Consider the following 72,089-nt stretch of genomic DNA (forward strand, 5'->3'; position numbering starts at 1 on the left):
AGGCTGTATCTGCGACAGACAATTAGTAAAATAACCACCAAGATTAGAGGACGCATGTAAAGGTGGAGTTGAGGTCACCTTGCCGAGTTATAGGATGCATTTCACTGCTGGCACTGCAGATGCAAACAAGAAGTTATCTGCTCACTTATTAAAGTCTTAAAGTCATAAATAGTTCGTAAGGAGATAACGCTCGTAGACCAGCAGAGTTACAGAGCTGCTGGTAAGGAAACACCGTGACGAAGAGTCACAGTGCGTAGCGCTGACAACGACACTGAGAAAGAAAAAAGGGAGAGAAATGGGAGGAAAAAAATTCTACAAATAAATGTCTAACTGGACTTTAACTGCAAGAATCATCAATTATTAATAAAGACAAAGTGACTATATACACACACACACACACACATTGAGGTCACTGATAAATGTACGAATAAAACCAACAGGTGCACCTTTTGTTCGCTCTCTCCTTTCTAAATATAAAAACAACACTTACTATTTCTAAACAGAGGAGGGCTCCGGAATAGGTCCTCAACACGCCCGGTCCCAAAGGTAAAGTAATAGTTGCCGTTGGAAACGAGGTGGCAGCGGGGTTGACAGCGGGGTTGACAGCGGGGTTGGCGGCTGGTTCCGACATCTCTCCTGTTTCTGTCTGCCCCCTTTCTCTTTCCCCCTCTCTCTCTCGCCCTCTTGTCTCCCACTAAAAAGAGCCCGTTAAACAAAGGACCGTGACAGCGAGAGAAATTCCTCAGGCGTCATATATCCCCAGAACAGGTCGGACAGGTGCTGGGGCCACTCCCTGGAAGACCGCGCTGCGTTCAAGGACATCACGGAAGCTTGTGCGCCCAGAGCCAATCTTTCACTGGAACGCCTGAACTCCAAAACTGACTATTTGATTTATTTTGAAAACAAGATTTGGGTTATACATGCAGTGGTTCAAGCTGAATAAAAACTTTTACTAGTATCACAACTACTACAACTAATAATAAAAATAATAACAGTGAATTAATCTCACAGTCCGGGCAACAAATCACTTATTTTAAAGGGAAGTGTACAGTTCTAACTGATATGTATACGCTACGAATAGCTATATTAAGAACAGAAGATAGAACACAAATAATCCTGTGATCCAGCTTTGAATTATTACTTTGTGAGGCTCGGGATACACAGTAGCTTTTGCCCAGAACAAGTAAATGTATTTATTCATATACAAAAGACTGACAAGTGGGTTTGACTCAATAGTAAAAGAGCTACTGTTATGTCCGATTTCTAGTTGCATTTAAGTTAGTACTGACTTTCAGAAAGGTCATAAAATGCTCAAGGGTGTGTAGCCTGATGATGATACAACCATAGATAGGTCACTCCTTTATTTCTTTAGTTTGTTCATCTGGCTTTTAAGCTCTCCACACCCTCATTGTCAATTTCACATATCTCTGCTGTTATTAACGAAGGTAAAGGTTAACGCTCTTATTGCGATTTAGATAAATCTAACGCAAATTGAAGGCAGCAATTTAACACAACGCTGAATCGCTCTGTTGGAGCGCTTTACTCCCTCTGTGTGAACGGCCACAGGCAGGCAGACACCACAGCTATTAGAGTATTAGGGAGAGGCAAAAATCTGATAGCTGGAGTCATGACTAGACACTCACTAATCCGTGTTACAAAAGAAATATGGGCTAAGAAGCAGTAGTGCAGGTACTGGTTAACCTTCATAGTGCAGGAGGAAAGAAGCTTTAAAAGTAAATATTAGTTTAAGCAATGACGTAAGAACCAAAGAGATAAAAGCACTGATTTCTAAACCGACACACACTTGCTTGTAGTAAGTGTGTCTGAAAAGATGAGTGTTGAGGAGTAATTTGTTGAAATTGGTGGATCACAAGGTTGTTATTATCAACTGTGGATGAAAAGAGAAGGTTCTTTTGAAAAGCCACTGTTAATGATTAGCCAGGGTTTGTGTTATGTGAGCCATCACTGATATGACCTCTAAAAAGGCACTATTCACTTCAGCTTGACTCACAGAAGCAGTATGGCCCGAATAAAATTTAGTAATCGAATATGAAAAGTAGGGAAGGCATTTAAAAACGAATCATCTGTAAAGGTTTACTTAGTTATGTAATGTGTAATTAATGAGACATAAAATAAATCTACCATTTGCCGGTGCTATTGTTTGCTTTAGAAGTAGTGGAAGAAGATATAAAGGGTGTTCTTTAAATCAGAAATGACAAAAAAAAAGCAGGGACAGTTAATTTAAATATTGTTGGGTTTTTTTGTTGTTTTTTTTTACTACATAAATCCCCTTTACACAGTTAAAATAGATGCACCACACAATATTATAAAAATGCCATGACAACATACAGTCACATATTAAGTAATTATTAAAAGTTTTTTATGGCATTGGTTTACAGTTTATAAGCGGTTGCTCAAGTTCAATATTAGGGTGACATCATCAGGAATAATCTCCGAAATGATGACGATGATAGACGTGTACAGATTATCACGGATCTGGGTCATTTTGACCCAGCATTTTCAGGTATTTTTCTGTATTATTGTTTATGTTCTGATTCTTTAGTTATCGTGTTTTGAATATTATAAATCTATGTTTCAGTTTTTTCTGGTTAAGGGCTTATTTCTTAGGTTTGCTTTTGTGCCCTCGTGTTTAGTGTAGGTTCAGTTCAGTGTCAAGTCTGCGTCTTTGTGAATTTTTTCTTGATTCCTGTTTTACTTTGAAGGTCCATGTCTTATGTCAGTGTAGGGGAGACCGGGGGAAATTGTAAACATTTTTGACATTTCTGTCTGTAGCTTGGAGCTCTTTTAAGGTAGTGGATTCAAAATGTAATGCAAAGTATTTACATGTCTCTGCTATTTTCTCTGAAAATAAATATTTATGTAGCTATGTGCGTGTGACACAATGCAGAAATCGAGCTTTTGAACATATTCCAACAAGACAAATTATGGAATTTTCAACAAGTGAATATTTCATTAATTTTGGTTGGCCTTCTTTGAGTTTGGCCTCGTTGACTCAGTGGACATTGTAACCTATAACTCTTGCACCAACTTTTGAACATAACAATGAAGCTGAAAAAATGTAGTTGTGCACCAGCTTCATCAACTGAACTATGCGTGTTTGTGTCAAGTTTCTAATCTATCAGAATCACAGTGGTGACAGACGTATGGCACTCCTGCAGTGCAGTCCTCATGAGCCCACAGTGTACAGGTCAGGCACTTAACCCAAGCTTCTTTGGGGTTTGAGTTATTGAAGTTTTCCATGCACACAATACAGAAATTCTCATCAGCGTCTGAGGAATTTGTGTTGTCCTGTTCAGTGTTTTTCATTTTCAGATTTTTCTTTCGCGATGTTAAAAGCTTGGATTGTTTTAAGTTTGTCAGAGTGGATTTGCCTTGTTTCTGGCACAGCCTCTTCTTTGGGAAACGTATTTTCCTCCTTCTGTGGCCTGCTTCAAGGGCCACCTTGACTGGTGTATCAGTGAGTCTTGCTGTTTGTTTCCTTTTTCTTCCCGCTAAAAGGGTTTTTCTTGGTCCAGCTTTTGCATATCTTCAGTTAGAAGACTGCAGATGTGAGGATCTGGAGGAATGGTCACGTCATCAGCTGTAGGACTGGTGAGATAAGCCGCAAGAGGAGCGGACTGTTGGTCAGCTGGAGAAATGTCTGTATGGAGAGTTGGAGAAGGACGATCTGTGACCTGTGATGGAGCAAAGTCACTTTGCTCAAGTATGTTTGGATTGTATAGCCAAATTCCATAGCACTGGAATTCAGCTTGTATAGTCTTTGGTGTAGCTGCTGCTGGAAGTGCAGTTCTGACAAGACCTGGTATTTCATATATTGTCACGGTCTTTCCTGGATTCATTCTCATCCAGCAATTACTTGCACTGTTCATCATCTTTTTCAGTGGGCCATAAACACTCCTGTCAAGTGGTTGGAGTTTGTGACTGCAGTGAGGGGGGAATGTGAGCATCGCAATTCCATTGCGATGTCCATGAGAAGAATTACTTTTTTTAAACGGCTGACCTGGGTGTGGTTTGCAAAGTGCTTCAGAAAGATGAGGAAATCTGTTTCTTGCATCCATCCTGATTTATTTCCACTACCATTACTGCATAACGTATGCGTGGGAACACAAACATTGGAGGAATTGTGTTGCCAATGGCATTAACCACATATACAAAGATGACCAGTGAACCTTTCTCTGCTGATTTCATTGCCCCAACTTGTTTAGTGCCACATTTTGCAATCACTCTGGCTAGGGTTTGCACAGTTGTTATGCCAGTCTCATCAGTATTCCATATGTCATTTGCAGTTAAGGTGTCTCTTTAGAACTTCATCAAATCTTTTGAAAAACATTGCTACATTGTATTTATTAAAATTAGTGGCCTGTGCCAGACTTGTAGCCTCAGCACTTCTAATGGACAAAGTTGGATTTCTTTTCATGTAGGCTGAGAACCATTCTGGTCCAGCCCTCCAGAATTAGTCCCATGACTTTGGATATTTGCATCCATGTTTCAGTGCAAGCTGATATGTCAGTTCTTTTACCTGTAATTTTAATCACGAAATATGTTTGTATTTCTAATATACTATATTTTAAATTGTCACTATTACAAATTTCTAACCTTCCCCTGCCTTATCCTTTATCAATTCCTATCTGCTTACCTCACGTGGAGATAGTCCATAAAATGCATCTGCAGCCCTCATCACGTATTATGTTAATTCTTTCTCTTATTTATCAGTGAAGACCATCTTTCCACCATGGTATCCTACTGTGGGAGTCCCCTTGATCCCTGCTCTTCCAGCTTCTTCCTCTCCTTACAAAATCAGTGCAAACTGACATTGCAAATGCCATACAATTTTGCCACAGATTTGTTGGGCTTTCCCTGATTTCTAACATCATTTGATGCTCTCTCCAAAATACTGAGAGGCACCCCTCGGTCAGTCTTTCTCTTCCACGACCTCGACATACTGCAATTCAAAGAAAACAGTTAAAGTAATAGTGGTGTAAGTTGTAACATTTGCATTATTGTTACAATTAACCCAGACTGTTGCCGTTACAACTGACCCAGACTCCTATAGCCCTGCTGTTTAGTTTCCCCCAGTATGCATTATCTTTAGTTCCGTTTTGCCATTTTCACCTTGTGTTTGATTTTGCAATAAAACTCCTTCGCATCTCAGCAAGTGCCTGCTCTTGGGTCCTCATTTATTTGCTCCACAAGGCTCACCCCAGTTAGCCATGACAGTTATGTTAAAATAGGTCTTTTTAAAGGATATGGTATTCCATGTTTTGCAGCATTTTTGAGGTGCACTTACAGTAGTTCAAAAGTGAAACACAAGGTGAACATGTGCAAGCCATGTGTTTGTGACTGTGAATCTCCCACATTGTTGAGAAATTTTACTTTTTAATTTATGTCTGAATGACTTGATTCAAGATATTTCTCCTGCTTTTGGAAACACTGGAACTATTTTTTCATTTGTTTTGTAATTACTGGGATATTTTTAAAATATATGCGTGTTTGTATGTGTGGTGTTTTATTCTTCTTCTTTGTTCTTTTATAGTGAAATCAACTAAAATGTCTGAAATAATGATTGTCTGATGGAGGGATGTTGACATTGGGGAATCAGTAGGCTAAATCAAGCGGATAAACTCCTAAGATCCACTGGACCTTGATTCTCACAAAAACATGGTAATTCAGTTCCACTAAAGATCCTTTCATTTGCTGGTTTTACCCGAGATCTCAGCACAGTCCCCGTATCCAGCACTATTCAGCTCCCCGCTACCACAGAATCCATCATCTGCCAGGTCAGTTTGATCCACCCACTTCCACTTGCCCTCTGTTCATGTGGGTTAGTTTCAGGTTTTAGTTTGCTCCATTTCTAGTACCACTTGTGGTTGAACTCTATCCACGCTGACCAGCAAACTGTACCTAAAGAAGGTACAAATGTATTTGTAATTTTGAAACAACTGTCAGGGTTCAAGCAGGGGTAACCCCCCCCCCCCCCCAAAACAAAAGAAAACAAACCCTCTTGGCTACCTCTCAAATACACTGGCATATATCATAACCTCCGTGTATCAGAACAAAGTAATAGATTTATCTAACAGAGTAATATGGAATTGCATTCATGAAGATGCAGTTCAAAGATTTTGAAGACGACTGTTTTATGATAAGGCTGTATCACAAGTTTTTCATTGTTAGCCTTTACCCAGAAAAAGCAGCATAATGGCACATTTTCAAAAATAAATGTTCATAGATCTTCAGTATTTCTGTCAGAGCAACACAAGCTATTAGATTTTTAATTAACCAATTATTATTTTTGGATCGCTTACAAATACTTTACACTGTTTCACATGCCACGAAATATCATCAGAATATATAAGGGACATCCTAAATAAGAACAATATAATCTGAAACCTTTTATATACTTTGTCCCTTTATTTCCTTTGTCTATTTCAATTTCCCTTATGCACCAATAAATACATATTTCAGAACACTCAAGGTTACATTCCTTGCTAATCATGTTTTCTTACTCAGTTTTTCTTTGTAGATTCTTTGTACTTCTGGACACTTGTAATTGAGCATCAGGGTACAGCAGTTGTAAATCTCTTATAGACGTTTAGTAAACTTTAATTTACTTTGGAGTTGTGAGTAACTCTGTGTGAAATAGCACGATAATCCTGTGTGCTTAAGCACAAGACCGTTTTACTCTAATCTAATTGCTTAAACCAACCTCTTGAACCCTGATATAAATTTTTCAGTACAGTCGCAGCCTTCAATGATACCGATGCAGTGCCACAGAATTGGTAAAAACTGCAGTAAAAGTGAGCCCCATATTTTCTCAGATAGTGAAAGCCACTACAACTGTAAAAGAAAAAGAAATTAAAATAAGAAACCCAATTTTAGTTAATTTTAGAACAATTTTACTGATTTGTTGGTGGTAATGGTTCTTAGTGAAATATGCAAATACAGTAGTCTCAATCACTGAAATTGTCTGCATATTTGCAGGAAATGTGAAATATAAATGTTTTTTTCAGGAGTCTGATCCTTGTCTTGACATGTGCAGTGAGTGGTCAAGGTCAAGATGATGACGAGGCAACTGCCTCTCTTCCTCCTCTTCTTCTCCTGCTCTTCGGGAACTCACAGATGAAAAACATGGTGGCTTCACACTCCACGTGAGCCCACGTTCCAGTGCTGAGCAGCTCCACGCAGCTGGAGTTTGTGTTGGGCTGTAGCTCCTCCTCTTGGCTCCAAGATGCAAAACCCTGCAGAGGGGTGGAGTCTGCATAAACGTGACTGCTCCCGTCCTGATTTTAGAAAATAGAGAAGAGATTAAAAACAACAACAACAGTTTGTCATCATTTGTTAACTAATTTTGTTCTGTTTTTGACCAACACTGCCCACAACAGCCTAAAATATGTCCTTCTTACACTTTACACAACCGTCTTTTATTTTTCCACATTAAAAGTATCAAAAAAGCATTAGACTTACTAATTACTACCTAGTTAATATTATCAAAACCACTTACCATGCCCTTGGTTTGAGTCTGCACTCCTATATACACTCTTGTCAGTCCTGCCTGACTAACATAGTCTGCCATGAGACGGTTGATGTTGGTGCTTTTAGGCATGGCCAGGTTGCCTCCTCTGAGCTTGCAGTTCATTGAAGCCTCTCTAAACCTCTTGGGCTCCTTCACCAGCAGGTAGTACCTCTCTTCTGTTTCTCTCAAGCCTAGAACCACTGAACAGGACATGTGCAAAGGTTAAAGGTCATCTGACATAAGTTTAAAGGCATGTTTTCATTGTTCTGATTTTTTCTTCTTAACACAGAAACCAAATTAGAAGTCAAGTGGCAGGATGATGCACAGACATGAAGGGACTAGTGTGTAATGTAAGTCTTGAATGAAGAAAGGATTTGGTGTTTTGAGGCCAGACTTGATACAAGCTCTTTCACACAGAAACCTGTCTCAGTTCCTTCTATTAAATTTTAAAGGTAAGACATCGTCTAGTGTCTAGTAAAAGATTGAAAACATAGCGACTTACCGTTCTTCACAAACTTGACTGCATTCCCCAGCTTGCCTACATTGATATCGAGCTGTCCAACCACCTTCCTGTACCTCCCACAGTCACACATTGTACCTAATAGATCAAATGGGGTTAGGACAGCTCGGATGAATATTTGTCTGAATGTCAGAAGATGTCAGAAAATTAGGCAAATGTGGAACCTGCTTCTTGGTACAAGGACTAGTGATTGTAATAAGGATCATTAAATGCTTTTCTACAGCATTGCTCCCTTAGGGACAATCTCCATTAGCATCTAGTAGAACTGATTGAGAGTCACAAACAAATACTTGTTTTTTTTTCCCAGAAAGGAATTTGAAGGAATTCATTAATAATGTGTTTAAATGTTGTTTATTGAACTCCGTTTCCCAGATCAAATCCACTTATGGGTGTGCTAAAAGTTTTCGTCACGGCCGGGGTATCAGTCGTGTGGTGTTTGTAGAAAAAGGACCCAATATTCAGGAGACGGCTAGATGCAGGTAAGTGTTTATTTACAACGTGAAAAACAGGAAACGAGGCACGAGAAATTACTAAAAACCTAAACTGGGAACACTAATGAGGAGATCTGAAATAATAACCAACACAGACGAACCGACAAATACACATGCACAGTAATCAGGAAATGACAGGAAAACAGCTGAAACTAATGAGCAAGATGAGCCACAGACCTTCAAAGTAAAACAGGAAATTTACAGACTGTTTTACCAACACAGAGACACAAACAGAGCACCGGAGGAGGACACAGGTTATAACACAACACTAAACACAAGACCCCAAATCCTAGGAACTAAGAAAACAAGAACTAACCCAAAACATAAGAAAATACTAATATTAAACACAAAACACTGGGTCTAACGGCCCATACCATGACAGTTTAAGTAAATACTGCAGCATTCTTTTTCAAGGTTGTTTGACTGCATGAGTGAGACTTTATCATTTGACCCACAACAAGTTACTGATTCATTTCCAGTGATTCAGTATTTTGCACAACCACTTTCAGCAGCAATAACTTGGAGTTACTGCATGACTTGATCATCTCTCACATGGCTGTGGAGGAATTCTGGCCCACTCTTTTTCACTGTGTAGGCGGGGTATTCATTTACATACAACTCTCTTCAGGTCCTGCCACAGTATTCCAACCCAGATGAGGTCTGGTCTTTGACCATTGAACCTTGGTTCTGTTCTTTTTTTAGCCATCCTGATAGATATTTTTGGTGCTGTGCCTGAGATCACTGTCCCATTTTTGGCTAAAGTTTAGCTGTCAGACAGATGGCCTCACATTTGACTCCAGAATACTTTGGCATAGGCATGAGTTCAATGACAGCAAGGTGCCGTGGTCGTGTGGCTGTAAAACAAATCCGAATCATCACCGTGCTTGATAGCTGGTATGAGTGTTTGTGCTGATATGCTCTAAACATCTCCACTTTGGGCTGGTCCATCCAAAGGACAGTGCTCGAGTTTTGTGATTTGTTTAGATGCAGCTTAGAGAGAAGAGACATTCTCCTGACAATCCTTCCGAAACAACCATACCTGTTCAGTCTTTTGTGATTATACTATCATGAACTTTAACATTTAACATGCTAACCAAGACCTGTAGAGGCTGAGATGTAGCTCAGTGTCTCTGAGAATTGCATGGTGTGACACTGGGGTGAATTTGCTCTGACTTCCACTGGGTGTCATTGTGTTACCAAACATCTGAGCGCTCCAGACCAGCAAACTGACATCAGTGTTAAAAGTGACGACCAGTTAATCAAGTGCATTTTGATTAGCAGCACCTAGCTCTTTTTACTCTAATAATTCCTCTGGGATCAGTAGGAATGTACTTAGTTTTTCACAGGACTCATGCAAAAAGCTTTTTTAGTTTTGGCTGTATGACTTAAAACGAGAGGCAGTGTCTGCATGCTGTTACCTGGTTTCCCTTTTAAACCAGCTGGTCCATCTACACCTTTATCACCCTTGTCACCTGCAGAAGAATCAAAAATCATTAATAGCACCCTTTGTTGTTAGCTGTATTTCAACCTCGTAGAAGCTTCCTGTTGACCTTGTCATGTAGTTACAACGTTCTACCACCAGATGGCTGTATCACACATTGAAAACTCAACAGGGCCGCATGCCTTTGTAGCTTGCCATCACCAGTGTGTGAATGTGTGTGTGAATGGGTGGATGATTGCGTATAGTGTAAAGCGCTTTGGGGTCCTTAGGACCAAGTAAAGCGCTATACAAATACAGACCATTTACCATTTATTTACCTTTCTAGATGGTCAAAGTTTGACCAACATTAGGTCACAATTAATTATTCCAACAAGATAATTTATACCAAATAACAGTAACATCCACATATATTTTTAATTGAGAGATATCATCAAATGTTACTGTTTGTGTGTAAATCTTGTCCTGAATTTGCACTCACACTGTTGTTTCATTGTGGAAAATAACCCAAATGGCAGTTGCAAATTTTGGGGAAGTGGGTTGCAGTACAAACATCACAATGGCCTAGCTTTGAATGAGGAACAGCCAGAACAGTGAAATACTGTACCTGTAATCTGACCAGTTGTTTTGCCATACTGATGGATTTGATTTATTTGAGCTTGTTTGAGCTCCTTTGCAAAAAATACGGAAAAACACAGTGGGTAAATATGGTAAAATGTGACCTGATACGGCTTTCCATTGTCTCAGTGGAGTATACAGTAGAATTCATCCCAAACAGTCCTCCAGCTGCAGTTAGTTGCCTTTTTTGTTCCATATAAACTCAGTAACTCCACAGTTTTACAGTCTGTAGATTTATATAGTTGTTCTTTTGGCCAAAAACGATGTAAGCTCTGCAGACAATCTGATAAGAATCCATATACATGGAGTTACAATTATAAAAGCGATGTCTGTTCATTTATCATGTTTTTATATTATGAATGAACACCAATTTCCAATGTGGAAACTGAACTGAATTTCTTCAGTGCTCCTGTATCACGGCCAACATTCTTGCAAACACGAACTGAATTTGAGCTTGTGATCTTGTTATGTTGGCATGTTCCTGAAAACAAGTGTTTTTATTCAGGTGTTTTATGAGTTTTGGGCTTTCAGCATCAATGAAATCCAAAGCTGTGACTTCACTCCTTTGCCTGATATAGCTTACACACAGCCACTTTCCTAATAGCGTATTAATCATAATGAATACTGAGAAACTGAATGTCTAGAAAGACAGGGGAACACGACTGCTCATAAAAACAAAAACTACAATGGAAACTGCCACTTTAGCCACTTCAGGCAGAGCAACTGCATGACATCATGTTGCAGGATCTTTTGATGCGATAACTTAAAACGTGAAAGAAACAGACAAAAATACAAGCCTTTAGTGGAAACTGTCTAGTTAGCTCAATAATGAGCAGATTTAATTTTTAAAAACTCTCCTTGTGTGTTTGTCTTGGGACTAATTAAGTCTGCCAGTTAGTGTAGTTATGTGGGTTTTAGTTGAGACCATTGTTAGGGAGCGAGCGGCAGTGAAATCTCAGGAGGGCATCCGGGAGGCCGTATTTTTTCTTAAAGACAATTTGAAAGTCATTAAGCGTCTGCAGAAATCTCACAGCTACCTATCAAAATGTTTAATGGCACTGGAGCGAGAACAAATTTATACACTCGAATGAAAAATGAAAGGTCATTAATCTTTCTCGCTTTTGGAAACTGAGGAACTAAGTATTACCCCCTGATGCACTTTATTAGTTCTTAGTTATTTATTATTTTATTGTAAATATTACACTTGAATGAGTAATGCAATAGTAAGGTTTTACAGTATGGTTTCAGGCAGATGGATGGACAGATAGGAGGCAGGACTAGAGAAGCACTGAGACTGACAGGAAACTGTGTTAAACTGCATATCAAACCTGAACTTTAGATTAAAATGACTTTGTTGTACCTCTGTCTCCAGTAGGCCCAATCTTTCCTGTGTGGCCCAATTCTCCTTTAAGGCCCGACTCCCCCGGCACTCCTGCGGGAGAAAGGAAGGATGAGATTTGGAGGTATTTGCGACAGAATAAAGAAATATTATTTGGAAAAAGTGTTGAAAATGCTGTTTCAGTCCAACATAGTCTGCATATGCCAGAAAAGTAGAGGATGTGTGCATGTTGGAACTTCACATATTGTAAATGTGGTCGAAGTCAGCATAAACTGGAAAAATCAGTTATTATTATGGTGTTAATTTACGCTTTTAATAATAATCAATTTCTTTTTGTGTTAGTATCATTATATTTTAGTTTCTTTTGTATAATCTGTGCAACTCTATTCCACGCCATTCAATCTTTTAAGGACTCTCCCTGCAAAAACTGCTGTCGGATCCACTGTCTGTTAAATGCATGTATTTCTAGTGTCATTTTTACTGTTATTTATTTAATCATGTATTAATACGTTTTATTTTTTTAATCTAAAAAACAAAGTGATTGTAATGGATTGAAGTACACTGTAATCTGATTACCACTGCCTGGCTTACTGTTTTGTTTGTCTTTAGAAGAACTCAGGAGTGTGCATGATTTTGGAGGGTGCCTTAAAAATGTATCCTAAATGGCGAACATTAAACTAAAAGGCTGTGTGTGTGTGTGTGTGTGTGTGTGTGTATGCGCATGGGAAAACTAGCAGACCGAGGCTCTCTGCCAGCCCCTGAATGAGTGTTTCCTCAGGAAACTATTCAACTGAAAATTGATGGCGTTCGAAATACTAAGTGACGCATTGGAGAAGCCTGCCACTATTAGAGGGATTTGCCACACACACACGTACAGCCAGCTATTCACTAATATTTCACATGTCCCGCTTGCGCATGTTGATTTTCGACTCGGTGATTTGTGAGAAGTGTTGGCAGAAGGCATGAGTTCTTATGGATTGTGTGAGGTCGCTGGGAAAAATTTGCTCATACAAGGGTGCGATTTTTATTTATTTTTTTCTTTTAAATTAGGAAAATTCTGCATGAAAGCGCCCGAGAAGCACACTCACAAAGTGAATGCTTCAACAACACTGAAGTGACAAGTGACGACAAGAAGTGATTATACGTGTTTGTTTTGTTGCCACACGAAGAAAGTTAATCTGGTGGTCTTTTGTTATTCCATCTGCAACAGGTGAATAATGTTTTAGCAGTGCTTACGCTTGCCAGTTAAACGGCCTATCTCAACGTTCAGATAACGGTCCTTCCTATCACTTTTAATGGCCAACCACCCCAACTGGTTTAACGTCTGGAATCTCCAGCTGCTGGAGGATAAAGGAGGCGAAGCCTTGGGGCCTAAGGCAATTTAAATAAAGCCTTCAGCTATTTCAAAACACCCTTGAACTAAGAAACTAGCTGTTGCCATAATACAACAAAAATAAAATGCGTTTGGTTTCTAAAATGATCTTAAATCAGTGTATTGACTAAATGTTGCTTGCACAGTTGCAGAAGTGGAGTCTCATTTTTGACATTTCTGTTTAGTAGAGATTAATAGAGAGATGGAACATGAAAATAAGGTTGTTCTGTTGTGCACTTCTAGCTACCTAAAAGTGCACAAGATCTAAGATCCTCATATAACACCATAGTTTTGAGCCAGAGCGATATATCAGCCAATACATAATGGAAAAATAGATGTGTCTCATCTCATGGCTTGTCTGGCACCCTGTGCAGCATACACGAACCAGAGACTCGTAACGCCTCACTAGCTTATAGACATACTGTATTTAAACTGTCTGTTGATACTGGCTCTAAAAACCTTGCACTGGACATGCTCTTCCACTTTTTTTGGTCTATAATGCAAAGATTTCAACCTCAGTTATAGTTTCGATTCAAGCTAAAAAATGTACAAGTCCAGCACAACAGTTTGTTGTTTGTTGGAGCAACAAACTGTTTTTGTTGCCCACAGGAGCATTAGCAGTCACATATTCCCATTTAACATTCCAAAATTAAGCAACTGTTTCCTGTAAAACTGCCTAAATTAAAACAGGGAATACATGCGTCATCTGTCAGGCTGCTGACATACTACAGTTACAGAATCATCACAGAAACCTGCTTTCATGCCTACAGTAAGCATACACACATAGAAACCATAATGACTGGCTTTTCTATATCGTTGAATAATATCCGCAAAGTTGAAAAGTTGAAAGAGTTTCACGTGCACGTGCTTTCTGCACTTTTGAAAATGACCCCAGCGGCCCTGGCATTCGTCTCCCACACACACTGATAAAAGAAGGGTGTTTTTAGTGTGCAGCGTGCACATGTCTGCTGAGCTCTGTGAGACGTTATAGAATAAAAGCTGGGTGTGTGCACACAAACGATCATGACACTATATTTATTGCATTTATATTTACACACGTGTGAACTGTGTCTGCTGTCTTGTACTCTCTGGCATGTGCAGGATGCTGCATTGCATGCATTTTTTTTTTAAGCATGTGTGAGCAGGTATTTGTGTGTATGCCTATCAGCTCAGCTGGAAAAAAAAACCTTGTGAAAACCCCTGCTTTCTTCAGCAGCAATTTACAGATCTGCTTCCTCCACAAATATACAGATGTCATGTCAGTGCAGTGCAGTTTGTCTGTGGCACAGTGCAGCTCACACCACAGCAAAGGGAGGCAAGCTGCAACAGCAGGGAAATGCAAAAGCTGCACACTGGGTGGTTTTGTTACTAGCTATGTTTGTTCATATTAGACAAGCAAGGAAAATTAACTTTTTTAAAAAAGAGACTGGTCAAGCCAGACTTAATTTTTTTATTTCCTAGGTGTGATTATATAGATGTACACTTATGGCACTCATCACTTTTTCTCTTCTTTTTAACCTTCAGCTGTTCTACCCCACTGCAATACCTAAAGGAAACATGCTAATGAAGAAGCTGGGGGTTTTCTTGTATTTACATCTATTCAAAAAAAAAAAAAAAAAAGAATTCTGAGAAGTGAGTTTGGAAAAACTATTTTACAGTATGTGATTTGAAAACCTGACAATTAGATTTTTTTTAGAGGTTTTAAATACAAATGGAATTTTTTTCAAAGAGCATTGTGTCACGTTTATTAGACTTGGAAAATTGTACTAAGTATAAGAGTCACATTTTTGTATTTGTTAGCAAGCGTATGACTAAAAAGTACTGCAGTCAGCTCCATTTGCCTCTGTGTGCACACTTACCAGATGAATGGGGAGCAGCTACAATGAAAATATCAGGAAGGGAGCAGTCGCCTGCACCTGTTAACTGAGTGTCTGAGTGCCATTAAGGCAGATGTAGAGTCATTGTGATTATACTGATGCTTGCCTGTTACACCATCCTAAACCGCACTCTGATAGAAAAGCAAATTAGATTTTATTTGGGTTATACTGGTGATAAAGGGGAACCCCACTGATTTTACACATCAGTTTATTTACTGGCTCAATGAGGACTGCGCTCGTGGACAAAAAGTTGTATGAATCCTTTTTTTTTCTTTCTAAATGTCTTTCATGTTTTGTGAGTGTACACATTACCGGGGTCTACGTGTTTTTGTCCTACAGCTTAGCCATTTTTGACTAGAAGGATACTGGATACCTGGAAGTCCTGGTGGTCCATTCTTCCCCAGTTTCCCCTGATCTCCATCATCTCCAATCCCACCTTGGTCCCCTGGATTTTAGAAAAGAAAGATTGTAAACAAAAAGGCCATCAATGTGGCGATCCATTATCAGCACTAACAGCACGTCAGAAACCACTTCAGCAAAGAGCTTTGGTGAATGATTGTGTTTAAGTTTTAATGTAAGTGTGGCAGAGTGTTTCTAATCATCACAAGGAGATGGACTGAATCCTCTTTGGATGTTTATAAAGAAGAAATAACTCTGTTTTAATAAGTCTTCGGCGAGCCAGTATAATTTTTAGAGACATCGGTGCTTTAAAAGTATTAATGGCACAAAGTCCTTTTTAGAGCTGAAAGCACAAATGAGGTGTAGCAGAAATGTTTGAGGCGGGACCATGGATCAAAAGGCTCTTGGCATGAAATCTTAAGAGATTTCTGAATGTCTATTAAAACAGTAATTTCGCCTCAGTTGTTGATGCAGGCAGCAGTTTATATCTTGTTAAATGCTGGGCTTAGAAAGAAGGACTCTGCTTAGAGTCTGCTTCTATTAGGCTGGCAGAAGTACTTAGGAAAACTGATAATTCAGCTCGGTCGGCTGTGTAGACATTTTCAAGCTAAATCACTGCACGGTCAAGTGATACAGTCTGCGTAACTATTTAATTTTGTGGACTACTAAACTGAAACCATGTAGCATAAAATTAGCAAAAGGCCTGGTTTGTGTGATTAAGGTGTCAAATCAAATGAAGATCTTTCATCTGCTATTTAACATGTCGCAGTAGCAATAAGATAGGTTATTTCCCCAAAAATGTCAGAATTCGGTGTTTATTGTCGTTCAATTTCAAGAACTGGGCCTGCAGCGTCCCACTTTTTTACGTCTAAAAAAAAAAAAAAAAATTCCCGTAAATCTATATAAGAATGATGAAGTCAACATACCAGTAAATGTAATAAAACTGTGTTTGTTGAAAAAGGTTAAAATAAGTCGTAAGACATTTTTGAGGGGTCTAAAACTGGGAAAAATGCGCATCTGTCACCCACCGAAATACACAGATGTGAGTCTACACAAACTCAAGAGACTGCCTCTGTGGTGAGTAGTATCTGGATGAGTCTTGTACAAATAATCTGTTCGCGTTTGTGGCAGCTGTCTAAATACACAATATCACGATGGAACAATGGGAAACTTCTCTGGAAAGCTGTGAAAGTGTAACTGATGGTACAGACGCCTCTTCCCTTTGCCCATCACAAACATAATTTAACTTTATTTCAGAAGCTGCTTTTGTAAAACAGACTTTGTTTTGGATATACCATATCATACCATACCATACCACCTTTATTTATAAAGCACTTTAACATAAAACCAGAGTTCACAAAGTGCTGTACATGCTAAAAGCATAAGTAAAGAAAATTAAAATGAGATAAGATAAAATAAATAACTAAAAAACTAAAATAAATTAAATTAAATTATAAAACTTCAACAATTTAATAAATGGCCTTCGTCACAATGAGAGAATCTTTTAAATTTTTTTGCCTTTTAGCTTAACAATCTCAGTTTCTGCATGCCAGCTCTTTGAGAGACGGGCCTCTGGCTTCCATTTACAATAAAGGCCGTTTTTTTTTTCTCGTTTTTTTCCAGCACAGTGCGCAAAAAAGAGAGAAAAAAAGCATAGCTTCACTTTGTGTTTTATTAGGGTCTGTCTGTCTCAATCAGCAGGGGAGCAAGCCACTGGATGTCATAAAATGGAAAACACACACAGGGAGGCATTCCCTCCAAAAGACCGCGGGGTAGCAGACAGTGAGCTAGTAAACTTTAGAACATTTAATGCTTGGTGGCTTTATCATCAGCTCTTTAAACTATAAAACATTTAGGGGGTATTTCCTCAGAACGTTGCACTCTCACACTCTAACACTCTCCTGTAACGTTGGGACACAACAACGTTTCCAACATCACGAACAAACATGAGTACAAAGTACATGAGTACTGTTGATTTTAGGTTGAAAACATTTTAGACTTCATTATGCAAAGATAAACATTTACAAATCAAGCTGACATCCAGTCAAAATGCAAACACACACATTTACAACAGTGCCACAGTGCGTTACCTTTAGCTCCTGGTATCAAGGAGCTGGTGCAAACCTCTATAGAAACAGAAACGTAGCTGAAGATGGCTACAAACACGCAGAGCACCAAGAGCCGCGGCATCTCCCAACCATCACAGACCGCTGCAGAAAATCCAAACCTTTTGGCTTTTTGGAGCAGATGGTCGAGGAGCAGGGATCAGCGTAGCATTAGTGACAGAAGAAAGCAGTGCTGCTGTTTGTAGGACACACAGACAGACTTGTTTATACAGTCTTATCAGTTAATTGTCAAAATGTCAAACAACACTCACCAGAGTACTGCATTCCTGTGCATGTGGTTTAACTTTTTAATTGCATGTGAAAAATCTTACCATTATTTGGACAGATACATGGGTACCCTGTAAAGAATAAAGTACAATGTCTTGATACATGCTCAATTATCCAGGTAAGGAAAACACAAGGAAGTCCGTTTCTCGATCATTAATATGCAAATTGTCATGACCGTTGATCAGCTGAGACTGGAAAAAGTCACGCAGATAAGTGACGTGATTAAATGTTTCTCCTACTGAAAACCCTATGCCTAGATAAACAGAATTAACTTTTAGGAATAAAATGAAACGAACACTTCAGTCCTCTGATTGAGGTTTAACACTCCCTTAGAGGTTGGCACATGCTAACAGTTGATATTTTCATTCTTGGAGAGAGAATGTGGGAACGTCTGAGAGCCACCTGTGCTTTGCTTTGGTATTACTTTCACTGATACAAGAAAAATCTCTGCTCATGCTCGGCTAGCACTGGGGAGTAACAACTGCTTCTAATTTACTGAAGGGAAATTAGATGAACCAGAGCTCACAATAACACTGCGAAGGTCCTGAATGAAAAAAAGTGCTAATAACATTCTTGGAAGTGTAAAAGTAAATACTTTCAGTCAGAACAAATAGTTCCAGTGAAAGTGATTTTTTCCTGATATATCGATTAAAGATGAATGCAAATCTTTCGGCCCTAACGGCGACTGCACAGTGTGAAATAATAAACACGAGACTAGACTGCCTTCTTATCATGAACAAAGGAGTAGACTCGCTTTTTTCTCTTGTCCCGAGTCTTCAGACCAGAAAACACTTGGTTTACATAGAAAATACTGCATGCATGCAGGTTCTTGCCCGCTTGTATCCTGCACAATTTTGCTGCTATGTGATGACAACACACAGTACAGTATCAAAGAAGGCAAATAATCAGAGGATGAGTCTTAATAGGAGACGCAGAGGCAGGAGACAGAGCAAGGAACAAAGAGGGATTGCAAATTAGGAGGGGAGCGTAGTCCAAGCCACATGTCTTGGCACAAAAGGAGATCTCCTTATTCAAGAATTATGCTTCCTGGAATGTCTTTAGTCCTTCATCAAACAACCCAACAAAAAACAACTCATCAGTGGCATCAGTGTGCTCAGGTCCTTTAAGCAGAATAAAAACAAAAAAGAGCAAAAGAGAAAACTTCATCTTAATCAGACTGTTGTTCCCCGAGGGACTGATTGGCTAGATGTCACTTTGAAAAGCATTCAAAGTGAAAAAGCTTTGTGTTTTATTGTTGGAAGCCCTTTTTAAAAAAATAATGTTATTTGTATTTAGAGACAAAAGTCTTTCAAATGTATCCAGTATTGGCTTTACGATAAAAATACAAATTATTTCAACTGCTGGAAAAGCTGTAGTCTTCAAAGAAAATAACATGGACCTGATGCACTCTTGGAGCAGTCACAGTCATTAATCACTTTTTTGCTGTTGATTGTGATGTTTGTTTCTCTTGGGTTATCTTTGAAAGGAAGTTTAAACCACACACACACGCTTGAAAATATTTAAGACCTCACATGCTTGATATCAGTTTCTCTTAGCTTCTGCCACGGTTTGCTTTAAGCTTCCAACCCTGTATCGTTTCTGCGAAGGAATTTAATGATGTTAAGAGAGGGGCGCTTTGGTAAATGAGCTATTTTATGGCTCTGGATTTTGGTGTCGCTGACCATAACTTGCTAGCATGTTGGATTGCTCAGTGAAAGTTCAAAAGAGACAACCAAGGCCAGGATTGTGAAAGAAAATCATGTGTGGTCACGCCCCTTGATAGAATAGCCACATTTCCAGGGTGTATCCCAGCTGTTGCCCAGTGACAGCTGGGATAGGCTTTAGCCCCCTGTGACCCCGAACAGCAGCAGTTAGCATGTAAAACAATGGATAAATAGATTCAGTGGTGTCCATTTAGTCTCTGACCCTCAATAAGATAGAAAAGTATAGAAAGGTTACTTTTATGTCTCTACCTGATGAGCCAAAGATCAATTTCCACTTTTCCCTTCTATGTAGGTTTAAGTTCTCATCAGCTCCTAATGGAAATAATTAGCTATTTAAAGGCTAAATGTTCCATTATGTTCACAACATGGTTGCTAACTTTGTCCATCTGCTGCTCGGTGCTTGGCAGATGTGAGGTGCATGTATAATGAATGGATGGGGAGACATTGAAGGCTTTTTACTTAAAACAGCTGCTTGCCTTTCAAAAACAACACTTATGAGACAATGCATCAGTAAAGAGGCAGTACTTCTTCTTGTGTGTGCGCGTGTTTATGTCTTCACTTATTAATTAGCCTTTCAGTCTGCGTGGACTTGTCTGTTGGACTGTTTCAGACAACTTATGGGATGTAAAATACAGACTCATATACATCAGAACAGCCCTGCTACCCCGAAGGCTAATTATTTACACGTGGTTTAGATTACGTTCTCTAATTAAGAATGTGATTCACACTCCTGGATTGAGGGTTGACTCCAAAATGGTAACCACACCACAAAACAGCCTTCTTCTCTCTGCTGCTTACAGCCCTGTTTACAACACTGGCACCACCATTAGCATTTTAAAGCAGCAGCAGTAGCATACACTGCCCACACGTGTGTCACTGACAAATCGGTCAACAGCATCTCCAAGTATATAAAACATTTACGTAACCTCTGAACCACATTAATTTACTGCAGAGCATGAGTGCCATTACTGGCTGCATGTATTTCCTGGTATGTACTGCAGATTGGGGCATAGAAAAAGCCCTTTTCCCAGGAAAGCAGCACACAACAGACAGTGACAACCGAAGGCAGTGCATCTACTTGTTTTTATGATGTCACATTTCAGAGGAAGTGACTCAGTTCATTTTCACTGTTATTGAGTCTTCACATGGAATGAATTAAAGTCATGTTTCAATTTGTCTCAGCATTTTCCAAGTAGTCAACTATGAGCGTTAATCAGTAGTGCTGTCAAAACCTTCAATTTGTTAGTCGAAATTTAAAAACACTCACCTGTATATTGACAAGATATAACATACAAACTACTGGGACTATATCGATAATTAATTATGTGGGTGTAATGGCGGTTACCTGTGCCATCTAGACACTTTAGTCTGCACATGGCCAGCAACACACTAGTACCTCAATTTCTATTCTTCTCTTACATCAGACTGGAAAAACAGATTTCGATGTCACTGAGTCAAATAAGCATTTGATCCCTTATAACCCAGCCGGCGTTTTGGCTGTCACAGATTGGCTGTATGCCTATCAGGCACAAAGATTGCAATCAATCAATTCATCATTCTTCGTATAATACACAACTGTACACAGAATCAGTTATTTCCATTCCAGCCTCTCAACCATCATGGGCAAGAAAAAAAAAACAGGGATATCGGGGAGAAAGGTGAGAAGAACCTTGGTGAGAAGATAAAACCTGTTGGTGTGATTATTCAGAATTGCTGAGTATGAACCAATGAACATCATCTCTACAGTCAAGCATGGAGGTGTTTGTTTTGCTTAAGTTAGAGGATGACTTCACCACACCGAGGAGCCAGTTAACATGGCCATTCACTGTGTTATCATGGATGACAACCTCCTTCATTTTAGTCAGAACTCTGAAGATGAGTCATGGATGACAATGTCACAAAACACACTGCCAGGTCAAGAAAGGAGTGGCTAAAGAAGAAACACATCAAGTCCATGGAGTGGCCTGGCCAGTCTCCAGACCTGAGTCCTATAGGAAATCTGTGGAGGGAGTGTTACACACTGGCCTGGGGGGGCTGGAGTGCAACACAAGAAAAATAATAAAAAGAAGTAAATCACACAGCCACAGCTTTACAATGACTAGTCGTTTTATTAACTTGACAGGTAGCGAGCGTCAGGGTGGGCATGGCCAAAACAACAAACAAAACACACTGGAAATGAATCAGAACTTACCTATAGTGAATCAACCCCAAAAGAAAATACAAACCTCAAAACCCGTTTCCCTACCCGAAACAGGAGAAAAAGGTTGTAAAAGAAACGGCTTCCCACCCCTACAGCTACCATGTCCAGATTGGTAGGAGACACTGCCGGCCCAGTCAGGTCCCAATTTGTAGCTGGCCTCATTCCCTCTTCCACCAATGGTCAGCCTCCACCTGGAAACTTACATAACAAACATCACAGAGTACAAACAATGCCCCCGCATGGTGTGGCGAGTAACAGCACCACACGGCAACAATGACCTGGGTCATAACAGGAGCTAAAGCTTTGAGTTGCCAAGCAGCAGCCAAGAAACCTAAAGGATTTGGAGAGTTTCTGAAAAGAGTTGTCAGCTCAGTAAAGCACACTGGATATAAAGTTATTTGTGCACTTGTTCCCCAGTGAGCTCAAGAGCTACCTGCCATTTCCTACTCTTTCCATGGCAGAAGCAAATATCTTAAAACTGTTAGAAAGTACTAGAAACTGGGCAAAATATTTCTTTGAACTGACCTGAAACCTATAGATTTATTCTAATGCATCTAACAGGATAAAGGTGAGCTCACAGTTGACCTGTAGGTGGAGTACTTCTCGATACAATTCTTGTCTTCTCCAAATTCTAACAAATCTAAAGTTTTACTCTAACATATTGATACAACTTGTGACCAAAATTATCTCTTAAACTATTTATGTAGAAAAAAAAGCATGATTATGGGATTTGTTGAAAACTGGAAAATCATCTTTTTAGAATGCTTAGAGCACTTTACACTGCAATCCAAATTTATGCAGTACTTCATCTATCTTGCAGGATCGTCACTTAACTGAACACACATATCTTAGGACTGTGGCAAGAAACTGAATCACCCAGAGAAAACCTACGAAGGCACAAAGTTGAACCCACAGCCATCTTTCGGCTGTGGCACAGTGCTAATCACTGCACCACCATGCCACCCAAAAACCAAGACACACACTTCTTCTTTCCACGAAAAGAGGATACTCCCTCAACAAAATGAGTTCAACATTTGTTTGACATGAAAACAGTGTGATAGAAAGTAATGGCGTTGTGGTTTGGGTGATGGATGAGTATTTACATCTGTCTTCAGACTTCGGTTCAATATCCAGCTCTTCCAGGAAGTATTATACTGAGAAGGGTTTTCACTTTAAGGCTACAGTTTGTGTTATTTGACCATGACCAGTGGCTTACTCCACACTTAAATAAACTGTTTGGTTGCTAAACCTCAACTTAAATTATATCGCCTTAACCTAATCCTAGCTTTAACCTAAGTGGTTTTAACCAGTTACCATGACTACACCATTTCCATAGCTACAGTGTGCAACAGGACCAAATGAAACAAAGTATTCAGTGTAATAGTTGCACATCAAGTATCAAAGGTCACAATCTGGGTTTTAGTTTGTGCTAATGCCTTTATAACCACATGACAGTGTCCTGAACAGACTCGCTTCAGTATATCAAATGTCAGCTTTGCCTTTAGTAGTAAAATGTTAACCAACTATTCAAACGAAGGGGAGGAAAAAATACTCCATGTTTGCTTATTATAAATTACAAAAACAAACCACTTACACCACATTATGTTAACCATTCAAAGTCTTTTGTGCCGATGTACTCGGTGCCCACTTTCACAGGTAGACCTGTTTAACAGCTCGTTAATGCATTACGGCCAATATAGAATCAGCATCCAAACGAATATACATGTCTCGGGACTGCAGGAGAAAAATACCAATCACCCATTCAGATGGCAGCCACTCAGTGCATTTAGCCATGTAGACATGGTCAAGGTAACCTGCTGAAGTTCAAATTGAGGGTTTACAGTGAATTATCTAAAAAAAAAAGTGAATATTGAGTGATAATACCTTGAGTTTATGGGAGAATGGGCAAACAGAAGTAGAAGTCACACCAAGCACCACTCCTGCCAGCTCAAAAAACAGGAAACTGAAGGCCACACAAACACTGAGGCACATGCTCACCAAACGTGACAACAGCTGATTGGTAAAACATTCCCTGGTCTGATAAGTCTTGAATTTTTCTTCAACATACAGATATTAGGGGCAGAATCTGGCACAAATAATGTGGAAACACGGATTTAGCCTACCTTGTATCAGTGGTTCAGGCTGGTGTTGACTGTGTAATGATATCAGGGGATATTTTCACTCGGACCCTCTTAATCCCAACTAAGCACCATTTAAATGCTACAGCCTACCTGACTATTGTTGCTGACCACGTTCATCCCTTTGTGATGACAGTGTACCCATCTCCTGATGGCAGTAGGGTAACGCACCATGCCGCAAATCAGCTCCAACAGGTTTTTTGAAAACGGCAATGAGATCACTGGCCTCAACTGGCCTCCACAGTCACCAGATCTCAATCCAATAGATCACCTTTGGGATGTGGTGGCACCCTCATGGATGTGCAGCTGACAAATCTGCAGCAACTGTGTGACTTCTCCAGCACCTTATTGAAGTTCGTACCATGAAGAATTGAGGCCAATCCAGTACTAGCATAGGGAACCTAATAAAGTGTCCAGGGCATGTAAATAGCTTTGACTTTTCTTATTAAATTAACTGTTTCTCCAACTTGTTAACTTATTCAAAATAAATTCTGTCACAGCCACATAACAAGGTTTGTTTGCTCTAGGAATCCATGTTAGTGTCTGCATTTCTCTTCAATATTTTACATCATGGCACTTGGTCAAACCAAGTTCCTGGACACAGTTTTACCCTCTGGACAAAACATTTATACTTAAGGAAAATTCCAAAAAGCAGCTGCAGCAGTAGCAAAACTACACTTGCTAATTATTTTAACATTGCAACAGCCTTACATATATTCCATAGGTGCACATGTAGCTTCTGGTATGTTATCCATACTGTCTGGCTAGATGAACTTACACTGGAGGCTAAAATGTAAACACAGTTAATTTCAAATATGTGTGTATCCATGTTTTGTTTTGTGTTGTCTTCTTTGGAAACCGTATCTGTGGACGTACACGTGTGAGTATGTTGTTAAAATCACCGTGCCACAGCGTCCTGATGCGAGGCTTAATTTGTTATCATTTGCATTCCTTCCCGGAGAAAGTCCCTGGGGGAAATTTGATCAGCTTCCCTGAACCCTATAAATGGACACAAAGCACGGTAATTTTCTTTTCAGACGTTTTAGACTAAAATCAACTTCCATGTTTAGGCCGGAGTAAGCAGGCACTGCACTCATGCAGGATCTTTTTTTTATCTGTAAAGAAGAGGTTATTATGAGGCAGATTAATAATGCTCAGACTCACACAGGCCCGGGAAAATACACAGGCTGTCAGTCAGACATTCACAGGACATCACTGTGTTGAAGTGAAGCAGCACTATAAAAACAACAGTATTTATAGTAAGCTCACCCATCACCATTTTTAGCTTCGCCCTTTAGACTTCACACTAAAAATCCCCAGCTGTATTTTTACTTAAATACTTATTTTTTTTAACTAATCGCTCTACAACTGATTTAAACAACTTTTGCGCATATTATAATAATTACTGTTTTGCTTTTGTTGAGAAAGATTACTTACTGTTCTAAAGCTAATAATAGCTGTATAACACCAAATTCTCCATAATTGTTTCTGGGAAGGTTCATTTCAACAGCATAGTGATTGGCGACATAAGGACCTCTTCCAGTAACAAATCAAATATATAAGATCATTTCCCCTCCTTGACATCAAACAGTGTAGCAATGCTGTCTAATACTATCAACACACACACAGACACAACTTCATTTATCCTTATAAGACACTTAGAAAGCTTTCAATCAAATTCTGATCTCACTGAGATTACAAACCCCTTTGGGGGATTTAAAACAATACTTGGCGCGAAGATTGATTTTGCAAACCACTTTATCTCACTCTCGATGAAACGCTGGATTAGATAGGGAGCTGTAAGCCGCAAATTGTCGTGTTCAAGTAGCTGGCAATATTAAATATTATGAGTCAGATGGGTGTTGAGAAAACCACCTCTAGAGTACTCACCATTTCTCACGACTCCACCTCACCGCTTTGGATGTCACAGTGTTTTTATAGTATACCTCATCCAGACCTGTGGTTGCACTTTAATATTAAAAATCCTTTCTGTTCTCCATGATTGACTTAAGTCTGAATTCCTCCCCTGTGTCTGAACTACACCTACAAGTTTGGAAATAGCCTCTGCTTAGGAACAGCGGGGGAATCAACAGTAGCCAAACTTCTCTTCTTCTTCTTCTCCATCTTCAGCCAAACACTCTTTGTTTCAAAATGTCAGGTGACAATTTAGACAGACTCACATGTCAAGTAGAATTTATAGATCTGCAATTAACTGTAACTCTTATCATTATTTGAATTTATATTGTTTGGGTGAAATCTATTTTCCATGTAAGCATGTGCATGAATGTGGACATGGTCTCACTTTTAGGATGTTGCTAACCACTAATGTTTACTTAACGTTGTGTGCGCTGCTATACACACCAGACGACGCAGACTGCCAGAGACACAGACAGATTTTGCTGCTAATCACCTCGTCCGCTGTTGGATAAGGTGATTAAAAGAGCAAACTGTATCTGTCTTCTCAAGCAGCTTGTCTTGTGTGAACATGTGCTGATCATGTGTGGCAACACATATACTGTAGCCTAATATAAAAATAAATAATATATACGCACTCTGTAGCCAGTTTATTAGGCACCACTCGCTGGTATTGAGTTGCACCTGCCTGTGCACCTCTTCACGGCACAGATTCAACACGCTGCTGGAAACATTCTTCAGATATTTTGGTCCATGCTGACATGATAGTATCACAGTTGCTGCAGATTTGTTGTTTTGACATTCATTTCATCTCCCATTCCACCAAATCTCAACTGTGCTCTACCAGTTTGAGATGATTTGAGCTTTTAGATAAGCTTTTAGATCCTTACTAAAAGAATGCAGAAGAAGATCGGTACACTGTGGTGGTAAGGGAATGGAAATGGTCAGCAACAGTTCTTAGGAAGGCTGTGGTGTTTAAATAATGTTTAGTTGCAACTAACGGGCCCAAAGTATTCCAAGAAAATATCCCTCACAACATTACACCACCACCAGCAGTCTGATGACATAAGGCAGGATGGATCCATGCTTCCATGTTGTTTATTCTGAACATATCATCCAAATGTTGCAGCAGGAATTCTAATCAGAACAGCCAATTTTTCCAATCTTGTCTTGTCTTATTTTGATTAGCTTATACAAACTGCAGCCTCAGTTTCCTGTTCTTAGCTGACAAGAATGAAACCTGGTGTGGTCTTCTGCTGCTTTAACCTATCTGCTTCAATGTACGACATGCTGTGTGTACAGAGACGCTCTTCCGCATACTTTGGTAGTAGTGAGAGGCTGTGTGACTTACTGTTGCCTTCCTTTTAGCTTTTAGCAGTCAGTCCATTCTTCTCTGGCCTCTGGCAAAAACAAGACATTTTACCCAGAGAACTGCTATAAATATAAGTCTATAGTGTAAGGTCCACACTGGTTTCCAGTAAAGTCGTTTTATTGTTTAGCACACTGTTATGGTTCTTTTGGTTATTGAATTTAGCCAATTAGTCATTTTGGTCATTTTAACAGTCTGTTAAAATCAGCCTACGTACAGTTTGATGGGATAAACAGAAAATGACGGAAAACCTTAAACAGGACTTTCATGTCACTGTGGACAAATTAGTGTTTGGAGAATTCCCCTCGCTGCACCGAACACATCTTGAAAGTGGTTTGGTTGCAGTTTAAAAGCTTCCCAGTCTTCTGCATCAGTTCTCTGGCAGCTTGGCCTCTTTGTCTCACGCCGGCTCTTTGGAGGAGTCACTCTGAATGACTGATTTCAACATCACAGTCTGACACACACACACACACACACACACAAGCAGACGTAAAAAACACACACAAAACAACTAACATCTTTAACTGAAGCAGGAGTAATAATACAACAACAACAACAAGAAAAATTAAAGTTGAGCTCTGCACACAGATTTTCATGTAAGTAGCTGTAGACATGTTTTAGCAGTAAAAACAGCAAATTGTAAGTGGAAAAATGAGAGACGAGCATCCTGTGATGTGTAACTAAAAGCCTGCAGATATTCTCTCTTCCCTAAATCAGTTTCTGGTGTCAGATGTGAGCACTTACTCCACGTATGTGTGAGCCACCCATCTAGTAAAAGCAGCAATCCTTAAATTTCACTGTTTCGATGCTTCTCTTAACTTGTCACACAATTTCTCTTTAATGAGAATTAATAACAGTTGTCCATCTGGAGCTGATGTATTGCAAAAATGCTTAATCTAGCGTTACAAATATGCACTTCTGGATTTCATGTCTCCCTTTCCTTTAATATTATTGATGACTGTTTGTATAACAAGATTAATGGGGGTTTGGGTCGCTTGTCCATCTCCACTGGAACTGGACTTTATGGCACGATTATCAAAAGATTCTAACAACAACAAAACACATTTTCTCTCAGAAGACAAGGCTTTAAAATGTCAAGATGCAAGTGTGAAAAACACCTCTGAAAGATCAGTAATCCGTTCTGGATTTCTTTTTTTTTTTAAATAAAAGAGAGTACTAGAAGTCCTTGGACTCAAACGTAGATCTCCATTTTTATAGCTTTTTCTTCACAGCATAAATCAGTGACACAGAAAATTTAATTTGTAGCGGATGACTTATGGAATGACAACAGAAGGCTGAAGCTGCTTTTGAAGACTGAGGTTGGAGCCTGTAGTGTTGCTTTAGGCACAGCTTGTCCCGTGCGTGTATGTGCGTGTGTGTGTGTAAAAGCAATGGGATGTAATTGTGTGTCTTTAGCGTGGATTTGATACTATGCGCCTGGATTCAAAGCTGCTTCATAAGCCATAATGTTTTATTTCCATGTACACAGCACAGACTCTTTCTCATCACTGCTGTGCAAATACAGGAAAACAACAAACTATGTTCCCCCCCCCTGTATTAATCAGCATCAGTCTTAGGCTGAATCTAAATGACTTAAATCTGTGCTGGCGGAGTGAGCAGCGTTACAGATCTCGCCATGATGTGTGGCCTGAGATTATGATGTGTGGGTTGAGACTGTTATGTGCGGTTTAAAAGGCCGTGTGAAATGTGGATTCATGTCGGTGACAGTTTGCAGGAAAGACCTATTCCACTCTTTCTTCTCATATTCACCCTATAAATCACCCCAAAGAGTGAACGTTTAAGCTGTAACAAGAGGAAGGGTGGAGAAGCAAATTCTTGTGCGTGTGTGGCTGAAACATGTTTTATTTTAAGAAATTGATGCAATTAGTGAGAATCACAGCTAATGTTACTGTCGTGGTACTGAGTGGTGTCAGTGTCATTACAGACAAGACAAAAAAAGGTTGATAATCTTGTGCAAAAAAGTACTGTTTGATTGAAATAAACCCTTTATTGTCACGGCCTGGGACCCAGGTCTCATGTATGTTTTGTGTTTTGTTGTCTCTCCTGTTACTCCATCTCCCTGTATGTGTTTTGTTTTCGTCGCGAGAGGGTTTACTTGTCACCCGCAGCCAGCTGTAGTGGATTACTCTGATCAGGAGCAACCTATTTAAGAGAGTGGCTGAGTTCTAGGCAGCGTGGGGATTTTTGTGTCAAAGCCATTAAGTACAAGCGGCGATTTATATGTTTGAATGAGTAAAGACCTCGCTATCAGTTGGTGGATCACCTGCTGACCTGTATGTGTGTTTGTGTCACCAGGAGTTGGGAGCGGAGCGCCTTACCACAGAGAGAAGTCACGGGTTGGAATTTGGGTTTTGGAGTGGCCATCTTTTCACCTTCAGGAATATTTGCACTGTGTGAGATTCACGTAGGAATCGTCACGGGAGCCACGGTGCTGAATGCTGGACATTATTGTGTTTTTCATTCACTGTAAATAAAGCCTCACTGTTCTTCATCAAAGTCCTGCGTTTGGGCCCACATTCCTACCTGCACTGCAAGCTCTGCCACCGCAGTCCGTGACATTTATTGCACATGTGTGCATGTGTTCAAATCATTATTTACATTAAATCAAAGGAGTAAATAATTAAATTGGGACCTCTGCAAACCAGTTAATATGCAGTTTATACCCATCCTGTCCTAATTATATAAAATTATATGTAAAATTACTTCCACTCATCCAGTTCAGGGTTGTAATTGTAGCTGTGAAAAAGTGAGAGGTGGGGGCTCACCCTGAACAGTTCAGGAATCTATCACAGGGCTAACACATAGAACCAGACTGTGGAAGGAAGCCAGATTACCCAGAGAAAACCCACGCAGAAAGATTGTTCGCAGAAAAACCCCAACCTGCTGGTGGATTTGAACCCAGGACCGTCTTGCCGTGAGGCTGTTTTGCTAACCACTGCTCCTCCCCATAATGACATCAGTTTTTCCAACAAGACATTTCACACATCTTTTCCAACAAGACGTGTGCAACGTTATCACAGCCAGAGCATGAATTCTTGGCTTTGAGACAAGCTTGGCGTGAGAACATGTAGTGACATTCTCTTAGGGCATTCCTCCCAGAATTCACTATGACCTTAATGTCTGACCTTTCAGTTCATCCCCAAGTCCAAGTGAACATTTCCACTACGTTTGAAGAAATTTGTTCAAGGCATTTTCGATATATTCAGTTAATGAGTTTTGACTCCATGTTCTCTGAAGTCACATTTTAGCCATTCAAACTCATCAGTCCATCACTAAGTACAAGTGAACATTTCTGCTAAATGTTCTCCACCTCTGATGATCTGCCTCCATCTCACCCTATCCTTCTCCCACACTAAACCTCTACACATCTTCCTTCACTACATCCATTAAGGTCTTCTGTGGTCTTCCTCTTTTCCACCTGCTCGCCAGCTCCAACCTCAACATCCTTTGTCCAGTATATCCACTATCCCTCCTCCAAACCATCTCAGCCTTGTATTCTCTAACTTTGTCTCTAAAATGCTCACCCTGACCTTTCCATCTGATATACTCTTTTCTCATTTTTTCCATCCTGGTCACTTGCAGTGAAAATCTCAGTTTCTTCAACTCTCCCGCTTTCAGCTCGGCCTCCTATCTCTTCGTCAGTACGACCGTCTCCAAACCAAACATCTCAGCAGGTCTCACAACCATCACGTAAACCCTTTCTTTGACTTTCGCTGCTGTCCACTGATACCTATCTCTACCCGGTCCACCATGCCTGCAATCGTTTCTTCACCTCTCTGTCAGTTATTTTTAATGGTTGAACTACTATTAAGATTATATAAGATACAGAAATGTGTCTGCACTGGACGGATTTAGTATTTAGTATTTATTTATTTATTGTCATTGTCAAGAACAATGAAATTGCGTTTGGGGCTTCCATACAACCCAAAAAAAAGAAGAAAATAATAAATACCCCTTAAAACCCAAGTGTACATATTTAACCCAGTGTGACTCCAATGCAATAAGACAATCCTTAGCAATAATGTTCGTAGAAATTCAGACAAAGACCTGAGAAACATGACAAAATACAACAATGCAACCCATTCAATATTATTGTACTGTGAGATATGATATCAGATATGATAGTTATCTATTTAAGAAAGAGGGGGGGGGGGGCAGGAGGGGGAAGAGAATAAAGATATGATGCACCAATGCAGACCAGTTCATTGCTATTAAGAAGTTGGATATGGTTATTGTCCGTGAGAGGGGGGCAGAGAGTTCAGGAGCCTCACAGCCTGTGGATACAGACGATAAATACCAAAGCATAAATATTATACTTTGAGTGATCAATATTTTGGTTGTTTATGAAGGGATGTAATGGTCCTTGAATCTGCTATTACAGACTCAAACCCTCTGTCACAGGCTGGGTCTCCGACCCAGCACTCTGAGTTTTCTTTGTATTTTTTGATATGTTATTAGTTTGTGTTATTTCCTATTTGCCTTTAGTTTAGGCAGTTATTGTTCCTGGGTTTTCTATGTTTTGGGGTTTTCTATTTATTTCATCACGTATTAGGTCTGTTAAGTTGTGTTGTCATTTCCTGTTTTATTCTGACAATGTCATGTGTTCTTTGTTCATTGTATTTAGCTTTCCTCTCCTGGTCCTGTCATTAGGTTTATGTCTGTCAGCTGTTTTCCCCCATGTGTCGCCACTTCCCCTGATCACCTCATGTCTGTATTTAAGCCTTTTGTTTTCTTCATGCCATTGTCAGTTCGTCTGTTTATTCTCACCAGAGTTACAGTCATAGTCTTAGCCTGTTTATTTTCCACCTCGGTCATAGTTATAGTTTTTGGTCTTAGTACCTTTAGTGTTTTGTTTCTTAGTGTTTTGCCAGCTCAGTGTTTTGTTTCTTAGTGTTTTGCCTGTTTGCTTTGGTCTCTTGGTTCATTTCCTGCCGTCATCGCAATAAAGGTTCACTTTTCTGTTAATCATTACTATTCCTCGTCATCATCTGCTTTTGGGTCCTGTTTCCGCACACATCGGCGCACCCCGCCGTGACAGAACGAACTGACCAGTCATGGACCCAGCGGATTCTGCTCTCACCGAGTGTCTGGAGGAGACTGCTCGGATCCAAGCGATCCTCGACCGCTTCTTTACAGCGCCCGATTTGAAGAGCAAGCTGGTAATGATTAACGCTGCTGAAGCTATTATGGAGAGGGATCCCCGCCTTCTCCAGCTCCCGGACTCACCTGCCATAGTTGATGCCTTTACGAGGATAAAGGAGATGCTGCAGGCCCAGGGACTGTCGAGTCAGGAAATGGCTTCCAGCACCCACCAGTCACAACAACCCCACAATCAGTCATCTCCATTGCTGCCTCCGGAACCTGAGTGTGTTCGTGTCGGTTCGCTGAGATTCGCCGCAGCGTCACCACCTCTCAGCTCACCAGTTTCCACGCCCACATCACAGTCTCGCCATACTCCTGTCACAGTTCAGCGCGAGGAAGCGCCGCACACCATAGACTTGGACGACGACGAGCGCCAGTCTATATTCTGCGCTCTCTTGGAGGAGGAGCTCTGGTGGAAGCCGTGGCTCATTCCGGAGCACGAGCACTCTTTCCGGGGAACTCGACTGGCTCTCGGGGGACCTCGGAGTTACCAGGGACTTCCACCCATCGCTCCGCCGTCTTCCACTCCTAAGAAAAAGCGGCGTGCGCGCCACCGACGCTCCGTATCACAAACGCAAGTGAGTGATTACATTTTGGCTCCTCATGTTTTCTCTCAGGAAGTTGTTGAAATTGACACTACTTTTCCGGTTAATGAGCCCGGCTATACAGAGACTGTTTGCCCTGGAAAAGCTAGCCATCAGGCTCAGCTAAGCTGCTGTGGTACTGCTATCCAGGCCGGTTTGGAGCCGGAGACGGAGGTACAGCTGGTGCAGCCAATTTCAGTGTCAGCCGGAGGGCCCGGGGAGCCCGTCCGGCCTCATGTTTCGTCTGCTGGAGGTTCAGGAGAACCCAGCCAGCTTCATGCTTCATTTGCTGGAGGTTCAGGAGAACCCAGCCAGCCTCATGTTTCGTCTGCTGGAGGTTCAGGAGAACCCAGCCAGCCTCATGTTTCGTTTGCTGGAGGTTCAGGAGAACCCAGCCAGCTTCATGCTTCGTCTGCTGGAGGTTCAGAAGAATCCAGCCAGCTTCAGGCTTCGTTTGCTGGAGGTTCAGAAGAATCCAGCCAGCTTCAGGCTTCGTTTGCTGGAGGTTCAGGAGAATCCAGCCAGCTTCATGCTTCGTCTGCTGGAGGTTCAGGAGAATCCAGCCAGCTTCATGCTTCGTCTGCTGAAGGTTCAGGAGAACCACACCAGCCTCATGCCTCGTCAGCTGGAGGGCCCGGGGAGCCCATCCAGCCTCATGCCTTGTCAGCTGGAGGGCCCGAGGAGCCCATCTAGCCTCATGCCTCGTCAGCTGGGGGGCCCGAGGAGCCCTTCCGGCCTCATGCTACGTCTGCTGGGGGGCCCAAGGAGCCCTTCCGGCCTCAAGCCACGTCTGCTGGGGGGCCCGAGGAGCCCATCTAGCACCACGCCACGTCAGCTGACGGGCCCGAGGAGCCCGTCCAGCCTCGTGCCACGTCTGCTGGGGGGCCCGAGGAGCCCTACAGGGGGTGGCTGTAGCTTAGGTGGCAGAGCAGGTCAGCCACTAATCAGAAGGTCGGTGGTTCGATCCCAGGCTGCCTCCTGGCTGCATGCCAAATATCCTTGGGCAAGATACTAACCCCGTGTTTGCCTACTGGTGGTGGTCAGGGGGCCCGGTGGCGCCAGTGTCCGGCAGCCTCGCCTCTGTCAGTGCGCCCCAGGGCAGCTGTGGCTATAATGTAGCTTGCCATCGCCAGTGTGTGAATGTGTGTGTGAATGGGTGAATGACTGAATGTAGTGTGAAGCGCTTTGGGGTCCTTAGGGACTAGAAAAGCGCTATACAAATGCAGGCCATTTACCTTCCGGCCTCATGCCACGTCTGCTGGGGGGCCCGAGGAGCCCTTCCGGCCTCATGCCACGTCTGCTGGGGGGCCCGAGGAGCCCTTCCGGCCTCAAGCCACGTCTGCTGGGGGGCCCGAGGAGCCCGTCCAGCCTCATGCTTCGTCAGCTGGAGGGCCTGAGGAGCCCGTCTGGCCACCTTCTGCTTCACCACCTGTGGCTGCCTCACTGTCACCTGGTTCTGCCTCTGCTACGCCAGGACCAGCTCCGGTCTGTGCTTCACCCGGTCCAGCTTCAGCCTCTGCTTCGTCAGCCGCAGCTCCAGCCTGTGCTTCGTCAGCCGCAGCTCCAGCCTGTGCTTCGTCAGCTGCAGCCTCAGAGCCTTCATCCTCGCCCGGTCCGGCCTCTGCATCAGCTGCTCCTGCTCCACCTGGTCCGGCTCCGGCTTCAGCGTCAGAGTCTTCAGCCTCGTCTGGTCCGGCCTCGTCAGAGTCTTCAGCCTCGCCTGGTCCGGCCTCGTCAGAGTCTTCAGCCTCGCCTGGTCCGGCCTCTGCCTGTGCTTCTGCTACGCCTGGTCCGGCCTCTGCCTGTGCTTCTGCTACGCCTGGTCCGGCCTCAGCCTCTGCTTCAGCGTCACCTGGTCCTGTGCCCTCCAAGCCTCGGCCGGTACGCCTGACACTTGGGCGCCGCCGCCGCCTTCCGCACGGCCGGCCCCCTGAACGGTTCCCGCCCCGTCGCCTTCCGCACGGCCGGCCCCCTGAACTGTTTCCACGTCACCGCCGTCGAGGTCGGCCCCCTGAACCGTTTCCGTGTCGCCGCCGTTGCCGTCCGCACGGACGGCCCCCTGATCACATGAACTATGACTTTCTGGACCGTCACCCTCCGGGTCGGCCCCCTGAGGAGTCATGAACTGTTCCCTGCGCTCCTGTGATTTTGATGGACATTTTGTTTTTGTTTTTTGTTTTTTGGCCTTGTTTCTGGCCCTCCGTCCTGGACCCCCACCGCCCGCCCTTGGTGGGTTGTTTTTGGTTTTGTTTTTCGAGGTTTTAGGGCGTCTGGAATCCGCCCTTAAGGGGGGGGCTCTGTCACAGGCTGGGTCTCCGACCCAGCACTCTGAGTTTTCTTTGTATTTTTTGATATGTTATTAGTTTGTGTTATTTCCTATTTGCCTTTAGTTTAGGCAGTTATTGTTCCTGGGTTTTCTACGTTTTGGGGTTTTCTATTTATTTCATCACGTATTAGGTCTGTTAAGTTGTGTTGTCATTTCCTGTTTTATTCTGACAATGTCATGTGTTCTTTGTTCATTGTATTTAGCTTTCCTCTCCTGGTCCTGTCATTAGGTTTATGTCTGTCAGCTGTTTTCCCCCATGTGTCGCCACTTCCCCTGATCACCTCATGTCTGTATTTAAGCCTTTTGTTTTCTTCATGCCATTGTCAGTTCGTCTGTTTATTCTCACCAGAGTTACAGTCATAGTCTTAGCCTGTTTATTTTCCACCTCGGTCATAGTTATAGTTTTTGGTCTTAGTACCTTTAGTGTTTTGTTTCTTAGTGTTTTGCCAGCTCAGTGTTTTGTTTCTTAGTGTTTTGCCTGTTTGCTTTGGTCTCTTGGTTCATTTCCTGCTGTCATCGCAATAAAGGTTCACTTTTCTGTTAATCATTACTATTCCTCGTCATCATCTGCTTTTGGGTCCTGTTTCCGCACACATCGGCGCACCCCGCCGTGACACCCTCATTTGTCTGCAAGAAAGCGAATTTGACTGGTCCTCACCTGTCAGAAGGGAGCTGCTCACTTTAGTTTTGTTTCGAAGGATTTTCTTGCCTGTTGTATTTGGAAACAAAATATTAAAAAAAAATCCACAGTAATATTTATCTACTTATGGTTCCCTTCAGGTTTTGATCCTTTGCTAAATAGTTCTTCCTTTTTCTTTTCTTTCCTTCAGCCGTGTTTCTCCTCTGGCAAAGAGGGAAAACCTTCTCTTTGTGGCAGAAAGAAAAAAAATGACATGAAACAGAGCAAAAGTGTTGCACATGTCAGAAGAAGAAAGCAACACGCCTAAATGGACACTAACTCACACTGTGTCATATCATTAAGAAATGATACACATGTTTAGAACCAAACAGGATTTAAAGGATATGTTCCCCTATATGCAAAACACATGAGTTCTGAAACCTGAATTAAAGCAATGTTAAAAAGATAGCTGGGCCTTAACAAAACTAGTTAGAGGAAAGCATCATGCTATGAGCATTTATTAACTCGGTTTTTCCTTGTCTCTTTCCATGGCCCGATTCCCGTTGCTTAACAAAGTGAGCCTCATGACAAAAACTCTAGTTCAGTCTTTACTGACGCGAAATGAGAGGGAAAAAAATATTCTCAGCATCACAGGGATTATCCGAAGCAGACAAAAACAGAAACAGCTGCAGTTTGACTCTCAATATTAGAGAAAGCATACAGCGAGCATGTGACCTGAAATTCTTTCCTAATCTCTAACGGTGGGGTACAGTGCCAAACATGAAAAGGAATTTCTTGCTACTGTGAAATAAATGTTTACTTTTGAGTTGAAGTATTTCTCATCAGATCGTGACTAAAACCTTCCCCATCCTTGAGGAAACTTTTTTAATTCTGTTTTCATATGACAGGAAATTGAAAGTGATTCCACAGTTTTTTCCCATCATCATTCCTCATTCACGAGACTCATCTGAACTGCAAGACGCTGTTCATAGTGGATTATCTCGATCTCTCTCTGTCTTGTCATCATCAGCCTTCCAGATGTTAATATTTTCCCTCTTATTACATCCATTCTTTCCAAGAGGCCATGAAAATCAGATAAAATCCCCTTTGTGGCTTAAATCTGTTACAGTTGTGACACCTGTGAGTCTTTCCATTACATTCCTTTAAATATGACCAACAGTTGTCATATTAAACAAACAACAACAACAAAACACTGACTGATCTGAATGTTTCAGCTAACATATTTAAAATGGGCAATTAGTTGCAACACAGTGTGCGAAAAACTTTTCCATAATTGCATTGACATGCTTTTAATTTGGAAAAGGCTGAATAAAAGGATACTTATGCAGCTCTTCATTGTGCAGTGTCAAGTGAGCCATAGTCCCACTGCTGTGTGTGATCAGTCCAGAGCTGTGATGGGATAATGACTTTTGGGGAAGGATTTTACGTCTTACATCTTTGAGAAACCCCATTTAACTATGATCTGTCTGGTAGTTTTCTAAGGTGTCATTGTGAGTTGCCTGGTGCTTCATCTGAGGGTGTTACTTTGTCATTCCTTTCTCTGGCTCAGGGTCATACTGGTGAATCAACGTTTCCCCAGAGGATTTGATGGGTTTGGCTCGTCAACACAAGGCTGCTTGGGTAATTATTGTGATGTCCTCATCTCATCTGTGCTCTCTGTTGTCTTATTTCCATCATCCTGCTGGCCCAGATTTAAGATTCTTTTATGCAGACTAGCTTGTGCTCATCTGTGCCTTCTGAGTTGTCAAAGTTTGTGACCGCAGCACTGCTAACATGAGCTCTTTCTGGAACCCACAGGCCTACTTGCCAGCAACCTAAGATAGTAAAAAGATGGACAAAGCTTGTTATTCTGAGAAATGAAGCCAAGGCAAAAATCCTTTAAACTTTATTAAACTTAATTCGCTTTGACAGCTAGAAGTGGAGTAACTGTTCTAGTTGTGAAGTGTCAGCAGGTTGTATAGACATCTGTGGGAAAACAGCGCCCTGTGCTTGCCTGCTCTCTATTATCAGTAAACTCATCAGTTTTAGTTTATTTAATAGAAATATAATGTTATACTTATAAATATACATTGATTGATGTGTAATTACATGTATGTCTTCTAATGCATCCTTAAAAACTTAGAATTAATCCACTAAAAATATATAGGAGTTGGTACTGGTTTGTGGAACCAGTGTTGCCCTGCCATCTTGAATACAGTGGCTGAGATGAAGGTGGCCATTGGGATTCATTGCGTTTCATATCTATCTAGCCATATAAGTTACTTTTAATTTAAAAAGTGCAAATACATATTTTCACAATCTTGTTCTTGTCATGTCTTTCTCCTGCTCTTGCACTTGATTCCTACCTCATCCTCCTGAATTAAAGTCAGGACTCTAACAAAAAAATGTGCATAAACATACTTATTTATTCTCAATATTTTCATAGTTACTTATTGCCAGCAGAATGTCCGTAATGCTGCCTGCAAGCCAGCTAAATAGCAACAACAGCTGGTTATAAGCTAACATACTAGCTAATGTTAGGCTCAAGTGGCCTAAAAATCATACTTTCCCACTTTTAAACATCTTGATTACATTCTCACATTGTATGAGAGTTTATTCTCTTAGCACCCAAGTTCAACAAAGTTAGGTCTACTTTAAAGAAAGTATTACTAATGCCAGTTAGCTTGGGCTAACGGCAGCTAACAGAGGCTAAGGGTAGCTAACAGAGGCTAACAGCAGCTAACAGTGGCAAAAACAGCAGCATTTTCCTCTGTGATATTTTAAACACTGTACCTATAACAGCAATTTTTTTCTGAGGATTCTGAGGACTCCTTTAAATTGTAAATCTCAAATTCATCTTAGACCTGATGACTTTAATTATGTCTAACTGTCCATTTGTACCAATTTTTTCTATTCCATCTCTGAATGGTGGAAACATACGTGGACACGACATCTGCACCTAAACAGAGGTGACACCTCTTTCACTGAATATCAGTTAATTCCCACTCTTTTCCTTTCCCTGTTTCCATCCTCCTTATCCCCTCCTTCCCCTCCACCCATCCAGCAATGACAGGCTGTCACTTGCAGATGAAAATTGCGTACATTCTGTCTCCCCCGGGTATATGATGGAACATATGATACAGCAAATAGCAGGAAGGGAGGGGCAGGGCAGGAAAGACAACTGGTGGATCGCAACAGATGATTGATTTTGTGGAACACTGCAGCCGTCATATAAATGCTCATTTGTGCAATAAGCTTTGGGTTTGGGATCACCCTGCTGTTTTTTTGTATCCTGGACAAATTTGCACCTCTGGAATATTCACTCTTACCCTTAAAAATCATTAAACTGCCTACTGGCAACACATTCGGGTAGGAAAATCAGAAACTACTCTTGTTTCTTATAATTAGAAAAAGTCTGCAGAGGCTTAAAAACTCCAAAGTTTTGAAGAGAGTTTTATGTCCATATTTTACACATAGGCGTATGCTGTTTGACAGTGAAACATCTTGAGGTACTTTTGACCACAACATGTGGTAATGTGATTTTTGTATATAAATCTTTTTCGCGGGCTGTGCTGAAAAATCCTCTCCACCTGAAGGAAAATCTGCCCAGTCTGAAACATGAGGCCAAAATTGCGCTGTTCTTGAGCCGAAAAATCAACATAACTGAACATTTAGGTAATATTATAACAGACTGTGCAGCAGTGGGCTTCGGCTTGTTTACTTGAGGTAAAATGAATGTGTTAATGGCATTTTCCAAGCGTTTTGTAATGTCTTCATGAGCTCTTGAAACCCTGTTAGTTTGGCCATCCATTAAAAAACAATCTGAAATACTTTCATTATTTAAGCTAGAGTATTTTTAAAAAGAAAATCATGTATAAACACCACATCTAATCCCAGGAATGTAATGATCATGTCTGTGTGGATATGACCATTCTTTCTGACCTCTTTACAGTTAGCTGTTGGGTTCCATAGATCTTTATTAACCATGATTCATACAAACTCTTTCAGCATTTCATCGCAGCATATTATGCTAATCTTTAAACTGAACCAAGTTAGTGCTTGTTCTAGATAGCTACATATTTATTACATCTGTTTTTGGGTCCTTCAATTAAATGCATTTTTCCTGCATTTGTCTTATGCATTACTGTCTCTTTATTGTCCTCCAATCCCAAGTAAAATTACTTCTCATTTCATCTTTGTTTTGAATCTGACTGGGGCCCACTGACATCATCACCATGGCTCCAGCAATGCACGCACACACACTTACACACATATGCAGACACACACGCTTGCTTTCATATCTAAGTGAGGATGTTTAATTGACATAAAGCTTTCCCTAGCCGCTTACCCTAACCCTAACCATCAAAAATAAATGCGTATAAAACCTAACAATATCCAAATTGTAACCCTAACCCTAAAACCACATTTTGAGTCTATAAAAGGCCTTCAAACTTGTGCGGATGGGCATTTTGTCCCAATAAGGTACTGCTGGTCCCCACAATTATGCTAGCATTCCATATTTTGGTCCTCACAAAGATGTATAAACATTCACACACACACACACACACACACACACACACACACACACACACACACACACACACACACACACACACACACACACACATAGTGGTTACTCAGCCCATTTGCACTGACAAAAGATCATGTTGGTTTTCGGGAGATGGACAAATTACAGGAACAGAAGCTACAATAACTGCACTCTTTCCCCCCGATTTGTTCTTGTTTTTTTCCTTCGACATCTCTAAGCTTTAGTACAAGGACACCTTTTTTAGCTTCTCCTGCCTGTCGGTCTCCTTTACTTCTTGTCTAATGGGTTAAATCTGTCACTGTCCTGTTAGAAAAAAAAGCAGAGCGCATAAGTAAAAGCAGGAGGACAGAGAGCGACTGTGTTCTGCTCCTGCCGGTTCTGATGAGAAAAGCAGACAGAGCACTGGCAGTGCTATGCCGAGGCTGTCTGGAAGAAAGAGACAGGGAGGAAACATTGCGTGGTCAAAGCAGACCAAAAAGGTCACTAAAGATGCACCTGGGATGCTCAGGAACAAACAGAGCCTGGGACCAGACATGAAGGAAGTGTGCATAAACTGCAATTATACTGCAGCTTTTGTGCATCTATATTTGTTAAAGTTAGACTTTTTCTCTCATTTTTCAACAAACTCATTTGGTGCTTATTATAGAGGAGCATTATTGCCTTAACAATATTCAATATTTGGGAAAACCTCACCTCAGTCCTGCATGGTTACCAGCCAAAACTGAGCTACATGTTTACCAGTCTGTGAGAGTACTGTATTTGTATTGTGTGTGTGTGTGTGTGTGTGTGTGTGTGTGTGTGTGTGTGTGTCTGCAGGAACTACTACAAAGGACGTTTTGAGTATTTTGACAGGTGTTTATAAGTCTGTATGTCTGCGGACAGATTGTGTCAACATGATAACACAGCAACAGTGGAATATACAGTCAGGAAATGTTACAGTTATGAAAAACTGAGTGTGAGAATCAGAGATGGGTGTGGACCAACCGAAAAGTACAGTGTAAAGTGTGCTGGAGATAGAGTGGCCAAGAGGTCATCCAGTTTGTGCTTCTGGTCCAGTTTCTTTTTTTAAAAAACGTGTGTTTCTAGCCCCAATATGAGGTATTGTAATTGAATAGATAAATATGTTACGTTTTTAAAAATAATATGGTCTGGAGGATTTGGAGGATGCTGTGGCTGCTTTGATCCCATCACATGGTGCTGTTTAGTTGAATCCACTTTTTCTCTGTAATCTGCATGAGTGATAGCTTGTGTTAAAGACAGAAGATTGAGTGGAATGGTTAAAGTGTTGCGAAAATCGCTGACCTTTTCCCGTAAACAGCGTATGAAGTGAGCTTGCAACAAAAACCCATCAAACGTAACGGAGACAGTTAAGTGACTACATTCATGTGCCGTGAACTATAGTGGATGAATCAACTCTGGCCGCACTACTGGTTCTAATATAGCCTCGCAGGGCATCAGAACCTGGTTTCAGTCATCAGTGGTAGGATAAAAACACAGCCTCGCACACTTTCATGGTCTTCATTTAGAACAAGGACCAACCCTTTTGGAACAGAACTAGCTGTGATGATATTTAGCCCCAATAAATCATACTTGACTGGGGTTTAAAGGCTTCTGCCTGTCTTAGCCTGGTAATCTGGGTAGCCACAGTAGCTTGGAACCTCTTTGATCTTTAGTCATGGTCGTGTGTCTGGAGGCTGAGGAGATTGCCACTTGTCGGTTGATGTGAGTCACCAAACGGCTGATGATGATCCATGGGCATGACAGGAAAAGGGACGTCTGGCAGGTGAACTAATAATTCTTGCATCATTCATATGGACTGAGTGTGGGCATTGTAACAGAGCGATGTCCAGCACAGGGCCCGAAGTGCGTGTTTGTGTGTTTTGTTGGAGGACTTAGCGATGAGAAAAAGGATCAGCATTCTGACTCTGAGCGCTTTTGCGTTGATGAGAAAACGAGTGTGCAAACGTTACAGCTGACCACACAAACACACACATGTACGGACACACAGTGACCTATTCATCAGGGTCTGTGGAGCCTGGAAACTCCCCTGTCACAGCCAAGCACACATATTCAGACGCGCAACTGGCATATGCTGAAACGCTGTGTGAGACAGACAAACAGTAGGCCTGCTGAATCCATCTGTCACATTTCATATACTTAAAATTTGCAACTTCAATAAATCTGTTAGTTTTTTTCCTTGTCTGACATGCAAAGCTTCGTATAACATTATGGCTCTGTTTTCACGCCATTTAAATCACAAGGGCTGGGATTGCTTTAGCTAATTGTCATGTTGTATGTTTTTTTTTTGTAGTTTTGGCTGAAATGTACTTAATCCTGGGTGTGGTAAGCGCTTAAACTTCTAAAAAGATGTGAGGTTAATTTCAGATGGAGAATTCATAAACCACAGTTGCAAGTAAGAAGGTGCAAATTATCTAAAAAAAAAAAACAGAATATAAAGTGTCAAAAAGTGCCTTTTCTGTAATAAATTACAGCTGAAAAGCACAGTTCAGTGTTTTCATGTCTGCGGCTCAATAGAGCTGCGTCCCATATTGCTACAGTTTCCTGTTGGCCTTTAAAAGTGCTGCCACAGTTTAAGTGCTTGTGTGGCAGAAAACTCAGCTTCTGAAAAGCCGATACTGTTTATCATCTGTTCGGCTGTGCAAAGCAGCAACATTAACAAAAATGTCCTGAAGATCAAACTACGAATGTTTGATCTTTAGGACATGGATAGGTTCTTCTGTAGCTCCTCCAACACAATAGTTAAAAAAGCACTGAAGTAACCTTAACCCTCCACCCTCAAAATTGTCTTTGCATTCTTACATTCTCAAAGCACTTGTTCATCCAGTGATTAAGGCAAAGCCTCATCGTGTAACCAGTACACACACCTTTAAATATATGTAGCCCTATCCTTACATAAAGGTCAGCATGAACTTATATATCCTCTAAATTTCTCGTAACCATCTGGCTGAAAACAACCACACTCCTCTCCAAGGGAAATTGGACCAGTAGTACGAGGTCCGACTTCAGGCGTCTAATTTGACTTGCTTCTTGATGTGATGGCAGAGTAAAGACAGTGAGAGGAGGAGAGAGGAGGACCTACGAGTGAAGAGGAGGAAACTGGAACATTGTGTGACCACAGAAAGGCCGTAGCTTTAATACGCCTCAGTGAAAAGAGAGGGGAAAGCCAGAAAAACAAAAGGGGGTTTTGGCTACACCTCTTTCGCAAGCGACCTGGTCAGCTCCACAGTCAGCGTGCATATTGGGTGGGGTGTGTCACACACGCTTGGAGCGTGATTTCCCTCCACTTTTCCACTTTCTCTGGTCAGTTTTCTGGATGCACCGCACTACTGTTATCTAATCCTAAGAACTTGTTTTCCCTTACGTTTCCCTTACGTTTAGAGGATAAATATCTGTTTTTGTAGTTGTGTAGTGTTTTTCTAACCTCCAAATCACACAAAACAGTTTTTCCCCCCAGCAGGTTAATACACCATTTTACTATTTTACTATTACGGGTCATGATGTCACATCAACTGTCTGACTTCCAAGAATGCACATGGACACTGGAGTAAATTAAGAGGATATTTCTCTTTTCTTTAGCTACATCAATAAAATTACACTGCCCTCAAAGGAATAGGGTCAGTTACTACAAAAGAAACCAGGAGGGACATTAGCTAGTGGCAGGAATCAGGGACATCTAAACCATATTTTTAAGAGGGACTCTACAGAAAATACCCAAACCCACGTCACAGCTACACAAACATAGTGGAGCCTATGTGCATGCACGCAAACACACGCAGAGAGCATAATATTTTCAGAAAAACCCCACAAACACAGAAATGGCCCTTAAGAGACTTGAACACGGGGATCTGTGCACAGAGGGCCTGGCATCACATGTTCCAGGATGTGTGGGTCCTACATTTACCAGAAACTGCATTAACAATGAGAAGTCTAACAAGATGATTATATGATTATTACAGCGTTGGCTTGAGAAGAAGAGTTTAAATTAAAGAAAGGGCAGTGGCGGTCAGATGGAAAATCACATGAAAGGCTCAGGGAGGAGTTTCAAAGAATTCCTGATCTTTAAAGACCAGCCTTACATTAAATAAGAGTCACAAGGAGAGGAGTATAGTAGTCATGTCTTTGCGCTGGATTGTTTTTCTTTTGCTTGAAAGTGACAGCGCATGAGTACATAGCTGACAGCTCTTATCGCACACAATAAACACCTTCCTCTCACTTCTCCCGGTGTAGCTTTCTACCCGAGCACGCAATCTGTCAAATAGGTGCTTTGAACCGTAGGTGTTACATGATTGTTTTTGGTTGCTCTGGGAATAGCCTTGCATACTTCCTCAACGCTTGCATATCTTTACATCATTCTGACCACTGCTTGTCAGACAGAGCTCAGAAGTTCAGATCAAAGGCAGTTATTCCACAAAACACAAGCACTGATAGGTGATTTAAGACCATCATTGCCCATTTGAACCTTCGTCCACACGCAGATCCACTTTCCAGATGTTCATTGATAAACTATGGAGCTGATTTGACCGATCCACTCATGCCGGACCACAATACTCACCAATCTGAATGGGAGCATGACGAAGTGGCCTTCTCCCCAAACCTCACTGTTGCTTTGAACCTCCAGAAGGTTTAGAAAGAGACTTAGGAGCTCAGCTCATAATATGGTTACTGGTTAGCCACCAGCGACCACATTTTGCTCTCTGATGTTGCCTTCAGAGGCTCGGTGCAGCTGGCTGATGGTCGAGGTTTGGCTCAACACAACTCTTTGTAGTGTGGCAGGTTGCAAAAAAGCAGGGAATGTCCCCTGTTTGTATTTACGCCCCCCACAAAGCTTATTTATTATCAAGAAAAGGAAACAATGGCCACTTTAGACAAAATAACTTCAGTCATCTCAGATTAGGAGCATGTGGTGTGTCAAATGTTGATTAAAAATTCATTAAAGTGATCAAAGTGAAGGAACAAGCCTTTCTATAAAGGTATCTATTTTTAGGCTTCTTTCCATTTAAATCACTCAAAACTTTATCAGATTCTCTCACAATAAAAAATAACTTTGCAAGAAAAAGGGAAACTTCCACATTCAAACTGCAGCTAAACTACAAAGGCACAGTGATGAGCTGTACAACCAACTCTTCCAGAGAGCTGGCTTGCAGTCTGTCATTGCCAGCCCACTGACTTCTTGATAAGTAGAAACCTTTTGCATGTTTCCAGGCGTCCTTGCACTTCTATTTTGTATAATTTTATTAATTTGCATACATATGTTTGGCTTCCACTGTTGACACGAGATGGTAAAGGTCACCACTCAAGTTAGATCATCCAACAAACATATATGCCATTTCCCTTATGTTAGTGTAGGGTTTTATTTTCTATTTTCAAAAGATCAGATTTACCGTTTAAATAATTATTCATGCATTTCCCTGCAAGTGTAGTGAAAGTCTGTGCTGACCGTTGCCTGAAACATGCAGCAGTCTCTTCTCTGACCAGTAATTAAATCAAATTACAGTTGCGGTCCTTGACGCATCCTTGACCGCTGAGTCAATAGCTGCCATACTAGAGAAAGAAGGGTCAGACTTTGTTGGAGCAGCCGTGGTGCCCTGTACAATTTATCAACAGGCAGTTTTAGAAAGCCTTTTTTCACTGTAAAATGTGCTGATATGGGTGGGATTGTTCTAGCAATTCAAGCCTATCCGACTTTAACTGAATAGTTTAACATTTATTTCCTTCTCTTTAGAAAGTCAGATGATGTAACAAGTGCACGGCCCTCTTTCTAATAAACACTAAGCTTGAGCCAAATAGCATTTCGCTTAAAGACTGTATGGAAACAACACAAAAAAATCTATATATCTATATTTCTGTATCTATATATATATTTGTGGGTTACATGGTATAACAATTTCTCGACAAATAAGAGTTTCTCTGTCCACCCAGCCCTTCTGTGCAGTGCCTACGCTATGTCCTGGCATCACAGAGAAAGCCGGGTTCCTGGAAGTCGATGCACCCGGGTGTTGCGCGCCAAGAAAAAAAAAATCTTAAAACCACAAGTTTTGAGGCATATTTATGCTGTTTGTTTAATGGCACAAAAGGGTGCCATTAAGATTCATTGAGATTCAATTAGTGGTGTTTCTGACAGAACGAGGCCAACTCATTTCTCGCTGCTTTCAGCCCTTACGCTCAGCTCGACTGACTCATCTTTGCCCATCTCTATCTCTGTACAATGCTGCACAGAGATACGGTACTGATGTCGGTTTTCTGGTTTACATCAGAAAGAGAACAAACAAATGCTTCCTTTCAGGACATGAGCAGGTAAATGTAGATGCTTGGCAAAGTGCATTAGAAAAACTAAACAGAACCTACTCAAGATCTGTTGGGTCTGCTACTAATTTAAGGACATCTGTGAAATACAACAAGAACAGGCATCTGTTAACATCACAGTGTGAAAACGCTCAGCCACAGAGAAACTCATGATTCACGTAGTAAATATGTGGTGTCTCAGTCTAGTCATACACCATGGATATCCTGCCTGGTTTGGTTCATAGACGAAGTGGATAAGACACTCACACATCAGCGAGTTTTTACCAGTGAATCATTGCACCTGGTCACTTTGGGTTTTCACACACTGAAAAACCACACCCTAACATAGACACTGTAGGCTGTGTTAAACTGCATCACTTTGATCATTTTGGTTTCAGTAGGAAGGCTTACCACTCCCTTTCACTTCATAAACTCCATGAAATGTTTCACTGGTGACTCGTGTGTTTGTCACAGCAGCAATGGCCCCGTTAAAGCTTGGCAGGATATATCAATATGCTTATTGGAGATTTCACATGCTGACGCTCTCTGTCAGGCTACAGTAGACTGAGAGTTCTCCCACTTTAGTGAAAGCATGCTGCTGCAGCTCACTGTCTATCTGCTGTGGCTAAAGTTGGGTCTGTGGGTATCCATGAGCTTAATGGGCAACCAAAGCAATGCAGATTGAAGATAAATGGAAGGATGGATGGATACAGCTTTGGTGCCACCCAAACCTTTAACTATTGAGAGGACAGTAACATAAAATATACTGCTGTGAATCACTTTGTGAACTACATGTGCCTGAAGACACATGTTTAAGTAATGTGAAAGTTTTAATGCAAGGTGAGTTAACCACATGGTTGTATGCAGTGTGTTTATTTTTTATTCATACAGCTACCATGAAAATACATCCAGTGCAATAGAGTGGGTATGTCACGGTCCTGGGTCACCCAGTGTTTCTGAGTTTCATGATATTTTGTTATTCATCTGTACTCTAGTTTCTTTTCAGCTTATCTAGTTTCATTCTGTCATACCTAGTTTGCAGTTATATTTCATGGTTTATCGGGTTACCCTTGTGTCTCATCCCTGTGTTAATTCTCCCTTTGAGGTTAGTTAGTCTTATCTGTCATGTGTCTTCTCTGCGTAGTTCATGTTGTCTAGCTCGTGTAATGTGTGCGTCTTATTTAGGGTTCCTGTTTTACTTTGATGGGGTCTTGTGTTCAATGTTGATTGCTTTAGTTTCACTTCCCCTGATCACCTCATGTGTGTATTTAAGTCCTCTGTCTTCCTGTGTTCCATCCCTAAATGATTAGCGGTAATAAAAGCCGAGAGAGGTCAACGGTGATCACTGACTTTTTTTAGGAGTTTTTTTTAGATTAGGCAGCACGGTGGCACGGTGGTTAGCACTGTTGCCGCACAGCAAGAAGGTCCTGAGTTCAATTCCATCATCAGGCCAGGGTCTTTCTGTGTGGAGTTTGCATGTTCTCCCCGTGTTTGCGTGGGTTCCCTCCGGGTACTCCGGCTTCCTCCCACTGTCCAAAGACGTGCAGCTTGTGGGGATAGGTTAATTGGATAATCCAAATTGCCACTAGGAGTGAATGAGAGTGCGAATGGTTGTCTGTCCCTGTGTGTTGGCCCTGCGACAGACTGGTGACCTGTCCAGGGTGTACCCTGCCTCTCGCCCTACGACAGCTGGGATAGGCTCCAGCGACCCGCGCGACCCTGAAAAAGGATAAGCGGAAGCGAATGGATGGATGGATGGATGTTTTGAGATTAAATAGAAGAAAATACAAAACATTAAACATGTTAACAACACAAAAGCCATATTAAATGCAGACTACTTTAGGCCTGGAAGTAGGATTCATCACGTCATCACTTAATAATCGGATTGCTACAGTTAAATTACATTTAGACCATGGCCTTTCAGATCAAAGTGTTTACATTCTCTGTATTTACCAGAATGTATTTATGTATTAGCTTTCACTTTGAGCACAAGCTGGCAAAAGTGCATGATGTCTGCTTGAGAATTCAAGCACTAGTGCTCTGAGTCAGAATCCATTAATTCCATTGAATATAGGTAAAAGAGTGCCTTTGCCTGCCTGAATTGGCATCAAAAAACTCACTTTGCCTATCAACACAATTAGATAAATGCACTCTTTACAAAAGGTACTGGGAAAATGTGATGAGAAAACTATTTTCCACTTAATTTCAGTCTTTAATGCTGACTGTAAATATAACAACAACTGTGTCTTCAGAGAACAACACTAACTCAGATGATGTAGCACTAGCTGGAAAGGATAATAGGCTCGGCTTGACGTGTAACATGAGACAGTCAGTTCAAGGTGTGTCAAAGCATGTCACGGCATAAAACCATGGTTTGATTACATGAAACAGTCCCATTTTGTACCTTTTAATCATTTAGACTCACTCACACAATTTCACAACAGCTGTGAGATGGCAAACAACAATTATCCTGTTACTGGATGTTCTTTGGGGCAGCTTTAATTGGGAGGTTTAACTAAACTACAAATTGCAGCTTAATTACCTGATAGTTGTGGTCTAAAGTTTACATGCACTCATTGTGGGCATGAATGTCATGGTAAGTTTAGTTTTAACTGTTACGTTTGCACGGTATAAATCTGTATAAACTTTTAAAACAAGAGTTGGACACACAAGTTAAAAAGTTTTGACCTATCCACACAGCGTCAAAAGTATACATACAGGCTCAAATATATTAATAATAATGAATAATAAATAATATTACTCATGAATATGAATACTTATGATGTAATCAATTTTTATTATTTATATATCAGCAAGTTTCTGGCATAATTCTAGTTGGATACTTGACCACTCGACCTTACAGAATTGGTAGTTAATTTAAATTAACTGGTTTGTTGACAGTAAACCAGCTTTTAAGGATAGTCCACAAGTTTTCATTAAGGCTTTGGTCAATTTTCATCAGGGTATACCAGAAGTTTAATTTGCCATTTCTAAAAAACTGCAGGTTCCACTGATATTAGTTTAAGTTGTTTAGATGCATCACCATTTGTAAAGAGAAAGACTAAACTGTCATACTTAGATTAGAAGTAAAGGTAAGGTTTTAAAACCTTTAAAAAAGTATGGTGGTGGTAGCATCATGCACTGGGGCTGTTTTGCTGGAAGCAATACCTGGATATTATACAAAGTGGATGTAATAATGAAGAAGAGGGAAGGAATTCTACCAATTCTGCCAAGAACAAAAGCTTTTAAAATAAATTGAAACTTGTTTGGCCAATTCTTGTTCTTTTAAGTCATTAAGACTGATGAATGTATGTCAACTTTTGGCCACAGCTGTATATTTTACACCCTTATAGGTAAATTACAATGGGATGATACAGATATTTATACTGAAGATAAACAAAACCTAACACATTGTTTTTGTGGCAAACACATAACACATTTTAGTAATGATCCTTTTGATTTCATTATTACAAAAATTGTGACCAAGAACAACAAGCCAACAAGGTCGTCAGGGACAGAAATTAGAAGTAGGATTTGTAACTTCATTAAGTAAAGCAAGTAAATTATTTTATAAATGTTATTTCTATTGCACCTTTCAAGATAAACATCTACAAGTGCTTCAGAACAAAATACCAGAGTGTTAAAAAGCATTGACCAAATGCAATTCCAAAAAGATAAGTTTTTAGTTGTTTTTTCTGAAAGAGATCGTCCACAGATCTCAAGCTCAGAGGGAGAAACTTCCAGAATCTGGGGGACACTGTTGCAAAATCGCTGTCTCCTTAATTGTTCAGCCTTGTACGATGCTCGGCCAGTAGCTCACAGATCTGCTGGGGAGGCATGGATGTAAAAGTGCACTGATGTAAGCTGGGGCTTGTCCATGAAGAGCTCAAAGTCAAAACCGGAATATTCAACAGAGAGCCATTGCGGTTGGGTCAGCAATGGTGTGACATGTGAGTACTTGGAAGACTTCTGTACAACCTAAAGATGTTCTAAGAAGTTTTTGCTTTGACAAGTGAACAATGAATTACAGTAATCCAAACATGATCAAATAAATACATAAATGCAATTAATGAATCTCAATCTTCAGTTCAGAATGTGACATACTACATTTTACTATATTTCTAAAGCGATAAGAAAAAAGCAAGCCAAAGATTTGACATGAACATTCAAAGCTGAGTCAAAAGTTATCACAAGGTTCCTGATAGAAGATTTGGCAAATGGGGCAAGGGGACCATTTCCATTACCTTTGGCACAGATCTGTCAGGGTCACAAGCAACTATCTCTATTAAACAGGCCTTCAAAGTGGCAGTAATTAAACCACTACTTATCCATTACGTGATCCAGCTGTTAGGTAATTATAGGTCAATCTCTATGTTATGTCCTGGTCTAGCGGTTAGCATGAAAAAAGGCCAAAATAACAAACAAAACTAGCTATTCCAAAAAGGGAGGTGCTACCTAAACGTTGTTTGAAACAAAAACCAAACAACAGACAAGCGCTACCCTTAACTCCCTAATTGAATAAATAAGAGATTTGGTACAGAGAACAGTAAGGTAGTTCATCCCTTCTGCCTCATTGCTTATTTACAAGTGAAAGAGTATTTACGACACTGCATGCAAAACTTAACGGTTCTCTGAAATCACGTGGGAAATATGTCACTGATGGTTTGGAGCCCAAGGACAGGTCTGCTGCTGCTGTCAGTTGTTGCCAGGTGACAACTGCTGGAGAGGGTTTTTAACATGGTCACTTGATGACGGAAACCAATCTGCAGTTCCAATCAGAAAGAGGACCTGCAGAGATACTTAAAGGCACAGAACACACCCATTGCACAAAATCCAGACTCTGTGATTCAAAATATGGCCCGGGCCGTAACACCACCCCCTTCCCAACACCAAACATCTCCCTTGTAGATGTTTGATACTTAGTGAGATGGAAAACCACGAGAGAGTCGATCCGCTAGCACATTTTCTGATCCTTTCTTGTGGAATATTTCCATATTGAAAACCCGTACCAGGAGTGACCATCTCATGACCATCTCATGACCCTCTGGCTTGAGGCTCATGAGAGGTGCTAAGAAGGCGGTTGTGATCGGTGTAGACAATGACAGGTGATGAACTAGAACCAATATATACTTCAAAATGTTGTAGCGCAAGCAGCAGGGAAAGGGCTTCTTTTTCGATAGTACTGTACTTTTTTGGTGACTGTTACATTTCTTTGAAAAGTAACTGATTGGGTGATCAACGCCCTGTTTGTCTTCCTGCAACAGCACTGCACCTGCACTGCTGGCACTGGCATCCACTTCTAATGTGAAAGGACATGTGAAATCAATTCAATTAAATTCAATTTTATTTATACAGTGCTAAATCAGAACAACAGTTGCCTCAAGGCGCTTTATATTATAAAGTAGACCCTACTAGTGATGTGTCAGTCGCGAGCGAAATGGCTCTTAGAGCCGGATCTTTGACGTGAACAATGCGAGCCGGCTCCTTATCGCGAGCTGTGGGTTTGTTTGTTTTTTGGGGGAGGGGCGGTAGTTACACTCACAGTAGCACAGGAACAGAGCGGGAGGAAGAGAGAGAGAAAGAAAGCCAGGGACAACAACGTCACATTAGAAAGGTATCGTAATCATCCACAACTATTTTCAGTTGCGGATGATAAAGGATTCAGAAGGTTTATTCATGCAGGCCCATATGACAGAGAATATGCATCTTCTTTTTGTTTTCATATTATAATTTATATTTAATTGTGTTGTGGTTTGCAGTGTTTTGTGTTGTTTCACTTTAAATTTGTTTAAAAGGAAAAAGCTGAAAATTTAAATAGTTAAAAGTTGAAATGTGAATAGTTGGTTATGCATCATGGGAATCCCCCGGCAGCCTACGCCTATTGCAGCATAACTAAGGGAGGATTCAGGGTCACCTGGTCCAGCCAGAACTATATGCTTTAGCAAAAAGGAAAGTTTTAAGCATAATCTTAAAATATAGATAGTGTCTGTCTCCCGAATCCAAACTGGAAGCTGGTTCCACAGAAGAGGGGCCTGAAAACTGAAGGCTCTCCCACCCATTCTACGTTTAAATAGTCTAGGAACAACAAGTAGGCCTGCAGTGTGAGAGCGAAGTGCTCTAATAGGGTGATATGGTATGATAAGGTCATTAAGATAAGATGGGCCTGATTATTTAAGACCTTGTATGTCAGGAGCAGGATTTCGAATTTAAAAGGGTATTTAACAGGGATTTAACAGGGAAGCCAATACAGGAGAAATATGCTCCCTCTTTCTAGTCCTTGCTGCAGCATTTTGAATTAATTGAAGGCTTTCCAGGGAGTTTTTAGGACATCCTGATTATAATGAATTGCAGTAGTCCAGCCTAGAAGTAATAAATGCATGAACTAGTTTTTCAGCGTTATTCTGAGACAGGATATTTCTAATTTTAGAGATGTTGCACAAATGGAAGAAAGCAGTCCTACATATTTATTTAATATGTGCATGGAAGGACATATCCTGGTCAAAAATGATCCAGGTCTTTATGTCTTAAAGACATTCCTGCAATTTTAACTAATTGCTGGCTTCATGGATAGATAAAGTTGGGTGTCATCTGCATAGCAGTGAAAACGTATGTTATGCTTATCAGGAGTGGCAAGGACTGGTGTGCTGCAGAGGAGAGTTTTAGCAGACTGAAAATGCATTCTGGCATGTAGTTGACCACACAAAGGGCTGCAACACACTAACCTTCAGCCTTCATTAGTGAAATAGCATCAGTGAAAGTTATGAATGATTTTCTTTTGGCCTCTAACAGTGGACTCATCTCTGATCTTACCTGCTAGACCTCAATACTGTTGACCATAATATTTCGTTATAAAGATTTATGTATTGAAAGTACTGCACTGCAGTGGTTTGACCTGTATCTACATGCTATATTTTAATTTGTATGTAAATGGAGAGTTGGCCTCACACGCTAAGGTAAATTATGGAGTTCCACAGGGTTCCGTGCTAGGACCAATTCTGTTTACATTATGCATACTTCCTTTAGGCAGTATCATTAGAAGCCATAGCATACATTTTCAACGCTATGCAGATGATACCCATCTTCTTCATCTATCAATGAAACCAGATAACACTTATCAGTTAGTTAAACTGCAAAATGTCTTAAAGATATGAAGATTACAATTAGCTTTCTGCTTCTAACTTCAGTTAAAACTGAGGTTATTGTACTTGGCCCTAAAATTCTTAGAAATATGGTATCTGACCAGATACCTACTCTGGATGGCATTACCTTGGCCTCTAGTATCACTGTGAGGAACCTTGGAGTAATTTTTGACCAGAATTTGTCCTTTAATGTGCATATTTCTTCTATTTGTGCAATTTCTCTAAAATTAGGAAAATCCTGTCTCAGAGTAATGCAGAAAAACTAGTGTATGCATTTATTACTTCTAGACTTTACTACTGTAAATCGTTATTTTCAGTGGGTCCTAAAAACTCCCTGAAAATCAGTCACTATAGTCACTAGGGCTTTTAAAAGTAGAATGGGAAGCAGATCCTTCAGCTTTCAAGCCCCTCTTCTGTAGAACCAGTTGCCAGTTTGGATTCGGGAGACAGATACCCTCTCTACTTTTAAGACTAGGCTGAAAACTTTCCTTATTGACAAAGCATATAGTTAGAGCTGGATCAGATGACCCTGAATCATCCCTTAGTTATGCTGCAATACGCCGAGGCTACTGGGGGCTTCCCATGTTGCATGAGTGCTTCACTCAGCTTTTTTCACTCATCATGTGTTTATACACCACTCTGCACGTAATCAATATTATAAAGCTCTGGCTCTCTTCCACAAACTGTCTCTGTCCTGTCTTCCTCTTCTCACCCCCAACCAGTTGGCAGATGGCTGACCCTCAGTCAGCCTGGTTCTGCTGGAGGTCTGAGGAGGTTTCTTCCCGTTCAAGTGCTGGCTCATACTTGGGTCATCTGATTGTTGAGGTTTTCTCTGTATTACCGTAAGAGCTCTACCTTACAATAAAGCATCTTGAGGCAACTGTTGCTGTTATTTGGCACTAGATAAACTGAATCAAACTAAAAGTTCAGTATTTGGTCGGTGCTTGACTTGCATTTACAGTGCTTCATATTTCCCATAATACTGTTTAGCTTGAGTTGTTTAGCTCAAGACTACCAAGGTACTACCAAGGAAGGCCCTTGGTAGTACCTTGTACTGAAATTGGATCTGTTAGCACTGCAGTCATCACCCAGTTTGTTACGTCAAACGCTGTTCTCCATCTGTTGCAGCTGGCCACCATTACTCTGATCTTGAGTTGTCCACTCTGGCCTAATACTAATTACAGAGGTCTGCAGAGCATCTTGGGGAATAAAAAAAGCAAACAACTTCTAAAATGTACAGAGAGCTGCTAATTTGAGAAATTCTGCTCTAGAAAATAAGACCACAGTTTGTCTTCTGTTGGAGTGAAAATGAATACCCTGCGGTGTTGTTTTATATGTTTGTAGGTTTGACACACAGAGCTGCCATTATATGATCCTGGCCACACAGCACAGCCTGCTTTTACAATAGCAACCCCTCGTTTAATCATCTATTACAAAAGCTTTCCCTACCACTGTTTTGAAAGTTACAAGCTGTCATGCCAGCTAGTACCCATACTGTGCTTTACGGGCTACCTACTATTAAAGCTGAGTCACTTTACTTAGGCATTATTTTAAGACTGCATCAGCAAGTTAGTATTTACCTGTAAATAATCATGTGACGTGTTTGTATGTTAAACTAAGCATCTATATTTTCTTCCAGGTATCTTTCACTTGACAAAAATACATCACCTAACCAAAGATAACAAATAGTTGAAACAGAAAGATGATTAAAAAGAGAAAGAGAAGGGATTGATAGAGATTATGCACAGGTATTGAATTGAGTTTTGTAAATAACTGCTACCTACAGCCAGGTATTTAGCTCTAAGGTGTATCAACACAGGGCTGTTTTGAGCTAGATGCTAACATCAGGGTGTCTCTCTATAATAATGATAATAATAATACTTGTGATATGTTGTCAACATCTCAGTTGAGCACAGTTTAAAGCAGACCTCACCTGAAAACTTTAAGGTATGGAAGGCAAGAGGGAGATTGTAGGTCTTTGAAAGGAAAGAGTGTCTTCTGTACCCTTTTATTTAATCTAATAAATGAATGGCTCATCAGAGCATCAGAGCGGAGAAGAAAGTTTTTTTTAATTACTTTAAATGTGGCACTGTTGTGTGTTAGACGAGCTTGTCCAAGTGTTTTAGAAACTACCCATCTACCCGCATTTTCCCACATAGCCATCTCTGGTGTTTACAGTGGATGGTCTAAGGCTACGTCCACACTAATGCGTTTTCGTTTGAAAACGCATCGGTTTCTCAACGTTTTGGCCTTCCATCCACACTGAGATGCGGTTTTCCCCAAGGAAAAAGGCAGCATTTTGAAAACGCTCTCGAAAGCACATGCATTTCAAAACGGAGCTGTCCCGCCGCAGTGTGGACATTCGCAAATGCAGACTTTCGAAAACAATGACGCATGTTGGTCATATGATGCAGTCATGTGACCACTTAAACCAAGAGAGCGGACCTTATCGTACCACATCACCATCACATTTGTTTGCTCACAATTTTGGTAGCCCTATCTCCCAGTCGATGCTTTGGAAACCTTGTACTCGTTGGTGGCTTGGAGCAACAAATCCACCTCATTATCAGTCCAGTTGAAAAATTTGGTGCTTTGTCTTGCCATTTAGCAACACGTTTCAAAGAGCCAGAATATAACTAAACGGCAGAGGGAAATGACGCAGGTCGAGTCGTCTTGCGTTTCACACATGCGCAGAACTGCAATGTCAGCGTTTTCGGTCGTTTTATGGGGACACACAACTCTTTGAAAACGACTGAAAACGCTAGTGTGGATGTAGCCTAAGAAAGAGAAAACGTTTAGTGAGTGTCAGTTCTCACTAGATGTCAGATGCCTAGCTTATGTCAGAGGTCAGAAGAGAATGACCAGACTGCTTCATGCTGATAGGACGGTAATAGTAGCTCAAATAACTTGTTACAGCCAAGGTAAATTACCTTACCTTCGTGGAACCTTGAATTCTACTTTGACATTTTGTTAAAGAAAAGATTCAAATAAAATTAAAGACAGCAGAATTACATTGAGCCACTGTGCAGAAGACAATACCAGGTGAAATTCATTTAAGCTAAGAACAAAAAACTGAGGATACAACATGAAACATGAATGTGTGGGTCCATCCTGCCTTGTATAAACAGAGAGTTGGGGAATGGCTGCAATCACAGCATTGTAAGATGGTGACAGATGTACCCTTAGGCCCCCTCCTTGATTCAGAGATGGTCGTTCCCTTTTCACATAAATGGCCTCCTTGACTCCGCGCTCAAACCAGCCCTCCTCCCTGCCCAGGATGTGCACATCCTCGTCACAGAAAGAGTGTCCACTGGCCTAAAGGTGTGAATAGACTGCGGAGTCCTGGCCTGACGAGTTAGCTCTTCTGTGTTGTGTCATCTGCTTAGCCAAATGTTGTTTAGTTTCCCCGATGTATAAATCATGGCAATCCTTGTGGCAATTAACAGTGTAAACTACATTACTCTGTTTGTGTCGGGGGACCTGATCCTTGGGGTGGACCAATTTTTGGCGCAATGTGTTTTGGGGTTTAAAAGCCACAGAGACGCAGTGTTGAGAAAACATGCATCTCAACTGTTCCGATACTCCTGAAACATACGGGATCACTTCGGATTTTTGATTTGGCAGCAGTTGTCCTTCTCTCCTGGATCAGCTGGAACCTTCTTTAGGTGCCTTCCCAGATTTGACAAATGTCTAGCTGGGATAACCACATTTACTCAGGGCCTTCTTAATGTGATGTTCTTCTGCTTTCCTGGTCGTTGTATCTGTGAGGATGGTGCTCGCTCTGCGTTGTAGCATCCTTATGACACTCAGTTTGTGCTCCAGTGGATGATGAGAGTCAAACCTTAAATACTGACCCATATGCGTCGGGGAAACCAAACAACCTCTGGCAAAGTGAAAGAGCTAACTCGTCAGGCCAGGACTCTGCAGTTTGATCCCACCTACAGGCCAGTGGACACTCTTTCAATGATGAGGATGTACACATCCTGGACAAGGAGGAACGCTGGTTTATCTGACAGACAAAAGCGGGATATTGGGAGAGCTTCACGGAGGCAGGTTCTTCTGAAACGGCAGAGACACTGTCACCGAAATAAGCTTAAGGCGGGGTGTGTGTGAGATGATAGCAGAGATTGTCTTACTTGGTTTGCGGATGAGAGCAGCAACGGAGGGGTGGGAAAGTGGGAGTTGGTGGGTTTGCAGGTGAGAGGTGTGGTGATTGGTGGCAGAGTTCTGGAGCGCAGGCAGGTGAGTTCCATTCTTTCTTCAGCAGGAATGGAGAGTGTGAAGTCCGAACGTGAAGGCCAATTTACCGCCGTAGATTGGTGAAGAAAGACGGTCTGCACTGTTCCTCAACGCTGCTGCCCTTGATTAACAGAGATGGGTTGCAGGTGAAGACAGGCTGGCACAGAGTCCAAGAGCACCACCTAGAAATGTCAGTGATCTGGTCGACACCCACAGGCATGACACAATTTGCATATTAATTGTCATGAAACTGACCTCACAGCCCATTGTTTACCAGTGGTGCTAGTTTCAGTCATTATGCAAATGTTCCGTTTACAAGGTTGGGGAAACCTGCAGTTATCTTAGACTGAAAAAGTCACTTGGTTGAGAGACAAAACTATTCCGAAAACGTTACGTCCAGATTAAAAGAATATGCAAATCCCTTAATGACCACAGGGTAAATCTTCTAATGACTGCTTCCAGCAGAATAATGCATTGTGTCTAAAAGCTTAAATAATCACAGACTGGTTTCTTTAACATGACAGCGAGTTTAGTGTGCTCAAACGATCACCATGGTCACCAGATCTTAATCAAATAGAGCACCTTTGGCATATGAGGGACCAGGAGATTTGCAACATGAATGTGCAGCTGACAAATCTGCAGCAACTGTGTGATTCTTTCAAGTTAATATGGAGCAAAATCTCTGAGGAATTTTTCCAGCACCTTGTTGAATCTATGCCACCATGAATTAGAGCAATTTTGAAGACATCAGGGGGTCACCCATTGCCTAATACAACGGCTGGTGAATGTACATTGCAACTGGCTAAAAACACAAGACTGCAGAGAATAAGGAGTAGGTCTTAAACAATAATTTTACCCACAGACCGCTGTGTTAATGAAGACAGTTTCCCATTTTCATGCCAGTGAAAATGCACGCAGCCCTTTGCAACCAAAAAAATAATTAACAGCTACTTACAGTGTCTACATCCCACAGAAATCTAGCTTATGTGTGATGCATTACCGCTAATTAAAATGACTACCTGTGAGAACCTCTGCCAACCATTACAGCAGCACCCCTGACTTATAAAGTGCTCCCCAGCACTTCTACCACCCGTTGCTTAACATTGTCAGGAGGGGCACGGCTGGCCCACACACCGATTCACAGTGAGTCTGTTCTCCTGGCTGGATCACACTGCCTTCCCAGCACTGAGCCATTGTGTCATCCCATTCCTTTTATTTATGTTTCCTATTGCTTTTTAAACGTGGAAATAAATAATTTCTGACCAGAGATGGATAGTTCAGCTGTGTTTAGAGGCATCACTGGAGCGTTGCTGATTATGGCTTCTAAAGCTGCATTTAAACAGGTAAAAAAGATCTAATTTTGAACAGTTTATTGCACAGTTAGATAATGTTACAAAATGTATTAACAAAATAAATGGACAAAGAAGCCTATTCCTAATTTCCTCATCATTTCTTCCTGCACATTACTTCTGGAGAACTGTAAGGAAAAAAATGTCTAAGCTATCCTTAAACTTGAAACTTATACAGTAAATCATTTGAAAATACAGAGAAATTTCATAAGCATCTCATATTACACATGTGCACAGCACTTTGTTTTTCCCCAGCGTCCGCTGTACTCTGTCTGGGGTTTAGGGAGATGACAGCGTGGATGGTAAAACAATAAGATAAGACTCATTTGCCACAACTGGAATGCACTGATAAACCACAAACTGTCTCTGACGCCATAAAATGAAATGTCTGACCCACTGTATGTTACGATGGGTTTTCCCTTGAGCACTTAGTCAGAATGGTCATGTAATGTTTAGGGAAATACCCAGAATAGTGGCCTGTAATTTGAGCCATTAATAATAATCCAAACCTGGAGAAAGAAGGGAAACAGCTGTTTGACTCTATGAAGGTCTTAAAAACATAAACAGTTGATGAGCTACGTGTTGAAGGCTTAGTAAAATTGTGTGATAGTGTACGGATCAGATCCACTCAACAGGGTTGACTTCAAAATATCCAATGTAGGATGCAATAAAAGAGCAGTGGGGCACATGGTTTTAATTCTGTTTGAGCAACAGTTTTCAACTGAAAAAAGGAGTTTATTAGCTGTGGTCACTTCTTAGACCTTTAATAATGTCAGTTTATTCTAGATTAAGTCAACAAAAGCAAAAGAGTTTTTATGTGCACGGTTTACCAAGGCAGACCGCATGCAAAATACCCGGTCTCTGATTGTGAAGTGGCTCAATTCAGCTGTCTTTCACTTCATTTGAACCTTTTCTTCTTTAAAATGTCAAAATGGAAAAGGTTTATAAATTATATGAGTTATCTTTAAAATAAAAAAATGCTATATAGCTATAGACAGTGTTCAATTTATGTATTAGATTTTTTTTTAGATTAAACTTTGAAATGCAAGACGCAGTGCTGTAAGATAACAGTACCTCCATTCAGTTCAAACATGTGTTTTTGATTATCTTTAGTATTAAGCATGTGACCAGTAATTTGAACCAGATGTCCTAAAATAAATAAATAACTATTTTTTAAGTTGCCTGTGTGCAAGTCTGGAAACAAACACGCTGGCAGTATCGTTTCGACTAAAAAAAGATATATTGCAGCTATTACAGCTGTCAAATTACACAGTGTTCATAACCCAGCTCAAAACTCAGACGATTATTCACCTTGAAGACATTTCTCAATAAAACAAAAGTATGGAGCTTGTCTTAACTGACACAACACGATAGACTGCTTTATACCCATAATCTGCACTTACAACAAAATAATATTTTGGAACTCAAACAGAGAGAAAAAGCTCAGAGGGATGTATGTAATGAGATGCTATTAACAAAAAGATTTGAGCTCTTTTATGAACGACTGTGAATTACTTCTTTGTTCTCCCTTCACAGAAATCCATTTTAAAAGTACAAATGCAATACCACAAAAGTTGGGAGGTGGTGTAAAATGTAAAAATAGAATGCAGTCATTTTCAAAACTCATAAGCCCACATCTTATTTCCACTACAAACATATTAAATATTTAAACCTAAGAAAGTGCAACATTTAAAATTCAATTTTAAGGAAAAAAATCACAGCTGGAGGAACATCTAGCAAGTTCTTAGATTAACTGTGAACAAGTCAGTAATGTGACCGAGTGTAAAATGAGCAGCTTATAGAGGCAGACTTTCACAGAAAATGGGCAGAGGTTCGCCAGTCTGCAAAATAGTGATCCAATACATTCCAAAGGTTTATCTCATCCTCAAAGATTCAGAGAATCTGGGGAAATCTGTGCACATATACGGGTGCCCATGAATTTTGGCCCTCATGCATCATTAAAAACAAACATAAATCTGTCATGGAAATCGCAACAAGGGCTCAGGAGCACTTCCAGAAATGTCTGTCTGTGAACACAGTTTACTGTGCCATCCACAAATGCAGGTTAAAGCTCTACCATACAGAGAAGAAGCCACATATGAAAATTATCCCGAAATGTTGCTGTCCTCTCTGCTCCAAAGCTCATTCAAAATTGACTGAAGTCGAAAACTGGTCTGTGAACAGATGAATCAAAATTTGAAATTACTTTTTGAAAACATGGATGCTGCTGCCGCTGCATCAAAAAAGAAGCATCCTGCTTGTTATTCACACAGTGCTGAAAGGTGTACATAGATGCTAGAGCGACATGTGCTCTCGTCAATGATGACGGCCTTGGAAGGCCTTGCATATTTGCGGTAGACAATGATTAAACCAACAAACTGCATCTATTACAACAGCATGGTTTCATAGTAGAAGAGTACTGGTGCTGAACTGGCTTCCTTGCTGAGCAGACCTTTCAACAACTGAAGACATTAGGCTCATCAAGAAAAAAGAGAAGAAAGAAGACCCAGGATTAATAAAGGAGCCAGAATCCTATGTCAGACAAGAATAGCACAATATTCCCAGCAGTCCAGCAGCTGGTCTCCTCAGTTCCCAGATATGTAAAGACTGTTAAGAGGGGAAGATACACTGTGGCAAATATGGCCGTCCTAACTTTTTTCAATTCAGTTTTATTGATACAGTGCCAATTCACAACAATAATTGCCTCATGACACTTTATATTATAAAGTCTCGCCTGTCATATCGCCTTCTGCTGCAGCAGTGTCCCGCCCACTGGAGAATCAAGCGTGATGCGCCCAAGAAGACTTGGATCAAGCAAACTGAAGACAATCTTAAACAACGACGTCTAACCTTCGAGCAAGCAAAGGTCAAGGCCAGAGATTGCAAGGCCTGGAAGTGCACCGTTGACCAAGACACAGTGTGGATGAGAGCCAGAGGTTAACAATAACAACATAGACAGTTTAATGATGGTGTCGCTATTTTGTTACTATTTCAATAAAAGGAAAGAGTGAAAAGACGAGCGAAGAAGAAACTTTTTTTCCGTTTTTTTCCATTTAAATATTCGATTTGCTTTTTATGCTCTTTGGTGATTAAATACAGATTCATGACATCTGACAATCACTGCATCACAGCTTTTTTTGAATGGGTGTTGTAATTTTGATTTAAAGTTGATAGGCTCATGCAGAAATTATATTCAGAATATGGTTTGGTCTCGGGTTTTGGACATAGTTTTGAGTTTGTGGATCTTGAATTTAATTTTCCTTAATACATAAATGATATTGTTACACTTGTTCATCACTTCCATTCGTATCCCGAGTTCTTTATTTCGGTTAGCATGCTTGTCATTACTATTTCACTCTGTTGTCTCTGTTCAGTCTTTCGTTGCCGTCTGAGTCTTCTGTTTGTGCCTCTCTGTCAAGTTTGTAGCTGAGAGTCTGTTGTCTTTGTTTGGTTTCTTCCTGTATCAGTTTGTTAGTTATCTCTCCTTGTGTGTTCTTCATTAACTTCCCCATGTTTCATTATGAGATTCAGTTCATCTGTGTGCAGTTCCTAAGGTGCCTCCTTTCTTTTCTCTCATTCTCACTTGGATATTTATTCCCTCAGCTTGTTTCAGTTCCTTGTCGTGTCGTCCTATTCCTGTACTGTTCCCGTTACTGTTTACTGTGGTGACTGTTTTCTGTGGTTCCCACAGTCCCGTCATTTCGGAGCTCCCAGTGTTCCCCTAGCATTCGTGTTGCTGTCACACATCACACAAACTGGAAATCAAATATATGAAAACCTTGTTTTCATTTCTTTTATCATTACTTCCCATTTTCTTCTATACCTCTCATTACGCAAGAATCACACTGGTTATTTCCCACTGTAGACTTATTTTTATTGTGTTTGGTTTAAAACTCTGGTATGTATAGTATTGAAATAACTACACCATCATGAAACTGTGTATTTTTACAGTTGTGTGTATAAATTACATGTGATATTTAACTAATGTAAAAAAAAGAATTAAGCTGCTTAAGCTAAAAGTTGCTTGTACAATTGGAGCTATTCAGAGCTGCTCAGTACAAGAGAGCTGCCTATGTTGGGTTGAGTGTTTAGTGGGAAACAACAGCAATCAGAAACACAACCGACAAAAATAAAACTGTCAGAGAAAATCACATACATCTCTTTTTGTGTGTACTTCCCAATTGCCGTGTGAATGTGCTTACAGGTCCTCCTCTTCTATTAAAAGAACGGCACAGCGTTTCCTTTTTTCTCTTCATGTGGTCGTGATGAAGATTCCAAGAAAGCCGAGCAGCCTCACAGTTTGCCTGCGGGAAGACCATCAGCTCTGCTGCTGTGGTCAGAAAGGGAGACCTTCCTGAAAAGAAAACCTTCCACGGATGGATTGGATGAAGCTTAATGAAATCCTCCTTAAGTTAAACAAATATGGCCCTCTGTGTGGACGACCCAAAAGACCCCAGAACATGAATATTTACTCACTCCCCTGTCTTCACCTATCTCTTATTCCTAATTTGTCACTGCTGAGTCGAGGTCGTAACATGGGATTCATTTTTCTTATATTTGCCTTTTTCCCTCTCTTATTTTCATGGCACTCTTCCATCACTGCACCTCTCGATTTCCTAAACAGTTTCCTCCGTGCCATTTCCAGTCAGTCAAACCCCAGGTCAGACAAGAATAGTTTTCAGCGCCTTTTTACTGGCAGTGAACCCATCAGTGGATATAGTTCGCACTCCTTAATGGCTGGCTTTTAAACAGATATAAAAAGAATGAAAGCATGTGTCTGTCAGACTCTGTCTCTTTGCGCATTTCAGTACAATCTAGTAGTGTTTTCAGTGTACACAACCACGACTCATCACTGTCATCTAAATACGTTTAAATATATTAATAAATTAGTAATAAATAGACTTTTTTTACCATCTATGGTTGAGTTGAAACTGTAAGCCAAACGCAGAGCATTAAAAACATGTAAATCCTGACCAAAAATTAAATTAAATTTAACAAAGGCTTCATCTTTTGCGGGGGATTTTTGTGCGTATGTGAAACTATTTTACTCACCAACTGCTCAGAGTTTACAGTCATTGCTGATTGGTGTACATTTCAAGTAACTACATGATTCACACAAGTTTCAGAGGTGAGTATAAAAGTTAGTGTCAAAAGAAAACAAAAGACAGAGAAAGATCTTGTTTTCCAGATGTTAAAATATCCCTTGTGCTTAGTGCATAACTGTAGATGAGTAGAGGTTCAAAGGATTAGTCAAGGCGTTCATGGCTTATTTCAATTTTTTTTCACAAATGTGAGATAAGCCTTTGTTACTTTTGGTCAGCAGTGGTTTTAACCTTAGAGCGCTCCCATGGATGTCATTTTTGCCCAGCTGAAAAGTGAACTCTGACCTTAACAGAGGCAAGTGAGGCCTGCAGTTCTTTACATGCTGTTCTGGGTTCTTTTGTGACCTCCTGGTTGAGTTGTTGGTGCGCTCTTTTGGTATTTGGTTGGTCTCCCACTGCTGGAAAGATTCACCACTGTTCCAAGTTTTCTTCATTTCTGAATAATGTCTCTCACAGTGGTTTGCTGGAGTCTCAAAGCCTTAGAAATGAATCTGTAACCCTTTCAACACTGAGAGATGTCATTAACTTTGTTTCTCAGATGTTCTTGAGTTTGATGGCCGGGCATTTACATCGCACCAGGATGTATTGTTTTGTCAAACTGAACTCAGGTTTCCCCCAAACATGTGATTTAACAAGGGGGAGGGAGGGCAAATACTTTTTTATTTATTACGCTAAATGTAACATTTTAAAAGCTTTTTCATGTTTTTTTTATGTTAACAAATATGTTTTTGTTTACAAAAGATGCACACAGTCATTTATTTGGAGGCCATGTTATTGCTATGACATCATGATAATTGCAGTCATTAGATTTTCCACATAGGTTTTCATTAGGTGTGTGACTCACTCCACTGAAAGTGCGTGCATTGTTATCCTTCTGTTGCAGTGTCTGATACCTTATTTTCCTTTGAATGTGTCGTTTCAGATATGAAGCATAAGCATGCGAAGTGCAACAGCTGCATCACTCGTTCTGAATCGCTTCTCCAGATTAAATAAAATTGCTCACATTTTTAAAAACACTTTTAAACCAAAACACACAGTCTTTTGGTTGCTTTACTTGTGGCTTCTGGCAGCTGAAATGAACCAAAAACTCTTATTTCACCAACATAAATTTTAAAAAGTGCTATTTAACTATCTTCACCTCAGTATCCTGCATCCTGTCATCACGGTGATTACGGGAATATCAAGCCTTGGACTGGGTTGAGTATGGAATAATGTCATATTCTTATGTTTATTCAGGAAGACATGCAAATGGATGTAGGAATAACCTTGACTTTATTTTTAAAAACAGTATTTTACAAGAGGTGAAAATTATAACAGAACAAAAATAAGGGCCAACAGCCAATATGTTTGAACTCAAGATGATGTCTGTTCCACACACTGACAAACACCAGACACTATAGCAGAACATTCTGGAAATTTTCTTTATCGCACTTTACACACACGGGACACACGCCCATCCACGCGCTGCCAACAGAATGCAGACAGACAGGCAGACAGGCCATTCCTTTGAGCCAAGCTAAGTGCCCGGTGCTGGGAAAGCCTACTGGACTGCATGCCAGTGGCGTCCTGGTGTGAGAGCAGGAAAACACACTGCTGTTTCAGACTCTGCTGGTTTGTTTGTCATCTTTTCCGAGGTAAAGACAGACTGCAGGAGATTACTGCTGTGGAAAATACTTGCAGAGATAATGATGGAAAAATTCAACAATGCAAAAATGTTCAATTTAAATGGAAACTTACATGGAAACACTGTCGTCTTCATTATGTCATATCTGAGTCAAAAATTACTGATAGCAAATCTAAGACAGTGACGAACATTTTTAACATTGCACACATGTAAAAAATGGGTTTTTGGACTCAACTATTCTTAACTTCTTAATTTGTGACAAATTGTTTATTTTTGGGATCAAGTTTTACTTTTCTGATCCTTCCCATCCGAGTACACAGATCTGACCAATCAAAATGCACGTGGTGAAGAGTGTGTTTGTAGCTCAAAAAGCACACAGGTACTCAATATACAGTAATTTTAAATAATACTATTTTACCTTAGACACTGCTCTCTGAAACATTTTCTCTACCTGCTTAGTCCCAACTAGAGCTCAAACTTCCCTACTGACATCCTGAGATATATCCGAAAGCGTACAAAAGCCATGATACATCTTCAGTTCTAGTGATGGGATTTCCGGATCTTTTTAGAGAACCGGCTGTTTCGGTTCGGCTCACTAAAAAGAGCCGGCTGTTTCGGCTCCGAACCGGCTCTTCAGGTTGTTTTGTTGCTTTAATTAATTTATTATTAACAATAATATAAAATTATGCACAAAAGGAATTACTAATATTAAAAAAAAGTGGTTTTATTTATATATGTTTATATATGAACTTCCAAAACAGAGCTACCTAGATCACTTAAATTACACAATTGAAAGCATGAAAGCATATGTGTATTGTTTGTGTATTTATACACAAGCATTCATATATAGTCAAATAATAAAATAAAAAAAAGTTCATTTACCTGTTATTACCACACTTGCTGGCTTGTGTAGCCACTAGGTAACAAAAGTTCAACCCTGTGCCTAGCATCCTGGAGCACTTCTGTTGTCTTTTGTACGTGTTTTGAGTTTTTATGTGCTTCAGGGTTCGTACGTGATTTGAAGTTTGTATGCGCTTTGTCTGTAGGCCACCGTAAATATACTTTTATTTATTCACTTCACATAAAATGTAATATGTAATGTATGTAATGTAATAAATAAATCATATAATACAGAAATCAACTATTCACATTTCAACTTTTAACTATTTAAATTTTCAGCTTTTTCCTTTTACAAATTTAAAGTGAAACAACACAAAACACTGCAAACCACAACACAATTAAATATAAATTATAATATGAAAACAAAAAGAAGATGCACATTCTCTGTCATATGGACCTGCATGAATAAACTTTCTGAATCCTTTATCATCTGCAACTGAAAATAGTTGTGGATGATTACTATACCTTTCTAATGTGACGTTGTTGTCCCTGGCTCTCTTTCTCTCTCTCTCCCTCCTGCTTTGTTCCTGTGCTACTGAGTGTAACTACCGCCCCTACCCCCTCTTCCCAGCGTAAAGCACAAGGCTCGCATGCTGAGTGAAGTGGAAAAAAAGTGCGAGAGAGAGGGTGAGAGAAAGAAAAAAAAAAAACCCCCAAGGCTCGCGATAAGGAGTCGGCTCGCGTTGTTCACGTCAAAGAACCGGCTCTAAGAGCCATTTCGTTCGCGACTGACCCATCACTATTCAGTTCATCAAATTCTCCCTGTTGCTGCTTCTTGTGAGAACTGGATGAACGTTCTTCCTTTTCTTGTTTAGAAATATTAGGACCAGCTCATCATTGCTTCGTATCAAGATAATTTTTTTCACAGTATGGCTTTTGAGGACAAATGTTTTTCACAAAAACGCAACGCTTTCAGTATACACTACATGACAATTTCGGATCTGAAAAATCTGGATAATAATCATAAGATTCAGCAGTTTGTAAAATTTTATAGAAAGGTATCACCTTGTCACTGGCTACTTTAAGGGCCTGATATCCACTTATAGGACATTATGCTACCACTGTCCTATTGAAATTTAAAGCAAATGTCCTCATATTTGGATCTCATTTTTCTCAGAAACAAAAATCAGGTAAAATAAAAAAAAAAAATTATGTAATTCTTTGTTTTTACATTCATCAGGTCCCAATCATACGGTGGTCCTGAGAGGCCAAATGGACTGCAACTTAAGAAAACAGCAATAAGAAAAACGCTGAAAAAGCACACAAAACACAACGGAAATTGGAAAAATGAAAACAGAAATAGGAAAAAACAGATTTCCAAAAACACAAAGGAAGTGTTTCTGGGGAGACAATAACCCGACGGACCAGTTGCAGGAACCCAAAACGTGGTAGGTGTGTTTTATCATGATTCATATAATACTGATGACGGATTTTAGGCTAATAGTTAGGCTAACACACTTACCTCTCATCTTTTCTCTCTTCACAAAACCAATAGATCCTCCACTTCTTTTAAGTGGAGGCACAATTCTCAGCATATTTTGGTTCCTGCAACTGGTCAGTTGGGTTATTGTCTCCCCAGAAACACTTCCCTTGTGCTTTTGGATTTCTTTTTTCCTATTTCCGTTATCATTTATCCTATCTCTGTTTAGTGTTTTCCTATTTCCGTTGTCGTTTTTCCTATTTCCGTTGTGTTTTGTGTGCTTTTGCAGCGTTTTTCTTATTGCTGGTGTTTTCTTAAGTTGCAGTCCATTTGGCCTCTCAGGGCCACCGTACAATCAGCTCAAATAGCAAAGAGAAATTAAAAATGCATGCCATGAAAGACTTCGGGTCTTAGGAGGTTAAGGTAATAAAAATATTTATGGTTTATAATACCACAAAAGACTACAAAAAATCCTATACATGCACAGTCACATTTCCGCCCTGAGGAAACTCTGGTTTGGCCGTGGCCACTATTAATAGTTCTTAATGAAACCTCCCGTGTGTTTTATTTTTACCCTTTTATGGAGGTGTGACAGGGGTGAAGCCCAACAAGGTACAGTGTAAGTACAGTAGTTGCACAGTAAGGGCATCTTTACTCTGGGTCTGCGCCACTGTAGATTGTGGCCGATGAGTAAGACCTTCTCTGCCACGAGCTCATTTTAGATGGTAAACATTAGGTACAAGTACACACATTGAGAATTCCTTTCATGAACCAAAATTAGACAAACAAGAAAGCAGGCAGCTTCCTCTTGTCTGTTGACTTTCCCTAGCCATCACTTCTCTTTTGCTGACGGCAAAATAATTAAAAAGCCGTATAATGTGTGCTTTTAATTCAACTGTGAGTGTATTTGAGATTCGTTTTACAGGATCCGGCAGTTTCTCAACAAAGAATCACCTGTAAACTGGTTCATTCATTCTTAAAATTAATGCTGTGCTTTTCTGTATTTCTAGAGTCTACATTCCCACTGGTACATGGTCCATAGTCTAGTTCACAGAAAAGCTCTAATGACCATGAAATGCAGTATCATATTTTACACTGAAAACAATGCAAGTGTTGTTTTCAGTGACATCAACATCAGTCTTCTGTAATTACACGATCTCCTTTCTGTGTATCTGAAGCTCTTGTGTCGGATGAGATCTGGTTCTGAAACACGTTGGCAATCAGATAGCCTAATAAAGTGTACTGCCAGAAAGCCCTTATTAGCTTCTCGACCAGTAGTGAGGACATGAAATACTTTTGTATTTTGCTCAGGCCCGTTTACCAGGGAACACAAAGTCAGCCTAACAAAAAAGGAACACGATACCATTTCAAGATTCTGTATAAATTCTGCATTTAGAGAGAAGCCTCTAACAGTGAGGCATATTTAGAACATGGAAATTACGATAAATTATAGTAACTAGTTATGACTCATAGACATGACTCATATGACCTACGTTTTGACCCCTATTGGGAAGTTTTCCTGGTAGCAGTTATGCATGTCAGAGTGTGCCAGCGAACATGGAAGTAACCACTAAATTTTTTTTTAAAAGGTGGTCACATTGTTCTTTGAATCTTGAATAACTATTTGGGCACTGTAACTTGTTTTTGCTTTCAAAACAAGTCTTAATTGTTACCAGCTTTGTTGAGCCATATTTCTAATAAACAGTTAAATGGGATGCGACTAAAAATATCCGCTAAGCTGGCTTTCACAGAGTAGAGTATAGCAGGTGGCTGCGATCTATGGTCTATGATTTGTATATCTTAAATCCAAAAACTGTCACACAAGAGCAGTGGCTACACCACACGAAACTGTCCTTTTTGATGGAAACCCAGGTGGTCATTGGCACATTTAAAAGGATTGCGTTAACCTAACCAAAATATTACTGCTGTATCACTCCTGCCTATAAACACTGGCTACATGCTAGCTAATTAGCGCTCACCTGCGCCCTGATAGTGATGAATTTCATGTCCTTCTCCGCCTCCCAAAAACCACTGACCCAACTAAAATGAAAATACATAGAGTGATCGTATGTTATGCTTTTATCTTGACAGCTATGCAACAAAAACAGATTGTCTAAGAAGTTGGCACAGCTTCAGGTATCTAGTTAGCATGCGCTAGTAGTAACCAGACATATCATTCCACTAACTACAAATGGCCATGAGCCATGACAGACTCGAGAAAGATCTATTAATCTGTCATGCCATCCCACGGTTTCCCTTATTGACTCAAACTAAACCACAAGCTTCACTGTGGGTGGTGCCCCCATAAAGATTCCTTTGATTTTTCACATTTGCAAATATTCGTTTCGGAAAGCAAAGACATTGGTTTCCCAATGCTCCAAAGCAGATCAAGAGAATAATGACACCAGATGGCATCATCATTGGTGTCATCATTGGAATCACGCTATCTTCAGAAGTCTCAGAAGATATGAAAAAAGCAGTAAGCACTCCAGAAAGTAATTTGTAGCGAGCAAAGTGGCGAGCTTCACTATTTTTAATGCTACAATGGGTGCTGTACATGAACCCCAAGCACCCTAAATTTGCAGGTTGTGGTGCTTGTGGTTCTAGGGAGTGTCGAGTGTTGAGGCATGATGGGGTTTTTGCATGCAGAAACTTACATTGTATTGCTTCCTGCTAATATTAGTCAGCTACTGCCAGCTACGTGGAAGTGCTAATTTGGTAATGCTTAGCTAGTAATAAGCAAGGGATGATTTTAGGGTGGTAAAAATATCATCTATGTCTTTGTGAATTGTAGACATACCATATTGGACCATGTAAATGTACCAATTTATAGCATTGTCGTGAAATAATAGTGAGTGCATTAATGTGTGTTATGGTATAAATATCACCCACAGTACTGTGTAAAATTAGGAAATAAATAAAAACCAAAATTAGTCCACTAATTCACCTGTTGTAATGTTTGTTTAGAAAAACCTGCATGCATTCGGCTCTTCACCATTATTGAATGAAACCGATTCCTAGTAGAGCTTTAAAAGTGGCAGAAAGGCATGCAGCCACCTCCCGAAAATAAGCCTCGTTGCATGCATCACATCTTGACACTACGCAGTTCAGAAGAAGAAGAAAAGAGTTTCCCCTAAATCATTTTCAGAAACCTCACCAGAGAAAACAAGGTAACCACATCAGCTGCCGTGGAAATCCAGGGATCCCTCTAGTGTTATTTCTTCTCCCAAGGTCACATGTGACTCACTGCTTTAACTGGCAAAGCTTCCAACGCTGGGCACAAGTCTGCTGGAACCCTCATCCTTTTTTTCATGCCTGTCTCGCTGTTTTTTTCTGCTACTGCTTTCTTTCATTCGCTTTACAGACACTCAGTGTGTTGCTTGTAAGCCATCGAAAGCCCAGCTACATCAGTCTCACCCTCCCTTCCCCCCTCCCCCTCGACCTTATTT

The 72,089-nt window shown here is 40.6% G+C and overlaps 2 protein-coding genes across 2 annotated transcripts in view; both read right to left on the minus strand.

Annotated features, from left to right (window-relative positions):
• The window catches only part of mal2 (mal, T cell differentiation protein 2), an 8,560-nt gene extending 7,758 nt beyond the window's left edge, over positions 1-802 (minus strand). Inside the window, exon 1 of the mRNA XM_085291146.1 lies at positions 491-802. Within this exon, the coding sequence (XP_085147272.1) occupies positions 491-631 (141 nt within the window). The 5' untranslated portion in view covers positions 632-802. The remainder of the gene's footprint in view (positions 1-490) is intronic.
• A 5,519-nt stretch (positions 803-6,321) lies between these two features.
• On the minus strand, positions 6,322-17,863 carry colec10 (collectin sub-family member 10 (C-type lectin)). The gene is made up of 7 exons (XM_085290318.1): positions 17,676-17,863; positions 15,560-15,631; positions 11,959-12,030; positions 9,961-10,014; positions 8,034-8,129; positions 7,520-7,731; positions 6,322-7,298 (listed from the first exon to the last, which is right to left on the minus strand). Exons 1-7 carry the CDS (start codon positions 17,773-17,775, stop codon positions 7,071-7,073), a joined length of 834 nt encoding a protein of 277 aa, XP_085146444.1. The 5' UTR covers positions 17,776-17,863; the 3' UTR covers positions 6,322-7,070.
• Between the last annotated feature and the right edge of the window lie 54,226 nt (positions 17,864-72,089).

The sequence above is a fragment of the Mchenga conophoros genome, linkage group LG11 (assembly GCF_057382185.1).
Source record: "Mchenga conophoros isolate Kocher_MC1m ecotype Shallow Benthic linkage group LG11, M_conophoros_male_GT1.1, whole genome shotgun sequence".
NCBI classification, from domain to species: Eukaryota; Metazoa; Chordata; class Actinopteri; order Cichliformes; family Cichlidae; genus Mchenga; species Mchenga conophoros.

Excerpts from the sequence above, each read along its gene's own strand:
- colec10 (XM_085290318.1), bottom strand. The coding sequence starts at position 17,775 with ATGCCGCGGCTCTTGGTGCTCTGCGTGTTTGTAGCCATCTTCAGCTAC. Across the intron at positions 12,031-15,559 it reads TGGACCACCAGGACTTCCAG|GAGTGCCGGGGGAGTCGGGC; the intron begins GTATCCAGTATC and ends TTTCTCCCGCAG. Across the intron at positions 10,015-11,958 it reads TGGGCCTACTGGAGACAGAG|GTGACAAGGGTGATAAAGGT; the intron begins GTACAACAAAGT and ends ATTCTTCTGCAG.